Raw genomic sequence first — 72,089 nt, forward strand, 5'->3', positions numbered from 1 at the left:
AACTGTTCACCAAAAATCTAAAACTGGAGGAATTCAGACTACACGAAGGTAAAGATTTTTTAAGAGGGGATTGCCACAGAGCAGGGAGGGACAGCTATGCTTGAAGGGATGGACGGGAATCTGGGAGCCAAGGCTGGCTCTGTGCAGGACATTTCCCTGCTGATGGTGGGCGAAAATCCTGCAAGGCCTTTTCCCCCACAGGGGCCGAGCTGAGTACAGGGGACAGGGTCCATCAGTAGGACAAGCAATGAACCAGGTTCAGAGTCCTTCCAAGAGCTCACTGGGAGCAGAAGGAGAAGAAATCAAGGCAAGGCAAATCAAGGCTAGGGGTTATATCCAGGGGACCAGGACTGGGCTGCAGACTGGCGCTTCCGCAGTATTGTCTGGGGAGCTGTGATAGCCCCAAAGCTGAGATGAAATGATGTCCTAAATCTGTGTGCAAGGGTGGCTGAGGGCCCCAGGTGAAGCTCTTAATGCTTTTGGGGCTGAGATGGTGTGAATTCTCCACTGTTTCAAGATCTTTTAAGTGATATTGGTATTGTCACTCAGCCAGATGTGTCATGTATTTTTTTTTCAAACACATGATGCCCTTGCTGACACAGCTTTCTAGGTGCTTACAATTCTGCTTCACTGGAATTAATATACATAATTAGAGCAACATTTATAAAATTAAATATACTCTAAATTGATATATCTGGAACATTTTAAGATGAGATTGAGACTAATCTTTAATGCTATAGTACGCAATTGATTCAGTTTAGAAATGGTAGTGTCTTTTAATTCTTTTCTTATTGATCATGTACTAGATAAATTCAAAAACTTTTGCAGAGATGCAGAGATGAAACCTTTGCACTGGAAAAACAATTTTCTTAGCCAAGTAAAGTTCCTCAAAAACGACAAAATAGAGCCTTGTCATATTATCTATGACTTTGAGAAAAATAAAAATAAAACTAATGCAGAAAACCATCTGATAATATCAAAAGGTGTAGGGCTATTGCAGTGGTCCCAGTTACAGAGGGAAAGAGGGGTGGCATTTCTAGCCCTGTCTAATTCCATACCACTGGCATGTAGCAGTGGGGCCGTGGTTTCAGCAGGAAGAGCCAGGGGGCGGCTGGAAGAGCCTCCATCTATTTGTGGGGCTCTTTTTGTGTGAGGTCTGTGGTGGGCCAGGATCGGGACTGCATGGCTGCTCAGCACCGGGATGAAGCTGCCCACCACAGGCCGGAGCAGCCCCAGCCCCAGCCTGGGACCCAATCCCTGCCGGGCAGTGCAGAGCGAGCAGCCTGAACTCCTTATCCAATCCAGCGTCCCAGCTTCTGTTCTGCCCGTGGTTTCCCATTGTGAGAAATAGCTACTCACTTTTCATAGTTTAGGAAGGTTTATTAAACTTTATCAAAAATACAACAGATGACTGAATAAAGAAAAAAGGTTATGGCACTGGGGGCAATAGATTTTCCCCTCCATGTGCTCAGCCCCCTCACAATGGAGGTTTTCCCTTTTTAACCCTTTAATCCCTCCCAAAGTTCTGTCCATCAACCCCTTCTTTGCTGTCCAGTAGTGGACATCTCTTCCTCAAATCCTGATTGGAGTTCAGATGTCGCTAGTGACGAGCCACCCCTCCCAGATGTCCAAACTCCAGCTGTCCCTTGATAACCACGCGAGGGGGTACAACATAAATATAAATCTATAATACTTTTCTTAACTTATATACATTATATTCGTCTGTTAATTGCCAGAGTCAATCATTGCATTATTTATCTTTCACACCGTGTTTGCAATACTCCTTATCCAAACCAGCAGCCCAGCTTCTGTTCTGCCCCTTCTTTCCCGTGTCTGTGGACTGGGGAGAGGAAGGTGAGCGGGAAGAGCCTGTCCGTCATGCTGCCTTTGTTCTCCTGGGTGCCAGGTGATGGGCAGAGTTTTGCAATACTCCTTATCCTAACCAGCTGTCCAGCTTCTGTTCTGCCCCTGGTTTCCCGTGTTTGTGGACTGGGGAGAGGAAGGTGAGCGGGAAGAGCCTGTCCTTTGTTCTCCTGGGTGCCAGGTGATGGGCAGAGTGGGGACAGGCATTTTGCCTTTGCCTAGAAAACAATGCCAGGCTATACCTCTCTTCTCCCCCTCTCTCTCAGAAGTGGTTTTGTTTGTTAGGTGGTGAATACCCTCTTGTGAGTAGAGCTCTCTCTCTTTTGTACCCTCTTTTATTAATATTTTTGTGTTTATTGTCAGTTTATTAGTAAAATTGTGAATCAGCTTGAGATCTATCCTAGTATTTCCCCTGTTGTTGGAAAGGGGCAGGGGAAGAGATGCAGGTTGAGTGAGGTCAGTTTTTCTGCTGGATTTTAAGCCAGATCAGCTATCATATTTAGTTTTGCTTTAGGATTTCTTTTTTTGTAAAACCTTATTATTACATTAGCCTTTTCATGCATTTTTATAAATACTTCTTGCATAAGACACGCTATTAATGTCTAAAATTCATAGTGTTCCTTTATGTTCATCTTTTTTCTTTGGTTTTTTTTTTTTTTCTTTTAAGTGACCTTAAGATAATTAGAAGGAATGAGAATGGGTGAGATATTCTTAGTCAATGCTTTTACTTACACCTTCTAATGTAAGCTCCTAATAGCTGTATTTTATTTTAAGCACAAAGTAATAAAATCCAGATCGTACTTTGTTTTAATTTTATATGAAATTTAATTCCTATAATTCTCTATTGTTGATTTTTAAATATTCCTTCGGAAGGGGGGAGGAGATGTTTGGTTTGGGGGTTTTTTTGGGTATCCAAATATATGTTTTAGCTAGTCAGTACTAATTTATGACCAACATATGTGGTTGATGTCTAAATATACAGTTAAGAAGATATATTTAAAAATCTGTATTTGAAAACTGGACCTGGAAATTCCTTCATACTTCATATACAACATTCATTCTATATGCCTGTCACTGCTTTAACTGACAAGTTCAGTTTAGTCTTCAAATATCAATTCTGATTTTGATACTGTCTTGATCTTTGGTACTGTCTGCATTTTCTTGAAATGTTATGCTCAGCTATATCCATACAGTCTTTTTTACATATTTGATTGCGACTGAAATAAATCTATTATTGTCAATACAATCACTACATAGGGAATACTAATATGGGCATTCCTAAAATAATGGAGCCTATGACTGAGTGATTCACAGTGTTTGTTGTTTAGATAATTAAAGCAGCTGAAGGATGGAGAGGAATGGAGAAAGGTGATTCAGTGTTCCAGCAATCTGATTAGTGACACTGCACCAGTTACTCATCAGAAATGCTACCTATAATTTCCTATTCACCTGGAATTCTCCGACCAACATATGTGTTTGTTGCCTAAATATACAGTTAAGAAGATATATTTAAAAATCTGTATTTGAAAACTGGACCTGGAAATTCCTTCATACTTCATATACAACATTCATTCTATATGCCTGTCACTGCTTTAACTGACAAGTTCAGTTTAGTCTTCAAATATCAATTCTGATTTTGATACTGTCTTGATCTTTGGTACTGTCTGCATTTTCTTGAAATGTTATGCTCAGCTATATCCATACAGTCTTTTTTACATATTTGATTGCGACTGAAATAAATCTATTATTGTCAATACAATCACTACATAGGGAATACTAATATGGGCATTCCTAAAATAATGGAGCCTATGACTGAGTGATTCACAGTGTTTGTTGTTTAGATAATTAAAGCAGCTGAAGGATGGAGAGAGGTGTGGAGAAAGGTGATTCAGTGTTCCAGCAATCTGATTAGTGACACTGCACCAGTTACTCATCAGAAATGCTACCTATAATTTCCTATTCACCTGGAATTCTCACCCCTCCAAAAAATGCTTTTCCCAAGAGGTGGTGGCAAAGAAAAGAATAAGAAAGACAAAAAAACTCTGTTGGATTTTGCTTGGGACAGTTAATACCTAAAGATGTGATAGTCAGAGTCAATAAGTATAACAGAATAGCAAAGAAGTACCAAGCCAGGAATATATAATGATATTTATGACACTTTTCTAGAAATATATATTTACATTCTGGTCCTGAATCCAAAACTAAACATCCATTTTATTCAGTGAAGTGTCAGAAACTAAACCAATTACATACTAAACCACTCCAAAAGGAATTGAGGAGTAGTCATTGAGCTAAGGAGCTAGTCTTTCTGTTGCTTATTTCTTCAATATTCCTTGCCTAGAAGGAAGGAAGGAAGGCTTATATGTTTAGAAGGCTTATATGTTTAGAAGAATCATGTAAGAAGTGAAAACTATGCTCTTACTATATATTAAGGAAGGGAGACACTTTAACAAATGAATGACATTTGAAGTCCAGTCTCCAAAATTTTTGCAGTGTTTTAAAAGCTGTATATAGGCAGTAAAACTTCTCTAGCCTGTAATATTAATGAAAGAAACAATACCTAATGTGTGGTATTAATACCTAATGTGCTTTTTTTGTTGAATTCAATATATTTTAAGTAGGTCCAGACAATATCAATGCCCTCTTGGGAATTTCAAATTCTCTGTAGACTCTGACAGAAGGTAACAGCAGAACTGAAACACATAAAGGTTTAGTGACCCTATTAATTAAATAAAAAGCCCCATGTAAAAATAAAAGTAGCCAAGGGGCTTGCAACTCTTGCTGGTCTGGAATGATAATGCTGACTGAACTGCAGATGCCCCTGGCTAACATATAAATGTAAATTTCGAATTCTCTTTTCTAGGGATCTACATTCTATGGACTTGTTTCAGAGGCCTTAATCAGATGATCAGAACCTTAGCTGTCAGACAAGAGACACAAAGTGATGTCATATTTAACACCAAATAACTGTAATTATTTTGAATCTCTCCTTATTGCCTGGTTTGTGTGGCAGGCTGCAAGAATTTTCTGTTTGTCATAACTTGCACTTTGTAAGATGCTGAACTGCGTGACATTTTCTATTAATTTCCAACACAATACTCCCTGCTTGTATGTATTCCGTATTATACAAATTCAAAGGTTGTCAATTATTTAAAGGACATCTGTTCAAGAATATGCCTAAAAGAAACAATGCTGTCTTCAAATTTAACAGAGCTTCTGTCTTAAGAGTTCATCTTGCCAATGTTATAGGTTGTCTTCAGTTGCCTCCCTGATCTCCTGGCTTCCTGCAAGGTCAGAAATGTGTCATTTCTCTGTACTTCTTTGTCAGAGGAAAAAAAGAGAGAGAAAGAAACACTGTTACACATTATGTATTTTAAACCTTGCATGGAACTTCATAATAACTATATGCCTTCTTTGTGATGCTGTGTAGTAATCTAATGAAGAATGAGAAAGAAAAATCAGTACCTCGACTATCTTATTTGCCTTCTAGCCATTTCTAACTGTTTTCATCAATTACAACAACGTCATGGATCTGACATAAAATTTACATAACCAGGAAGACTAGCAGTACAACCTAGAGAGTTGTACACAAAAGTGGACTGATAATGAGGATAAGTGGTTGGACAAGAGGCTGATTTGACTAGTCCTCCTCTACTTCTGGTGGGGATATGTTTGTACTTTACATTTGTTCTCCATGTGATCAGTAGAACTAGCTGAGGTTTAATTCTGTGCACAAAGCACAGGACAAATGTGTGTGTAGAAACACCAATGAGTGTGGGAAATTCAGGAGTCCTGGACAGATAACAGTATGATTAAGCAGAAGCCACTTATTCTTTACATTATGCATTCCAACTCTACTGCACACCTCATCATGCATTTCTTATTGGTGCCTTTGCTTGTCCACGTGTTTTCCATACATTCCTCAGAATATGTGTTTGGTTACAGTCCAGGTGTTTCACTGCCCCCACTTATTGAGTTCTTGTGGTCTTTGAATTCAGTTTCCCAGCTTCTTCTTTCTTATTTTAGCACAGTTTATGTCTTAGCAACCTTGATGAATTCCAGGGGCCCCTGAAAAAATCCTGATAAGAACAGGTACAAGTGAAATGGCTGGTGCACCCTGTATTCTAAATTGTTCAGATACACTGCTACAAATGAGCATTTCTGGAAAACAATGGATTTACTGTGATGCCAGGCACTGACTGCTTGGTTTGAAGATTAACAATTTTTTGTGTTCTCTGCTTTTATGTCAACGCCTTTTAAGAACTTTGGTTGTCACAATATGATATATGTATAAAATATATTCAACTGGATATCCAAATTTTACTGCAGTCATCACCAGAATTTTTGATATATGAAGCTTTACTGGGCATGGCTGCACTCTTCTGGTCATCCAGCTAAGAAAGCCTCATTGCAAGGCAGCTCTATATATAGCAGAGTGATGAATGGTGCAAGGGACATTAAAAAAACTTAAATTTAGGAAAAGCATTTATCTAATTGGGCAAGAACATTGCATTTTTTAGTTTACTCTTCTGGGATATCATTCTTTTCTCTGCATTGTTCAGGTTGGGATCTATACTTTTTTTCCCACTGGAAAATGGCCAGTCAAAAATGTTTTGGGTGCCAAAGTATTTAACAATTATGTCAGGATAAATATTGGTAGTGACAGGTTAGGCTAAAATGTGAGTGTAATCATTAGACTCTCACATCAGGACAAAAGCAAGAAAGATGATTGAATTAATATTGTAAGGTAGGACTAAGCATGACATCTCCACAGTCACAGCAATGAAAATCATTTGATTGGGATCTCTTTGGAACAAAGGGTGCTGCATTCTGCATATAAGTTTAAATAATATACATTGATTGCTATAAATGAAGCAGTCAATGTATATGATTGATTTTTTTTCAGGAATAGTGCAGCATAAAACAACCTTGTAGTAAATATGAGACTATTTTGTGGACAACTGAATTCACACACACAAAAAAAAAGAAAAAAAACTTGCTTGCTATTTCTCTTTTTAAATTCTTTTTGTTTATTTTAAGCTTCTGTAAACCTAAAAATGAAATGCTGATTTAATAGATCTTGCAAAAGAGTGGATGAATAACAAAGTCATCCTCAGAAGTATTCATTTAAAAGTTGATTTAAAAGGGGGAAAGGGACAAGCCCAGGGTCACCAGTGATGATTGATGGGATGGCGTGCCAGAACTTGAGGAAATGAACACTAATGGGATCTCTCAGTCTGCTTCATGGAGTGTTAGTGACAATGTGCCACACCTGAAATGTTTCTATACTATTGCATGTAGCATGAGGAACAAGCAGGAGGAGCTTCTGGCTTTGTCCCAGTCTCAGAGATTTGACATTACTGGTATAAGCGAAACCTGGTGGGATGAGTCCTGTGTCTGGAGTGCCCTGTTGGATGGTTACAGGCTCTTCAGGGGGGACAGGCAGGGCAGAAGAGGCTGGGGGTTGTCACTGTATAGAATAGGAGTGTCCAGATGTATGGAGCTCACAGTTGGCAATGGCACAATTGAGAGTCTCTGTGGGAGAATCAAGGGGCAAACAAATAATGCAATAATGCATTAGGTGTCATTGTAGGAGTTTGCTGTAGACCTCCCAGCCAGGACGATGATGCTGATGAATTTATTGTTTGAGGAACTAAAGACACTTCCAAGTCAACTGCCCTTGTCCTTGTGTAGACTTTAACTTGCCAGAAATTAACTGGGAGCATCGCACAGCTGGTACAACCTGCACCAGAAGATTCCTAAAAAACCTGGATGACAACTTTATGGAACAGGTCCTAAAGGAGCCAGCTTGGATATAGGCCCTCCTTGATTTGCTGCTGGTGAACATAGTAAATCTCATGAGTGAGTAGAGATTGGCAGCTGTCTCAGCCACAGGGCCCATGAAGCCTGACAGAGTTCGAGAAACATTTGGAAAGTGCTCTCAAGCACATGGTATAACTCTTGGGAAGGGTTCTGTGCAGGGTTAAGAGTTGGACTCAATAATCCTTGTGAGTCTCTTCCAATTTGCATATTCCATGATTCTGTGATTCTGTAATCAGCCAATTATTATTTGAAACTTTAAAAAATGTTTCTATACATTAAATGTGCAGTACTAACACATCTGGAAAAGACAAAGTGTTAAAGCTATAACTGGTTGGCATTGTGCAACATCAACCTTGCACCTAACGTAATGTCAGATTTCAGGTGACTCATATGAAGACTCATAGATTATGTCTCTTCCAGTACGTAAAAGGCTCTCTTGCTTGATAGAGAACAAATTATATCTCCATATGATTATATTCTCTTCCAGGGTAAAAACCGGGTATCTTCATTCATGCTGCCTATACTTTGGCCCATTATTCTCCTGAGCCACACTCAGGCACTGTCTGGGAGGTTGAGGTTTAGTGTGGGATAAATCATGCAAGTGGAAAGCCCTAACAATTAAACCATAGTTTAATTGAGCAGTTGTTCAGCAGTCTGTGAGCTAGTATAGCACCTCACTCAGCTGAACTCAGTAAAATTAGGGAATATTCTGAGATGGAAGGGATCACAAGAATATTGAGTTCCACTCTTAAGAGAATGGCCTACACAGGGATTGAACACACAGTCCTGGCTTTATTAGCATCATGCTCTAATCAACTGAATTAATTACTGTGAATGTCAGCTCTAAAGACTCTTTGAAGAAAGGAAGAAATTAGTGATGAAATATGTTTGGCAGAGTTCTTGTTATATACATAAAATGCCACAAAATTCTATTCTTCTGAATATGAACATAAAGGAAACCAAAATAATTTTCCTGGATTGCAACCCAAATGTATTTCCCCCCAGTACACTGTGCATTTTTTCGTATTTTCTTCTCTTACTGCTATTAGCATTGCTCCCACATTCAGACATATTCATATCCATTATTTTTATTACATTCTACTGAAACCAGTTTTTATTCCATATACTTAGTTTTTGATGACCTTCACATCTTCACCTTTTATGTGATGGCAGCCATTGTTTCAGCTACCCGTTTATACAAAGAAGCCTAATCACTTCTTAAATATATCTTCAGCATAGGACAGATTGCATATTCTCCAGTTTCAAAGAGCATTGTGATTTCTTATAGCTCAGAGATACTCCTGCTGCTAGAAACCAAATTCTTTGTCATAATACATAGTTGAATGTGGACATCTCCTATGGTTGATGTCTTTGAAAATTGCATTTCCTGCTGAGACAAGTCACTCTTTTTACTACAAATGTCTTTTATATGATGAAGTTTGCTTAAAAGCATCCAAGCATTTCCCAGAAGCAAGTGTTTAAAAGCAGAATGCAATAAAAAAAAGGAGAATTTGATCTGGCAAACTTCACTACTGTAAAAAAATGTCTGAGCTCTGGGACCACACATTCTAGAATATTAAAAAGACTTAATCAAGGCAAACCAGCTGTAAATCAAGGTTGTAACTCTGCAGAAACATAGGGAGGTAGAAAAAGAAAAACAAATGAAAGCACTATAAAAATCATAAACAAAATACTACCTTTGTTTAAAATCAGTTCAGAGTATGTGAATAAAATAAGATTATGCAGGGCCATTCACTAAAGAATTTTTCTAAATCTGCAAGTTTTGTCTTTAATAAAAAGAAGAAAATCAAAGTGTCATCATTGCTTCTAAGATAGTATAAAATTTTATCAACCATCTAATGTACTTTAGAAAATTCCTTTTGCAACAGCTGCATCAAGAACAAAGGATTATCACTATGAAGAATTTCTTAACATCTCACAAAATGCAAACAGTCCTTTTGAGATGAAGCATTAATGCAGTGACTGTGATGAAGCCCAGTGATCAAATGTCAAGGAGGGAAGGCCATTGTAATCTAATGAACCTTCATCCATAATATTCCAGAGAGCAACATGGGAAAAATGTTTGCAGAATATTTGGCTGTATAACAAACTGTATAATCTGACTGCATAAAGAAAATTTAGATTGTCTGGGGAGAGTTTATGGTAACTTGTAGCTACCACAAAACCACATTTTTCTCCTTGTGGATCCTACCACAAGGTATGTCAGAAGATGCATAACTTACAAACTGAAGCTGTTATAACACTTGTGTCAGAAACTTGTGACCCAGCCCAAAATCTCCAGCTAAAATTTAGGAAAATAATGTGTCCACTCTTCTAATAGGGAAGTTTATCCAATGCCAAAATTTAAAATATTTTGTCCAGCCTTTAAGTTTATGAAAAGTCTTAATGAATACCTGAATGAAACAATTGATAACAGATTTTGTGCATGACCCTGGGTTTGAGTTTATATGTGAGTATTCATTTAAGACTTTTTCTGAATCTAAGAAAACTGCACGTTTATCTCAAATATAGAATAGAATCATTTCAGTTGGTAGTGATCACAATGATTTTCTAGTCCTTCTACCTGGCCATTTCAGTACTGACCTAAAGTTAAGGCATGTTATTATGGACATTGTACAAATGGCTTTTGAGAGCTAACAGGCACTGATCACCTCTTCCCAATACTTGACGATCATCTCAGTAAAGAAAAGTTTTCTCACATCAAGTCTGAACCCTCTCTGATGCAGCTTTGAACCATTCCTACACATCTGTTTCTGGATATCAGGGAAAAGAGGTCAGCCTCTCCCTGTCCATTTTACCTCCTCAGGAAGTTGTAGCAAATGATGAGCTCATCCTTCAGCTTCCTTTTCTTTAAACCAGACAAGCCCAACGTCCTCAGCTGCTCCTGACAGGATATGCCTACCAGCCCTTTCACCAGCTTGGCTGCCTTTATCTAGACTTGTTCAAGGACCTTTACATCCTTTTAAAATACCATTCAAAGAATGGAAATACAAGTTATTAAAAGATTACACTTTTGTCTAAAGACTTTTAGACCCAAATGAAACTCCCCTGCACAGTAAATCTGTACAAAAACATATGAGTATTCAGTTTTATTAATATTCACTGTATAAGCTGCAGAAGTTGGTAGATGCCTTTGTAGGCTAAAAATATTTTTTAGAAAAATATATGGAAACTGTTTCTTTAATAGAACATATCTTTTAATTAAGCTGATTTGTCTAGACTACCAATATACATATAATTCTACCAACAGCTATGGAATATGAAGCCTTAAGACCCAACAGTCAAGAGATCTGAAATAAGAAATTAGTAGATTTCCACTATGTTGTTTCCCTGTATAAATTTATTTCATTCCTCTGGAGGCTTTCAATTAAAAATGTGTTGGTAGTGTTGTCTGAGATGTTCCTATACGCAGTGTCTGATAATAAACTCAAAGGTTGGGTATTTATCCATAGAATAAGAATTGCAGTTTGGTTTAAGGGGTTGACTGCAATTTATCACCCACAATATCTCATCTATACCCTGACAGGAAATTACTCTTAGGAGACTATGTAGCTGGTCTTGTATGACAACACTTTCCCAACTGTGTTGTAAGAAAATGGAGGTTTTCATTGATGTTTGGTATTGGCATACATGGATCACAGATTTATTTCTTTTATTATTTGAATTTCAAAGAGTAGAAATTATAAAATTATGACATACTGGTTAGCAACAAATAATTGCTATAAAATGTTGTTTCTCTATTCCTTCAGCCTTTTCCAGATATGGCTGGCAACACCTCTTCCCTAGAACAAGAGCATTCCCAATGAAGTAGCAGCAGCTGGTTGAACTTGGAGAGGCTTTTTATAATTTGGCATTTTCCTTCCAGAGGCATCCAGTTGCCTTTTTTCCAAGTTCTTGCTCTCCTATTCTTCACTTAGATAGACTTAGATGGAATAAGTATTAAAAGAACATGAGTTTAGGAATAAAATAAAAATTGTGGTTTCTATCTTTACAGTTTAAAAACGTGCTTCATAACAGGCAAAACTTAAAAACCAAATCCATTTGTTTCAAAAGAGTAGTTATGTTTGTTCAAACTTACTTTATGCAGATATTATTTACCATTATTATACCTCAAAATAAACCACAAGTTTTAAAATAGTAGTTTTCTTCCAGCAGTTACTAGCTACCATTCTTCATTTGAACAAAATTGTTTAAATTGACGACATTTTCACTCACTAAGGTTAGCAAATGTGGACCTATCAGAAAGTAAGATTAGAAATACTGAGATGTATTAACAATGCACTTTTGATGGAAAGTCATTGCTTGTTTTATCAATAATAAAATGTAATTTAAATTAATGTTTAAAATTATTCAACACTTAGGGATACAAAGAAAGTTGTATAGAACCTACATTTTAATGTAAATGAAATAGGAATATAACAGCTATTCTTATGCTCACACAAATTTATTAAGCTTGATATCTCAACTAAAATTTTTAAAAACCCTAACTGTCATAAGGAGATGTTGTATATATTAGAAAAACCTTAACAATGTTAATTAAACCTTTTTTATATTGTCTGTTAACACACATGAACTTTGGAAATGTAATTAATCTTCTTAGCTCCTTCCAATGATCCTCTACTGAATTTCATTGCTTAAATTGAATCTTTAAAGTGGAGTTGTACTTTTTAAACATACATGTATACCTGCTGGTTTCTTGTGATATTTTCAGTAATATTGATTCCATTTCAGAAAAAAAACTGTACCCTTGTTTGAAATCCATCTCCGGTTTTTTTTGTTTGTTTTTTTTTTTTAATATGTATAATGATATAATAATCTTAATACTGTATATATTGTTATTTCAAACCGGTGTTTTCATATGTGATTTCATTACTGTCACTTGTTTTTGATATGGAGCGTGTTAACAGTAAAATTTTACCATTTTAAAGGATGTTCCACCTGATATTTTTCTCATTGATTATCTTATTGCTTAACCTCCTCTTTAAAAATTAGTTCTAAGTTCTTGACAAAAACCACTTTTCTGACCATTTTAATTTTTCTGTTACATCATTTCTATTATCTGTGCATTCTTGCATTTTTGTCCTTGACTCCTGTCAGTAACTAATCTCTTTTAAATAGAGGAGAAATTCCTCATTCTTACTACAATCAAATCCAGGAAATATTTATGAAATTATGCAAATAACGGGTTTCAATTCCAAGTGGATTAATTTTAAAGATAGTATAACTCATTATCGTGGCAGTTTCCAGCCAGGCTATGCACGGTGGGCTACCATGGCCAGGATAGCTCAGGTAGGCACAGCACAGTGTCCAAACTCCCAGCCAGCTCCCAGCTGCAGGCAACCTGAGCAAGCTTAAGTGATTTCTGGCTCTTAGTGATTATCAGCTCTTTGTGATTTCAGCTCTTTAGCTTGCTGGTGCCACAGCAGCAGACGCAGGGAGAGAGAGGAGAAAAAACTGTATAAGGTTCTGCAGGATTCTTTATTGATCCATGAAGGTTCTCAGTGACAGCTCTTCTGCCAAACCAGGCAGAACAAAGAACACTTAAGCATGTTAAGGGCATTCTTCAAGGTTTGGTACTGGGACAGCGTTGTTTAATATCTTTGTTGGTGGCATGGACTGTGTGATCCAGTGCACCCTCAGCAACAACACCAAGCTGTAGGGTGTGGTCAACACTCCGGAGGGAAGGGATGCCATCCAGAGAGGTCTGGACTGGCTTGAGAGATGTGTCTGTGCAAATCTTATGATGTTCAACAAGGCCAAGTGCAAGATCCTGCAGCTGAGCTGGGACAATCCAAAACAAAAATACAGGCTAGACAGAGAATGGTTTGAGAGCAGCCCTGTGGAGAAGGATATGGATGTCCTTACAAAGAAGTAAAAATTTCCTCACCATTTTGAAACATGTACCTATCTTCTATAACTTATATGTGTATTTCACATAATGCATTAAGTAACTAAGGCACTGTTATTGATAGTTTATAACTGAAGGAGAAAAGAGCGATTGAGGAAAATGTAGAAGGATATTAAATATCATAAAACTTACTAGTTTCTAGAGCAAAAGAAGAAAAAAAAATGAAAAACATGATGAAGTTGGAGTAGCACCTCAGTGGTAATGCTATATAATTGCTTTTTATCCCTTCCGTCAGCAGTGAAGCTCCAAAACATTGATCAAAGCTGATGACTAACACATAATGCTCAGGCTGCAGCACATTGTTACAAGTTCTCACCTTTGAAATAATGGTAGTATGAGCCAGAATAAAGATGAATACTTTTTCTTAAATGTTTTTTTTTTCAATCCAGGCAGATAGGATTAAAATGTCTGGCAGGAATGAGCTGTATTAGAACATCAGTGCCAATAGATACATCACGGGTACTTGCCTGAAATGGAGAGAAATGCTCTGAACATTTTACATTACTACACAATGTAAAAGCATAACTCAATGTCAAACTCCTGCTCCACAACAAACTCCTGTAAACCCTCAACTGACAAATTGCAAACTGAAGTTATTTTAAATTAAACACATTAGCTGATGACATAACATGCTTATGACTTTGCCTACTGTGATTTAATATGATTTGACATCAGTAAATTTGAATGGTGCTATTGAGCTCAAGTAGGTTAAGAATTTTTAAAAAATTTTGAAAATATGAGGATCCATTGGAACCAAAACTGCCACAGGAATGTGTGTTACAATTAATGAATTACTCATATGGAGACAAATAAGAGAAATATGATTAACAGGTAGAGATGACGGGTTTTCATACATTTGCATTTGTAAATATGATTTTTTAACTAAAATCATTAGCACTCTAAAAATAGAATTTAAAGTAAAAACCGAGCTAAAATTTTTGGATGAGAATTAATTCTTTAATGTGTGATATGTTTTAATTTTTTAAAATATTTATTCACATTACTGATGAATAAACAACTGGTTATGGCTGGTTATGGCTACTTAAACTTCAAAATTATTTCTATTTCATTTATAGGTCAGATTAGTTTCATTTAAATGTGCAATTTTTGTTCTTTCAGATTCATTACAAACAGTTAATTATAATACAATATTCTATTAAGAGATTCTCATTATAGTTCTAGGGAATGTTATTAATTTATTTTGTAAACATAATATTTGCAGCTTGCAGGAATTTCAAACTCTGAGTCAGGAAATCATACAGTACATCACAGAAACTATTTTCTAAACCATGTAGAATACAACATCTAGTATAATAACTGTTTTTTTTGTTTTTTTTTTTTTGTAAGGAGGTACATTGTGGGGAGAAAATTTGAATAACCCATCAAGATTATATTTTAGCATGAATATGGTATTTGCTTTCCAGAATTCAGAAAAAAATAGGAGGGTTTTAAGAAAGTTAATTTAAAGTTATTTAACTAGAAATTAACAATTTTAATGAAGAAATTAAGGCTCACACTGAACCCTAGAGAAACAGCTAGTCAGAAAAAACTCCCTCTGCCTAATACTTCCAGATATTCTAGACATATCTTACTGGTTCTATTTGCATGTACAAATATTCATCATGAAGGAAAATTTGCTGGATACTCCTGTTATAAGCAGTTCACAGGAATTTAATTACTTGAGTTTAAATATATTTAATTTCTTTGCAGTGTGACTGTCCTAGAATTTTTTTTTGTAAAGTGTACAGAAAGAATTCTAGTACTACCTGTTCTAAATTAAAGAATGATCATTATACTTTCACTTTCATCAAGTAATAGTTTTCCTGAAGTGTGGAATTTATTTTAACTACATTGGGTATAATAGGAATGTTCAATGTAGTATTTTTTTCTCAGTGCTAAAGGAATAAAATGATGATATGTGTTTGCTTCTGAAACACTGGGTCAAAGAGAAAACTCATTTTTGCACAGAGCTGTGCAAATTCATTGAGTCTTTTACTCTCAGTTAACATCTGCATCAGGTCAGATAACAAACAACCCACTATAAAGTGAGTTACTTAAATTTATAGTGCATAGATATTTCTGCCTTAAAAATGAAATTCACATCATGTGCAGTGAAACAAAAAATGTAGGGACTACAAGTCTGATATTTTTTATTATTTAATTTATTCCCTTTTCCTTTTTTTTCCCCCTCTTCACTTATTCTCTTTTTATCTCTCTCTTTCTACACTTTTTGCAGGGTCATGGGATGATTAAACATCTACTTGATGCTTTTTCTACTCCAAAATTTGTGTTTGGTCAGTTCCTGAGGAGTTTACGTTTCTGTACAGGATTTTGGTGAAGCAACGTTAGTCTTCTGTGACCCAGTTGCCCCACACCTGAAAATGCAGACACTGAAATTGTTTTGCCCAAATCTAGCTCTTCCAGATATAAAACAGCCCAGTGATGTTGAATGTACATGGCTGCTTGTTCTCTAACCACATTCACTATGTCTAAACTTGAAGAGCTAAGGAAGCTCTCAAGAGCCTGGCCTCAGACTCAGGTTGTGGCATTTATATTCTCTTTTTTCTCCTCTTTTAGCCATGCAATAGCACAGAATGCAGCCAAGAACATAAGATACATAAATCTGAAGTTTACTTCTAGGTGTTTTTCTTAGGAACAAATACTTGTTTATGAGACAGCAATGATAAAATCCAAAGGTTTAAATTTAAAATCATGTGTGATGCAAGGCAAATCCATCCACCCATACACAGGATATATGTAGCAATAGAAAAAGAGATTCAATGTGCCAAAAGGTGTTTTGTTATAGTCATGACATACTTCTTTTTTATTTTTATTTTTTTTTTTTTTTAGATTTCTTTCATTTGCCTATGCTCCTATACAAATAAAGCTAACATTTCACTTGAGTCTTTAGGCTGAATAACACTGACTAAAACCAGAAGGCTGCTGCCCTTTCATTGCCATCCACAAACATTTGTCTCAAAATATTACTGCCATTCACAGTAGTTAGTTAGGGGCATTTTTCAAGTGAAATTGTAGCTGAAAATGCAACAAAGTGAGAGAGCTTGTTGCTGCTGCTTGTAAAGGGAACTGACTTGAATTGCTGTCTGGAATGCTATATCAACAGAAGTCTTTTGCTTTAATTGGTAGCTCGTATAGTCTTTAAGAAAATTGCTTGAGTTTACAAGAGATGTAGTATGGGGACCCTGGGGGTCATCCCCTGGGTCGGGGAGACACAAGAAAGTTCCCTCAAAAAGCTGTTAAGACCCCATTGGCTCCTTCCCCTCGTCCTAGGTCTGTTCCTATGTCCCTGAGCCACTCCCTCCCTATTCCCTGACTGGCCCTGATCTTCGTACTGCCCAAGACCAGGGTCATCCCCTGCCCCTCAGGGGAGAGAAACCTGGACCCTCCATGTGCCTTGGATCCCAAACATCTCACTGGGCAGCTGAATGAAACATCTGGGGATACCATGCGAAGGACCTTTTTGCTTCCTTACCCCAGACTTTACTAGCAGCAATTCTGGCTGCAACAATGTAGCTTACATGACCAAAGGGGAATGAAGAAGTATGTGAATTTGTTTTAAAGTTAATTATAGACATGGTACTTGCTCCTTGTAGATGGATTTGTTCTTTTGAAGGGATTAATAGAGTTAGAAGTTTGCATCCTCTGTGTCACTATACTGAGCTGGACACAAACTACCCACAAGATTTTCTTAATCCTAGTAATTCTTCCTACTAGAAGTGAAATTCACCTACCAACATAGAAATAAAACCCCATAAAATTTGAAAATTTACAATCAATGTCATAAATGTATTGAGTAAGACTTGACATATATATGTGAATTGCCCATCTTTCTGCAGAATGATGGATTGGATTCAATATGGTGATTACAAAGTGATTTAATGGTAAGCTGGTTTCTCAAAGTACATGTATAAATAGACAGTAACAATACTTTTAGTTGCAAATTGATGAAATTGTTTGCTGTTTGAAATAGAACCACAGAACCTACTCATTTAGGGCCCCTTTGAGTGCATGACTCAGGATTTTGTCCAGGGGACTTTTGATGTCTCCAGGAAAGGAGACTTCACAACCTCGAATAAAAAAGGTGTTACTAGACAGAAAGTACAGAGGATCTTTTAGTACATCTGTAACTGTGTTCCAAGTCAGCCAATGTTTTTAGCCAAAACTTCTGCCACCTCCTCCTTAACACTGGCTTCTAAAACAACAAAGAATTTTACATTTTTAAAGATTATGTTTTAGAAACTCAGTGGGAATGAATTATTTTGTAAATGTCTCTCCCTTTCTTTCTTCACAAAGTATGTACCTCAGGTCTCACTGTCAGACCAGTATCTTCTGATGAATCCCTAGATTGGAACATTGTTCCCAAGTACAAGGATATCCGTCTGTGGCTGTCTCTGGGGTGAAAAGGAATTACTGGAATCAATGCCTTGTCAAACATGTGTGTCAGTCAGCAGAACTGAGAGCACAGCTAGTCTCAGTGCTCCTCTGGAATACCAATTTAAGGCATCTATGATGGAAAAAAATTCTTATTTTTTGAAGCAAAAAAAAATTCTTACGGGGTTGCCTGTTGAGATGGTACAGTTACTTCTTTGGTTTCACTTTTATTTTTCAATCAACTACTTCAATTTGCATTTTTCTAAGGTGAATTTCTTTTATCTGTCCATGTTTTTAATGTGACACACTACTTGTATATGTTTAATGTGACACAATGTTGACTCTATGACTCAATAATATTTGTATTGGTATTTATACTACTGTATAGTATATTCTAAATTATACTACTGAAGTAAAACTTTTTCATCATATCTAGACAAGATTTTTTGACCTTACAATTATGTCAAGACACAATGTCATCTACAACAGCACTTTTTTCAAAAAATATTGAAATTTCACATTTTTATTTCAATTTGTGATACAGAGAAGAGAAAATTTCATCCAGCTCCAAAAAGATTTTAGCATAATATTTATGTTTATTAATATGCCTTCTTGAGTTATATTTTAATAAGCTCCTTGACGTATTTGATCTGTGCTAATGGGCTGTTTAACACAAAACTCTTTTATCATTTGCTCAACTAACATTCTCTTTTACCTACTTTTTTAATTTCAGTGGCTATGGAGAGAAGCTATTTATGCTTTACACTAACTCTTCTCTGTAGCTGTTTGTTTAAGAAAAAAAAATTACCCTCTGTTATCACTATGACTGCAAGACAGCTCTTGCTGTCTGAGCAATAGCTCAGCTTTTTCTTACAATTGCAATTCACAACAAAAAGTTGATCATATCCCACATAAGTAACCTCCACTAAAGTAAAAAATTAATGTTCTTGTCTCTGGAGTTTCAGTTTACTTCTTTGTTTTTTTTTAATTGTCCTATTATGCTAATATTATTTCAGGACTAATTTCCAGTGATTTGTCAAAACTCACTCGTAACTCATGAGAGCTGATTTTTCAGTTTATAGCTGATTTTACAAGGTTCTGCAGCCTCTCAGGATTAATTTAGAGAAATTAGCCTCTGTCCTATCTGGTTAATTGTTTCATCCACCTTGCAAATTTATGTAAAGAAAACAAACAAAAGAAACTGTAAAAAGACACAACATAAAACAAATAGCAAAGAAAGAAACTAAACAAGCAATTTTTCACCTTCCAGCCAGGATGTCTGTGAATGACAGATGATGTTTTTTGTCATTGTTGAAGGGGGACACTATTAAGAAAAAGTAAGATGGCATTGTTATTTATTGAACAATGGAATTTTTATCTGAAGTTTTAATTAGTAACTGCTATAAATACAAATTTACAGAATTTTTATTTTAACTTGTACAACATATTTTCTTTACTGCCTTATACTCTGAATTGCTGTTTCACAGCAATGGGACACAATTTCAATGTGATAGCAGGTATTTCATCTTTAATAGGTCATGTAGTCAAAAATCACTGAGTAAGGACCTAGATATGGAGGATTCTTGGAATTACTAGAACTATGAAAAATGCTGTCTGATAGTGCCTGCCAGCATCACACAAAGCACACTTAGAAGTTCATTGCTCTTTGTATTCAAATGTCCAGCACACAATTGCAAAAATCCATCATGTGATGGGTGGGTAGTTGGCTCACAATGGGCACAATGGATTACAGTGAATGGGGTGACATTAGACTGGTGACCTGTCACAAGTGGAATTCCACAGAACTCCATCTTAGGGTTTCAAGATAAGAATTTTCTGGATTCTGCAGAAAACATAAGGGGAAAAGTAGCTGCCCCATCTAACCAGGGCTTAAGCTACTAAGACAGGAAAGGCAGAAACTATGGAGGTTGTGGTAGTATCGGGACCTGAATATAAGCCAAAGAAGCCAAAAAAATAGTGGAACAGATGCTCCTGACTCACCAAGGGTTTGGTGTCTAAGGCCAAAATTAAGCCAAGTATGTAAAAATCAATAAAACTGGAATAAATGGCAAAGTTTAATGGAGGTAAATTGTTTATCCATGAGGAAGAAATAGGGCAAAAAAATCAAACTATAAGGTAAAGCCTGTGAGTAGGGCTGTTTGGAGGTCCCTGGTGAGCAACCCAGCATCAGATCAACCTGGTAATCTGACCAGCAAAGCCTGGAGCAGAACAACAAGTCTGTTCTGAGGAGAACACAGGTGTCTGACTTGATTTTGCAGTCAGGAGACACAAAGTTTTCTACACCATATTGGTGAGGGAGCATCACACTTCGCACTCATTTAGTGAACTCAAGGAGAAACATTTACACCAGCTGAAATGCTCATCTTGATAGCTATTTACTAAAACAACCTCCCTCTTTGTTTTGTGATAACTTTATCTTCTCTGAGTTACTCTCTAACCTTCAAGGGCATAGCACCCTTGTGGGTCTCCTCTGGGTCTTCTTTCATTATAGGGGTCATATTACTTTTCTAAGGGTTTAGTCCATCACAGCCTGTGTCATCGAACACAGGGCTGCCTGTCAGGTATCTCTGTACAGCACCATGACATGATTTACATAAATTGTTATCATTTTTTCTGGTTCTTGACCGTTTTTTTACCACTCATACATCCTCATATAAACAACCTGCCCTTATTTATTTTTTTCTCTTTCAATCCCAGCACTGCTATCTCCATATTAAATTTAGGTTTTTTGCTATTACCACATGGGTGACAGTGGTGCACAGTATTACTGTCAGTTATCCTGGCAGGGCTGGCCTTGGGCAAACACAATCCCAGCAGGACTCAGTACTCCCTGAAAGGATCTGTCAGGCTCAGGCCCTTCCTGTTTCTGTCTTTAAACACTCTTGAGCTGCATCTCTGCTTCGTGGCACTGTCTTTAACACCTGGCTGCTTCTCAGACTGCTATTTGTCATGTCTGGTGATTTTTTTGGTACTTTATCACATCCAGTTAACTTCAGCCCAAGGTCAGGTCAGCAGTCCAGTCTCATGCTTGCAACCCTGACAAACAATTCAAGAGTTACAGTCGGCTGACTCTGAACAGCAGCTAAGCACCCATGCAGCCACTCATTTTCCCCCACTCCTGGACTGAGGAGTGAATAGGAAGACTAAAACCAAGAAAACTCATGGTTGAGGTAAAGACAGTTTGGTAAACAAAAGAAAGAGAGACAAATCACCCCTAGACCTTCAAAAAAACCAAAAATAAACAACTAAACCCACCAACAAAACAAAACCAAAACACAAAAATGGTTGAAAGAAGTAACTATCTGCCATCTGCCATTAACAGACTGATGTACAATCAGTCTCTGAAATGCAGCTACACTGAATGATCCCTGCTGCTTTTATTATTTTTTTTTTTTTTTAATTGCTGAGCATTACATCACGTGGCCTGGAATATCGCTTTGGCTGTTTAGGATGAGATGTCCCTCCTGTGTCCTTTCCCACTCCTTCTTGCCCACTCCTGGCCTATTCACTTGGTACAGAGCCAGGATGAGAAACAGAGAAAACCTTGACATTATAATGCTCAGTAACAGTGACAAAACAGATGTGTTAGCAACACTGTTTTAGTCACAAATCCAAAACATTGCACCATACAGGCTGCTATAACAAAAGTTATCTCCATCCCAGACACCATATTGCTGTTTAAAGAGTGTTTAAACACAACGAAAGCAAGAGGGGGCATTGAGAGCACAGAATAAATTAAAAAATTAAGTTTTGTTTCATTTTTTAGGCCTTTCTAAAATTGCTTATAGAAAAGCTAGACTTACGAGAAAATTAAGCCTTTAGGAACTAAAACTGTTGAGATCTATGTATAATGAAGTCCAGAAATGTTTTGAGGGTTTTATAAAACTAACCTGTTCAAAGGCTATTGTCTTGCTGTCAGCATAAATTATGATTTAGGTGTTTTCCTCTACAGCTATAGAAGTGGGAATGAAATACTCTGATTCATATCAGAGAATTCTAAAAAATATTATTAATGTTTGTAATTTCTTATTTTAAAATAATTCTGTTTTAAACCTGATAGGTTTGCCTATATCAATGATAGCATAGAAACAGCAAATGGACAAAAAAAAACCCTTCTAAATGTTAATTAATTACTTGTATTATGTTATTTTCTAGCACCTGAAAAGTTTTTAAGCTGACAACTCTTTGACACTACAGCTGCAAAGAAAAAGGAAACTGAATTCCTCGTAAGTCTGTTGCCACAGCTGCTCCTCTGTGGAACTTATGTGCAATATATCCTGATGCACAGACCTGTGTTCAGTATGGCTCAAAAGAACATCTTTCAGAAAAAGCATTCAGTTGTCCTGTTTGTATAAAAGACTTCTCAGAGCTCCTTTCCTCTGTAACTCACAGCCATTCTTCAGTCACAGCTTAAACCTTTTAATATATTACAGTTACAGTAATGATAGTTTTCTTAATGCACACAACTGAATTGGGCCTCTTACAGCTCACACTTCACTGCATTAATCATAAAAAATAATATATTTCCAGGCATTGCTGTTTGAGAAGAAGGCTATTTTATCATGGTTTAATCACTTGTCACTAAAACCTGGACAGAAAATTGACAATGTTATTCCACTGGAACATTTCCAAGGCTAGAACACAGCCCTGTTCTTATATGTTCTTAGAACAGTCCAGTGATTTCACACACTTTTTGCAAAAAGAGAAGACTGTACTTAAAAGTCACGTTTTCTAACTATCAATAACTATTTGGATCTGTTCCTAAACAAGAAAAAAGTGGATTAACTAGGCTGATTGGAAAAACATAAATGGCAAAGTTTCCCCTATGGTCTGAATCTCTTGTGTGTTCAGGCTCATATCTACTGGTTTAGTGACCAACATCAACATCCTTCTTGCTGTGTCAGTATTGTGGTTGTCAATATATGTGTAGGTAACTGAATTGTATTCTATTCTGGTCATATAAACAGGAATCAACTAAATGTTTACTGGTGTATTTATTGTTGGTAGAATCATTGAAAAAAATTAATCTTGACTTTCAGAATCCAGTTTACACTCATTACTCAGATCTTTGAAAGATATTAGCTAGATCTATTGCTTTGCACAGGCCACATCTGCTGCTGCTTGCACAGCCTTTCCATGTGATTTGTGCTTCACTCCATTTTATTATAGAATTATAGAATATCCTGAGTTGGAAGGGACCCACAAAGACCATTGAAGTTCATTTTCTGGCCCTGCACAGCACCACATCAAGAATCACACCATGTGCCAGAGAGCATTGTCCAAATGCTTCTTGAATTCTGTCAGGATTGGTGCTGTGACCACTTCCCTGGGGAGTCTGCTCTAGTGCCAAACCACTTTCTGGGTGAAAACCCTTTTCAGAATATCTAGTCTAAATCTCCCCTCACTCAGCTTCAGGGTGCTCTCTCAGGTCCAGTTACTGGTCACCACACAGAAGAGATCAGTGCCTGCCCCTCTTCTTCCCTTCATGAGGAAGTTGTAACTGCAATGAGTTTTCCACTCAGTCTCTTCTCCAGGCTGAACGAGCCAAGTGACCTCGGCCAATCCTTGTATGGAAAACCAGGGCTAAAAAGAGGTGCAGGATCAACCTTCTGGAAAGCTCTTCCTAGTGCAGCTCAGGATACCATTGCCTTCTTGGCTACAAGGGCACTGCTGGCTCATGGACAGTGTGTTGTCCACCAGGACCCTGAGGTCCTTTTTCCCAGTGATGGTCACCAGTGGGTCAGTCCCAGCCTGTACTGGTGCATGGAGCTACTGCCACCTCTGCAGGACCCTGACATTGCCTTTGCTGAGCTTCAAAATGTTCCTCTCAACCCATCTCTCCAGGCTGCTGACATCCTCCAGCAGGGCAGCAGAGCACTCTGGGGAATTGGTCACTCCTCCCATTTTTATTATTTAGCCAAAACTATAAACATAAACCCATTTAACACTTTTTTTTTTCCCCCAAAGGAATTCAATATAGTATTCATAAGAAGTTTTCTGTGCTTACAATTACTTTAATTGAAATTCTTGGTCTCTCTTTCAGGTCTATCATTATAAAAATAAATTATTGTAAAATTTAACCATAAAGTTCAAAATACAGTTATATACCATAGCTAATATTTCTTTGAAATGTTACCTCCAAAAGTGACCAAGCCACACATCTACCATAGGAAAAAACAAACAAAAGAACCCCAAAACAAAACAAAAACCAACAAAAAAACCAAACAAACAAACCCCCCAAATTCACCAAAAAAACCCCAACCTCAAATAAAAGAAAAAGTGGGGAGGGGAGGGGATGAATCACTCATATTCCCCAAATAATTGACTAAAAATAAAAATTTTTCTGAATTAGAGAAATTTCAATAAATATCGAAGTAATATGAATTAAGGTAGAAGGATTCTATGCTATAGGCTCCATCCCACATGTATTGAGAATTATTAATTCAGCATCCACAAAGATAATAATTCTGAATCTCAGACTATTATCTTTATTTATGCTGAGATATAAAATTTCAAACTGTCTTCCCAGACTCTTTGCTGCAACAACTAATCTGAGCAGAGCAAGGGCAGAGCTAGCACTTGCTTAATCTCTGTGTCTGTAAGGAAACTGGACAAAAGGAAAACTGGAACCATGACTTTTCCTCTCTCTTTCCCTCCAAGTCTCATGTGTTGTTCAGTGTTGCTGAGACAGCATTTGGCATTGTTCAGAGCTAGTAACAAATTGTTAACCTCTGGGAGTAATGAAAGAATAGGGAGGAAATCATGCCTTTGTGAGAGAATAATATCTTTTCTTGATGCTTCCTGAGGCAAGGTAGCTACATGCTTCTTTTTAAATGGAACTGCAAAGAAAGAGACAAACTACCTCCAAAGAAATAAAATACTAGGGTTTTTTTACGCTTTTGCATTCTTTTTTTCTTGGAAGAAAATAATTTTTTTTAAGTCTTCCTTAATATTTGAATAGGATTGTGCAATGCACTGATGAGTGTGCTGTAAATTTCTGAATCAATTAGACTGGCATGGATGGTGATAACATTGTCACTGACATTACTATGATACTGAACCCTTACATGATGACAACCTGCAAGGATAATGTTGATTATTAAGTAGACTAATCAGACTTTGCTTATGATTTGCACGTGACCTGCATGAAATTTGGGTATGCCAGTTCATGGTTGTGCTCTTTTGGCATCACAGGGGATATCTTTGCTTACGGTTGCCCCGAGCATCTTTTGAGATCATATGATCTCATTTGAATTGACCTGGATGGACTCAGCATACTAGGAAAACTCTAGTTTTCTTCTGTTTTCCCTAGGTAGAATGCAAAGAAGTCTGTGACCAAGCATATTTCAATATGTACCTACCATGTATGGCTCACAAAGTGCAATGGCAAAATGTTCGAATCAGCTTTAATTCAACCTGAACAGTTCACTCAACTTTAACAGATATCCTTTAAAGTACTGATTAATACAAAAGCCTAGAAGAGCTATAACTTAAAGAAGAAAAGTACTATATATTCATGTAGGCAAAGGATTTTCCCCCTTCTTTTAGTGTGCTTGTGACTTCAATTAATTCTAAGAACTCAAACCAAGTACCTTGCACTTGGACTTTTCCTGAATTACAACAGCTGTTGAACTTCTTTTTCTAATGTATGACAGAGAAGTCCTTTTAGTATGCAGTTACAGTAAATTGAGACATGCATTTAGCATTTTAAGCCTGTAGCAAGTCATTCTTTTACACAGCAGCTCACCAATTGAATATTAATATAATGCTTGGCAATTCAGAAACACATGGTGAATTTCCTTTGTCTGTAAAACTCTGTTTAATAACTGTTTAATATTCAGGCAAAGAGCTTGAATTCTATACCTTCACTTACCCTTAGAGTATGAATGACTTATTAGCAAGGTGCAGTGGCATTTGATACCTTTACATCCATTTTTAAAGAATGTTGCAAGTTACTGCTATGAGATTTTCTGCTATTTATAATCAGACTTATATTTCAAAATGGTAAAACAGGCTGTAGCTCATACATTTATAGGATACTCCTATTGAAACCTTAAACATATTACAGAAAAATAAAATATTTTCAGTTCTTGCTTTGAACTGGAATTACTGATGGTTTTTTAGTATTTCTGCATGCAGTATTTGCATTTACCTTTCCTTGAATCAAAACTCATATCTTGAAAATATGCCAAATTCTGAGATAGATTCTACTAATAATTAAACAGGTCTTGAAAGCTGAGCCAGACTCACAAGTCTGTGTTTTTATATTCTTCTCTTTTGCCCAATCTTACCCCTTCTTCTCCCTTGCCCAATCCCCTCCTTTCTTTTTTTCTCTTCCTTAAAATTCAAAATGAAATTAGGGGATGATCTTTTCACTGGTCCAGATTAGAGTAGTCAGAGTGTTATTTGGAACTATGTTTTTTTTAAAAAATTTGTTCTCCTTTATTTAGATAATTACTGTCAATAATTTTTATAAGATTTTTATATTAACCAAAGGCAATGACTTTACAACTTTATAAATGCAGTGAATATAGTCCACAATCACCATCCCTTACAAAGTATCTTCACATCAGAAGAGAGCCTTCTGAAACTGCACATCTTCCTTCTTCCTGTTCTTCTTGGCTTTTATTGCACCATTTTTCTTTCTTACCTTATGTGTCTAACATGTAGCTGAATTATATACACATCTTTATTAAAAGAAATAAGAAAGAGAAACATCATAGCAGTTCCTTTGCTGTTGATTATTTCTGTTGCATAAATCACCCTCTACTTTACATTTCTAGTTCATAAAGGTGAACACCAGAAGCAATTAAATATTTTTCACACTGTGTTCCTGTGACCTGTTGTAGTTACTTTCCACTATCAGATGCCCACAGGCAGTTTGGTGATGAGGTTTAGGAGGGAGGTACCACATCAAATTTGGTGTGCTAAATCTGCATTAGAGTAACAAACTACCTCAAACCTTCATTAAATGTCTAGTCAATCAGGCAATGATACTTTTGGATATAGATGTGGAAGAATAGAGATAAATCAATAGGTTTATGCAATATTTTAATACTGAACAGAACTTGTTTGTGCCACTTCCAGTTAACTTTAAATTGCATGTGTGGTGTTGGCAGAATTATTGGAGAAGTGTAGTAAGAAATTTTATTCCATTATTTGTCATACTCACTGCTATTTGTTTTCTCATGTAAACTCTACGCCATTCTATGCCTTTCTGGCAATATTTGAGTTTGCACTTTGGTGCAAAATATTGCAGTGAAGTGAAAAAGGTGTTTTTTAAAGGGAAAATTTCTACCATATTATGTATCGTGTTTTATATTTATTGCAAATATTCCAAATTTGAGTATATTTTCTTTTAAAAGAAAAGAGTTCATGTGCATACATTTCCTTTTACAAAGACCTTTGTTTTATATTTTTGAAAGATATTAGAAACCTGCCTTGCATTTTAAAACTTTCTGATGAATGCTCTTCCTTGACAGATGTAGTCCATCTCTTTTCTGAAATGGGTATTACATTTTGATAAAGTTTTTAATAAGCTTCTTCTGAAGCTTCCATTTAGATGAATGACATTTAGAGTATAGAATAAGAGAAAAAGAAATATGATAGAACTGAACGTAGGCTTACAACTTTAGTTACATATTATGACAAAAGAAATGCTTTGAATATGATTTTAGAATTCTAAAGAACTATCTCTTGACAAAAATTGAACTGAAATCTATTTTCTTTTTACCCTATTTCAGTTCAAAGTGAAATTCCAAGGGGTAAGTTGTTCTTTCTCTCAGGTTACTGTGTAAAGACAAGCCTATTTTCCTGTCAGAAATAACCATGACATAAGCAACATTAAAATAATTCAAAATGTAGCAGACAGAAGCTACCTGGTACCTTGTAAGTGAAATGGATAATTTATCCTTTCTAATACTGGTGTCCAACTCATGAAAAATACAGTCTAAGGAAACTCTCCACATTTTCTTCTTTAAGTAGCTAAAAAGTATTATAGGTAAAACAATGCTTGTGTGAGAATATACTGCAATAGTCTTGTTCTAATGCTTGTATCTGGCAAAATTTTTAATAACGTTATAGGTGCAGAAAACTGCAATATCAAGTATTCAGTTGTGGAAACATAATTTCTAACACAAATATAAGAAATCAATCAATTTATTTTATTGAACAGAAATTTATTCAGTAGCCCGATCAGCTAATACATATGGAGCAAGGAAATATCTTACTGTAAATTGTCAGTTTAATCAAGTGAAAGAGCCCAAGGTTAAAATTAAAAAATGAAAAATAGATATACAGACATGTTTTTAACCCTGGTAATAGTTAACATCTGGAATGCTTATGGTAGTGGAGAAGAGTGAATGAGTCTGTGTGGAAGGACCAACCTGTTTCAATACACGGTGTAACTATGTCTCCCTTTAGGGTATGGGATCAGTGGGCTGAGGTCAACACTGTGAGGTTCCACAAGGCAAACTCCTGGGTCCTGCACTTGGGTCACACCACCATGAAGAGCTACAGGCTGGGGGAAGAGTAGCTGGAAATCATCTCAGCAGAGAAGGACCTGGGCTGCTGGTTCACAGTGACTGAACATGAGCCAGCAGTGGGCCCAGGTGGCCAAGGAAGCCAATGATGTCCTGGCCTGTATCAGAAAAAGTGTGGCTAGCAGAACGAGGACAGTGATTGTCCCCCCATACTTGTCACTGGTGAGGCCACACCTTAAGTACTGTGTCTATTTTTGGGGCTTTCATTTCAAAAAAGACATTGATGTGCTGGAGCAGGTCCAGAGAGGGCAATGAAGGTGGTGACCAGTCTAGAAGGTAAGTGGGAAGGACCAGACCTAAGCATGTTTTGTTTCAAACATTCTATCTGTTACAGCAGCAAAAGTGTGATCAGAGAGGATTCCATCAAAATGGAGCAGTGTTGTTTTGAACCAGCTTCCTGTTTTACTTTGAGACTTGTGCTCAATTGTGTCCCCCTACCCCAACTCACTTGCTGGAGGAGGGCTGATTGTGCATGTGTGATCAAAAAGCAGAAAAAATCTAGTTTACATAATAGGTATGCACCAGTTTAACTTTAAAAGGAAGAAGATTAGGACCCCTCACTCTCTTTTCCCTCTCTTTGTCTTTCACCTCAGCTCTGAACCATGCTCACAGCAAGATGAATGTGGTATCTAAGGACTGGTGATATTCTTTGTTCTCTCCTTTTTCTGTCTTTATTTCTCTCTTCTGTTGCTTTGGCTATCCAAAACACAGCTGTTGTATTCTACCTCATACTCTGTACTGAATTTTATTCTGGAAGTGGAGAGCTTGTAAAAGCGTGTTGTGGCTTGTTAGCCAACACTTTTGAGTATTGGTGTGTTGTGGTTTCTTAGCCAGCACCTTTGGTGGTTTGTTGTGGCTTGTCATCAAACACCTTTGGGAAGTGGTGTTGTGGGAGTTGAGTACTTATAGAAATGTACTATACAAAATCTAAGGGCTTATTAGCCTTCAATTTTTACAAAGGATATTGAGAATTTAAGGGCCTGTTTGCCAATACCTTTGAGGCTACATAGTGTGCTATTTGCCAGACGCAAAGTGACTGTACAATAAAAGCGCAAGAGTTCCCTGACACCTGGTCTGGTGTCTTTGTTCAGCCTGATGAGAACTTACAATCAACATCATACCCACAGATCATAACAGTAAGTCCTATGAGCAGCAGCTGAGTGAGATGAGTTTGTTTAGTCTGGAGAAATGGAGGCTCAGGAAGTCACTTTCCTGGTCTCTGTAGTTCTCTGACTGGAGGCTGTAGCGAGGTGGGGGTTGGTCTCTTCTCCCACACAACAAGTGATAAGACAAGAAGAAATTACCTCAAGTTGTGCCAGGGGAGGTTTAAATTGGATATTAGGAAGAATTTCTTCATGGAAAGTGTTTTTAAGCATTGGAACAGGCTTCCCAAGGTTGTGGAGGAGTTACCATCACCAGAAGTCTTTAAAAAAATGACTGGATGTGGCACTTAGTCTCATCGTCTAGTTAAAAGGTGGTGATGAGTCAAAGGTTTGATTCAATGATCTTTTCCAACTTAAACAATTCTGTGACTCTGTGTTATGTGAAATGAGACTTGACAGAGTTAATTTTTAAGCTAGTGAATTAATTCCTTGATTTACAATCCTGTCTCATGCTTTTAGATTCCTAGACCATAGTTGGTTCTCAATAAATTGGCAGTACTATTCGTATGCTGGAAAACAAAATTGAGGGCATGAGGGATATAGTGTCTTCTGCATGTGAGCTTCTCTAGGATGTTCTCCTGTAGGGAGGTGTCAATAAACCTTCAGCTACTCTTGGGCAGTGGTAGTTTCAGATCAGATTGCTTTTTATTTATTTTTCCCATCTTTCTTTTATACACATAATGTAGAATTGTGTTTCACATATGAACCTTGATACATCTCACTATGCTTTTTTTCTCCTGAAATTGTATTTCTCCAATCTCTGTGAGACCACTGAGAAGCCAAAACTAATCAGAATTTAGCTCCCCTTATTAAAATCTCTCAGACAGAATATAACAGTGGCACCACATAACCTTTGAGATTGTGTTGGTGGGTAGTAGGCAGAGTGGTTCCATTTCCTAGCATGGTTTATAAGTTTAGAAGGATGTTATTTGAGAGTCTGGCTCCACAGAAGTTAAAATACAAGGGCACTATCAAAATACCAATTCTTGAAAAAGTAAGGAAGGTCTACCAAATACATTACTGAATATTGTATGTAATATTAATGTCTCATCCTTCATTCTTGAGGTTGCAATTGAAATAATATTTCATTTCTGCAATTAAGCTTATGCACATTTTCAAGGTATGCTGTAAAATCCTTTAGCCACTAATTTTTTTCTGAAACTATCCAAAGAATATAGGCTCTGTGCATCATATGATAAATCAACAAAATATCACCATATCATAAATCAACAAAAGTGTTCATGAATAAATAGTATTAGCCTCTCTAATGGAAAATATTTAGGTATTTAATATGTCCACTTCAGTTTTTATTGGAAATGTGAAAACCTGAAATTTTTAAGAATTCACTATAAGCCACAAAGATATTTAAAGAAAGAGACATCTAGTTGTTATGCCAATACAGTTGGAACTAAACTGTTTGTCAGCAATTCCACTGTAAGTCATTGTCTGTCCAGAGGCCCAGAACATAATGGTAAAATGATGTTTGAAAATTTGATGCATTTCTTTTTAAAGGAAAGCACTAATGTGCTCACAGTATGTAAAAACCCCCTTTTTATATACCTGCCTACTTTTCAGGACTGTATACCATTTTAGCTTGAAATATTATCATATTAGAGAAGGACAAAACTCCTCTTACAAACATGTACTGTTGGTACAGTCTTCATCTTAAAACCTGTGTTATATTTTGATTATTTCAGTAAAAATTAAATGGCCAAAGGGACATGCCCTAAAATATCCCTTTATAGCCTTTATAGGATTTAGTATCTCCTGGAAACCACGAGTCATGATTTATACTGTAGGTCTTCAGTGCTGCATATGAGAACTGTGCTGGATTCAAGTCATCTGAAAGGCACAAAATATCATAAGGAACATAAAAACCATGAGGTACAGTCAAAGATGAAATAGTCTCTTCAGACACAGAAGAAAATGTGTGTTATCTTAACCCATCAAACACAGAGCAAAGCCTTCCATGCAGGTCAGTGTTGCAGGACTCAGGAAGGGTGTGGCTGCAGTTTGCTGGGCAGAACAGCAAGCAGATGTTGAATGAAGGCTGTTTCCTGCAGCACCAGCAACCGAAGGAGCTGCTCTGCTCCCCCTTGCAGCTGTGGGCAGGCTGGCAGTAATGTGGTAGCAGGGATGTGGTAGTTAACATGAGGAACTGAGCAACTTCAAATGCAGAAAGTTTCATTTGGAGCACACATGGACGATTAACTTCAGGTCTCTCCCCCCAGGAAGAAGACTGCAGAAGATATTCCACTGCAACACATTCCCATAATAAAAAGAGATGGGAAAGACTACTTTCAATGTCCACAGCAGTCCTAAGTTTGAAAAAGAATACTGCCTAGTCTGGGGCCTAAGGCAAATCTGAACTTCACAGCTGAGATGTGGCTAAAAGGATCCATGAGTTGGGTGATATTGTGGACAATAATCAGGAATACTCTGATAAGTATTTTATTAAGATATAATGAGGACTTTATTGAGATACAAATGCAAAAGTTAATAGTGGCAAAGCTTCAAGAAGATCATGATTTCTTTTACTGGAAAATTATCTGATCTGATAAAGATCTGAAAGAAAAACTACAGTTATCTCTTAAAAGAGAAAACCTATAAGAAATAGCAAGAGTGGGCAATATGCAGTGAAAAATTGACTGATTGGATGGCCCCTCCTGTCTTTAACATCTCTGCTATCAGTGCTCCTTGGTGGTGTTTTTGCTTTGCTTTGCACCATTGCTGTCAACATTAAATCTGCTCCTCATGCACTGAGTACTACCTATAAAGCATAGACATACCACCCTCAGTACATAAATATAAGCAAGTCCATAGATTTTTCCAAAGAATTAGAACGTTGATCTCTATCCTGAAGTATGAACTGAGCTTGATGCTTGTATGATGGACAAAAGAAATCAAAGACAGTCTGAATAAGGGTAAGGGACTGTCTGCATTAAGAAAAGTGTTTGGAAAATTGGAATAGTAACTGGAAATCATCCAACTGCTCTAGTCCATGTCATGTTTTTATAGGTTGCTCAATATGGAGTATCTATAAAACTACAAATTTACAGGAAGTTGTTGTCACATCTAATTGGTTACTGGATCTGTTTATTTCAATAAATGTTTCTTGTGTATTTTTACCTTTTAAAATGACTCTCTGTTAATGAAACAAATATAATTCTGTCAGTCTTGAAATAATTCTCACAGCACACCATTATGATTAGTTTCACTTTCACACCAGTGCTGCCAATTTTTAAAACAGTTTTTCATTAATAACATTGCCTAGTATGAGCTGCCAAAAACTATTTAATGTGTGATATGAAAAATCTGGCATTATGTAGGTGCCTAGTGAGACCTAGTAGTGTCAGATTTTCATATTTCCTCCAATGGATTTGTCTGAAATGAACTCCATGTATTCTCACAGTGTGTTTTCTGTTAAAATAAAATTGCTGCATTTCATTATTTAATCTGCACGTTTATGAAGTCAGAATGATGCAATCAGTATTCCCTTAATACTATTTTTATGCATAACATTCACATACAAAGAATAATTTGCTTGATTTCAGTGCCAACACATGAAAATATATATTTTTTTATTCCTATTGAGCCTCAGGCAGTATACCTTTTCAGCTTAAGGAAATTCATACTGTCATTTTCCTAGCCTACATGTGCTGCTCCACCCCAGCTTACCTTTTTTTTTGCAGCTGGAAATCTTTCCTGATCACTCTCTTCAGCAGTATGACTTATTTGCTTACTCTGGTTCTGTCGTCTCTAAAATTAGATGGTGAGCTTTTCATTTCATGGACCATGTCTTTTTATCTGTTCCATAAACTTACATGACATTTATGGGATCAATGTAAATTAATAATAATAATAAACATTTTATACTCTACTGATATGCATTTAGGTGTTTGAACTGTGAAATACTGCCTTTAGTCAAGGCAGATGTCAAGGTGTAGGTGTGTCAGGGCACATGGGCTCCGGTGTCCTCAGTACCTGGGGAGGGAGGGAGGGAGGGAGGGAGGGAAGGGCTCCCCTGGGGCAGTGGGGCTGGGTCTGGCAGCCAGGACTGTCCTGCCATCCCAAGCAGAGAGAGGTGGGCTGGGGGGCAGCCAGAACATCCCCAGCCCTACACCCCCAACTTCCAGAGCTAATTCACATCTCATATTCAAAACCCCAATTGTATTTGGATGCAAGCCTAATTCTAAATAGCAGGCAGAACAAGATACTGAAATAATGCAAGTTTAGTTTTACATTTGAAGTTTTTAATTTGCATGTACATGTCTTTTGCAGTGAGATAAATAAGCTTTTTTATTTGCCTTAATACAAACCAGAATTTTATTCTGTCATCATACATACACATACCTGTGTGTTTGTGCCTTAAAGAATTTTGCCTTTCATTTAAGGCTCAATTTCATCTGCAACACTAAATAGTCATAATTTTCTTAGGTAATATATGAACATAAGAAGTCAGGTGTCAGAGTCTGGGATAGTTTGTCCTCAGAAGAATTCCAGAGCTCTCTCACAAGCAGAAAATAGACAGGAAAAAAGAATGTTTTAATTGAGTATGAGTGTATCAGTATCAATATCAGTAATGTCATTATTTTATCTGTAATGATATATCAGTAGCTGGCTGAGTTTTCAGACTTGAAAGATAGTTTAGACTTGTTTTATGAATACAGTCAAACCACTTCTGGCAAAAAGACAAAATGTAACAGCTTCTACCACCTAAAGTAAGCACATCAATACTTGTTGGTATGAGAATATCCATTAAGTTAAAAAATTTTATCTTGAGTCTTACTCAGTGAATTTTGCCATTTAGTGCTAACAATACTTGAGAAAGCATTAAACTATTTATAAGGTCTCACAAATAATTTCTTTTTATTACAATATTAGCATCTCCAGATTCTCTGATGTTAATTGCAAATGTGTAATATCTCCTGTAAAATGTATGAGAAATGAAACCCACTTGTTCTGTTTTAAATCATAGAAGATGAAAATATAACAAGGATGAGGTTTTATTGTCTGCAAAGAGACATACAGATGTTTTAACTCTAGATATGTAATGTGCACTGACTGACCTCAAGCAGCATGACACCAAGACCCTCAAGGGTGTTAGGTTATTGTGTCACCTCCCAAGCTCACAAAGGGGATTTAGATGTCTCAAATGTCACCTGTTACCTCTAGTTAGGAAAATTAATCCCACTCTAAATTTTATATTTGTCACACAATTTTAGATATTTGCAATGTAGATATCAAGAGATGAGAAAGTCACTAGGTTACATTTATAGTCAAAGGAAGAATCCTTACATAAGGTTTTATATGGTCATTTTTGGATAAGACTTATTTTTCAGTGAGTGCCTATTCTTCCCCCTTGATTATAAAATGGTGCTATGATAATTGCTGAGTTGAGAAGGTAATGCTGTAGATTTCCATAGTGGATTAGTGGAATTCCTTCAAAGTGCTCTTGCACTGAGTCTCTGCATGTCTCAGCCACATAATAATTCATCCTCAATACATTTTTCCCCCATTTTTAAGAGCTGAACACTGCCTTTCATTGCATTGGTAAATCAACAGCTTTATACTCTAAATCTGTCATTCAGTTGATCCTGTTATATGGAGAACTGAGTTTTGCAACATAGTTAATGCTATGACTTAAAGCCAATTAAAATATGGTAGTCTGTACACAGACATATTTATATTGAAGAAGCATACTTTTGGTGCCGAATAAGAATGAACTATTTTTAACCTTTACGGAAAATACATATGGAGATATTTTATATAAGATATATGACTAAACTCGTTCTCTATTAATAGATCCTAACTAGAACTGAAATTAAAAGCCTTTTGGCCTGAGCTCAAATGTTTGTGTCAGGTGAAAATCCTGTCTCATTTAGATAGAGGCGACAGAGTTTAGTGTGAGAGAAAAACAAAATTGCAAACCATTCTTTGCTATTTTGCAATATTTTTGCAATCTTCATTGTGATAAGAGTATAAACCTCATCCTAATCCTACCTAGCTGGTATGGATCTGGGATGAGACCAGTATATCTGGCAACATCAGTTATTGATGACAGAAATCTATGGAGTGATGGTCTTACATAACTGTAGTTACTTAATTTGAACTCACATTTCCACTTAAAATATAAAGTTGTGATATATTTTGTCACAATAAAGATATTAATTAAATGTTTAAGCAAGTGTAATTTTTTTAGAATTTACCAACTCTTTGAATATTTACCAAATAGTTAAAATTCACCAGCTTACTAGAAGATTAGTTGAAAAAAAAATCTGTATGCCATAAATTTTTGTCCTTAATTGTGAGTAATTATTCCTTAAATAACCTCTTCTAAGAGTTTAAATATTAAATGTGTACCTCTAGTTCTAATTTTTTTTCTTTATAAAATCTCCTAAAGTGACACTTTTTAAATACAATGGACTGGCCCTGTGGTGTATTCAGAATCATAGGTACTGACTGTAGTCATGAAACTAAGCTTTAATGTTACTACTTACTGTTAGCACACCTTTGCCAATAAAGTAGAAAAGAAAGTTAATTGGAATCTGCTGCATTTTGTTCATCATGTGCATCACTACCCCTACTTACTGCAAGAAACATCTCAGAAGTGTTCTCTAAAAAGCACAGTCTACACAAAAGGGGTAACACTGTTATGGATATTAATTCAGGGCATGAATTGAAATGTCATTGATAACAGATAAGTAGAAGAGAAGCCAGCCCAAATCTTCAGGAGGCCAAATTTGCATGTTTTGCTTTGAAAAGTAGCACTTTTTTTGGTGAACCATGCTTTTTCTGTAAATCACTGAAAAAATGGAAGCTTTAAGTCTCCAACATTGTTCAAAGAAACACATTTCATTAGACTAGAATCACATTCTGTGTTCTCCCTTCAGGCAGGGATGGTGTTTTATTTTGCAACCTCCAAATATCATTAGGTGTGAAATTTACTGTTATTGTTACCCCAAAGTGGTGAGCATTTGCCTCCCCCCACACCCCAAGCTGAGCCAGAGATGGCACTCACATTGGAATAAGAATTCTCAGAAAGGTATGGAGTTACCTCTAAAGAATTCAACGTGTAAAACTAGGCAGGGACAGCGTTTGTGATACAAACAAACTCCCCAAACTCCAGCTTCCAAAAGGTAGGTTTCCAGGTGTGTGGTGTAACCTGTCAGGTAGGTAAACACCACACAGCCATGCCCGTCCTCCCTCCCTCCTGCACTAGGATGGGGGAGAGAACTGGGAAAAAATCTTAGATTTCTGGGTTGAGATAAAGACCTTTGAATTGGACAGAAAAGGAAGGGGAATGTAAGTAATAACAAAAACAAAAACAAAAACAAAAACAAAAACAAAAACAAAAATAAAAATAAAACATGCAAAACAAGTGCTGTCCAAATGCAACTGCTCACCACTCACTGATTGATGCACAGCCACTTTCTGAGCACTGTTTCCTGCCCAACTTTTTCCAGAGTTTTTAAACTGAACATAATAACATATGGCAGAAAATATCCCTTTGTCCAGCTGTGGTCAGCTGTCCTGGCTGTGTCCTCTCCAAGATGCTTGTGCTCTCCCAGATTCCTTCCTGGTTGGAACGACCTTGACAGTGTAAGCACTGCTTAGCAACAACTGAAACATCAGTGTGTTATCAACAGTATTTTCACCCTAAATCCGAAGATCAGGACTGTACCAGCTACCAGGAAGAAACTTAACTCTGTCCAAGATGAAACCAGGACACGAGGCTAAATTACCTGCTCAGATTCCCTCAGCAGCAGCCCTTACAGAGAGACAGAATTCTATAAACACATTCATCCATAAAACTTCCACTAACTGCAGAATGATCTGGTCTTCAGAGATGTCTGTCTATTCCTGATAACTATCTAGTTATATTATCATCATATTTGACTAAAATGATATTAAATTACTCCAAATATCACAGACTATCCAATAAATGATATCTATCTCCTACACAGACAATAAGGTATTTCTAACTTTATATGAAGTACTTCTATATATCTCTATTTCTGGATGATTGTTCCATTGCAGGGATAATTCCATTAAAGCAGTTGTTGAATAACAAAGCAAAGATGATCAATAACAATAAATGAGGACTCAATTATTTCCAGGGGTTTGCCTTTTTAAATATTTTACTTTCATCTTGTACTTTGTTTATGTAGGCTGTGTGCAAAAACTCATCTATAAATTCACAGAGGAACAGGGAAACCCAAATAACACCCTGGTAGACTATTACCAAGCCCAAACCAGGAACCATAAGCCCATAAGATAATAAGGCTTATCATCTTAAATTCATAGTACCACAAGGGCACTATGGCAGAGAAGACTCTGAGTCTCAGAGGACTCTGAGGATTCAGAGAAAGGGACACCCTGTTTGAGTGCCTCCCAGGACAGTCCCAGGACTGCCTCAGCCCCAGTGACTGGGTGTGAAAGCCATCCTGAAGAGTCAATGCCAGACACGTTAGAGGATGCAGGGGAAGAGCACTTTTGAAGTATTATTATGGGAATGTTTAGGGAGGGGCCAAAGGCAGGTGAAGGATGACTTGGGGAGGGCTAATATGGGAAAAGAGAGGATAAGGGGGTAAAAAAAGCTAGACATATATAGTTTGGTGGTAAATACACTTCTCTGACCATGAGCCATACCTGATTTGCACAGTCTGTCCCATCTTCCAATTGAATTATCTTCTAACTCCTTCCTGGCTGAAGGAGTGTGTATTCTGTGTGCACGTGTGTGTATGGGGGCATGAGTGTGACAACTGGAATCAGGCCATGGGCCAGAGGGTCCCTGTGCTTGCAGTGCCAGCCAGTGGAGAGACTGAAGGAAGAGATTGCAAGCAGCAGGAATTGCAGAGGTACAGTGCGTCATAGGCGCCCATGTGGCTGGGCTGTCAGAACTGCAGCAAGGGAGGCCTGGTGCCAGCAGCTGGGTTGGGAGGAGTCCAAACTGTGCATAACTCTATGTATCCTCACTAGGAGACCTCCATCCCCTCAGCCAGACAGGGAAGAAGTACGAGGCATTTTGTCTGTTGGTTACCAGTGTGGCCAGGTGTGTAGGTGTGTATGTGGTGCCTGCATGTGCTCTGTGTGCACAGGCCTTCTGGAAACACACCTTCAGCTCACCACTTACCCAGCCAGGCGTGGTGGAGATGAGCCAACCAACAACTCTCTTGGGCTGCTGTGTTTAAGGGCTATTGTTTCTTATCCTAAGAACTTTTGAAATGTTATTAAAAGGTAAGAATTAATGTCGAGTTAATGTGATACTACATAATTAGTTTAGGTTTAGATAGCAGGAGATGGCTATGGACTTAGGAAAGCCAATGCTTACCCATGAACCAGTAAGTTCATGGATCTGCTCAAACAGGGTATGGTTTAGTAAATACTTCATGACATAAACTGGTGAATGCTTTGATTGAGGAACATCTTTAGGAGCAGCATAACAAACATAGGTAGCATTAAGACTCATAAGACTCCTTATTTGGAAGAGACAAAATAGACTAAAGCATTAATATGCTTTTGTAGAAAACTAGTTTGATTCAAATAACTCAAGTAATTCATTGCTGAATTACTTGTTTCATGTCATTAACCACTGAACTTTTAAAAATAGTGTAAATTAAAAGAACAATAGGTGAGGGCTACATTTTTCCCTTTGCTACTATTTTTTCACAGAATTCTAGATAGTTACACAACATAGAATCAGTGAATCAGAAAATCAGAGAATGGTTTGAGTTGGAAAGGACCTTAAAGACCATCTAGTTCCAACTCCTCGGATGTGGACAGAGACACCTTTCACTAGACCAGGTTGCTCAGGTCTCCATCCAGTCTGGCCTTAAATACTTCCAGGGGCGGAGTATCCACAACTTCTCTTGGCAACCTGTCCAGTGCCTCACCACCCTCACAGTAAAGAATTTCTAAGTATTATCTAATCTAAACCTAGCTTTTTCAGTTTGAAGACAATTCCCCCTTGAACTATCCTTATACACTCTTGTAAAAAGCTTTCCATCTTTTTTTTTTGTAGGCTCCCTTCAGATATTGGAAGGCCACAACCAGTGATCCTTAAGCCTTTTCTTTTCCAGGCTGAACAAACCCCATGATTTGTGTTGGAAAGGACATTAAAGATCATGCCATGGGATTTTAAATCCAGTCCTCCTGCCTTGGTCAAGGACACCTTTCATTAGACCAACATTCTCAAAGCTCCCTTCAGCTTGGCCTTTGAAGACTTGCAAGGATGGGACTACCACAGCTTTTCTGGGGAACTGGTATCAGTGCTTCACCACCCTCATAGCATCATGACCTTTGGTAGCTCTGGTCATCTTCTGACCTTTGGTACTCAAGAAAATTGGTGAGTGAAGCATTGGCTGTGCAAGCAACTGTTAGTCCTCTACTTGACACTAGATAGACATGATGGGCAACATATTACATTGGAAAGAGATTTCATTATTCTGTACAGTGTGGTGGGAACATAACTATGTTTCAAAATTACCTTAAATGCCCAAGCTGAATTCCAGCTGCAGCGAAAAATTCAAGTATCTAGTGATTTATAATTCAGGTGGACTTGCATGAAGAAGTGTCTTATTTCTCAAGACAAGCAATTTATGCAGTCAGCTTCTACACTAATGTTTAATTTGTTATATTAACCTTCTGCATTCATTGTCATTTGGTAATGACCTCAAGGTAATGAAGAAGAAAAAACATTATCTTCCATAAATTTTATGTGGCCACCCCCAATGATCATGTCTTTTTTAAAACTGTATTTTCTGATAAATACTTTTTTCACAATATTGATATGTCACCTATTTCATTGGTCCTTAAATTTATAATTCATATCCTTTTATTATTTTGGAAGAGGAAAATAAAGATCAACAAAATTCAGACACTACAGTAATATAACTCTTATTAAAACAGGGTTTTCCCTCAAAATTCCTTTGGATTTTGACTGTTTTAATATATTTCCAAATCCTATTGAACTCTGACTTTTCAAAATGTTATATTGGTTAAAAATTGATTATCAGTCAGTCTATCTACTTCAGAATGAATGACAGATGTGCATCAGGCATTTTCTATCAACATTTTGGTGCTTGAGTAAGACCAGGAGTCTTTGTAATTTTACAGTAGAAGGTTACTCATAGCAAATATCTTATTTTGTTCCAATTAGTATGGCAGAACATTGTTTGTATAATCTAGAGGAAAGCAAACAACATTTCCACAACGAATAAGACTGAAAAACTTTAATATATTTAATGAATATTTGAAAATAACAGACAAAAGCATCGCTAATGTCTCCATTGGTGTATGATTTTGGACAGCTTAAGCTGTTCTAACTATCCAAAGAAGAACACATTTGCCAGGTGAGCTTGCTAAGCCTTCACAATTGCAAACCAGTCTACCATGCATCTGAGAGATTAAATACTCACTTGATGTTAATGTACTCATTGGTTTTACGTTACATTTGGGAGTGAATAATTGAAAAAGTTCACTTTCTAGAAAAGTTTTAGTGAGTGAATGTGAAAATAATGAAGTAGAAGACACTATTTTGTGGTTGTTGCATTTTCTTTTTTTTTAATTTTACTGATTCAGAAATTGTAAAACATAAACATTAGCTAGAGGAGATCTGAATTAAGGGCTGACCATATGCTGCAATTGCTCACTCAGCTCATAGTGATAGTGTGTAATAATCACAATTATGAAGTTAGAAAACTCAAGGAATATAAAATTCTGCATCACTTACTGCTGTTTGAATGTCACATATGCAAAAACAAAACCACACACATTTTTTTAAACTGTAACAAGTTTAAAACCTGGCCAAATCACAAAATTCAATGAGTTCTCTGACATCAAGTTGAATAGCTTATATTACACTGTTTTCAGGATTACGGGGTAGGAGGGAGAAACAAGGAAAGAGATATTTTAGGAACAACTTAGAGGTCTTGACTATATCAGTTTTGTGCCTTTCCAAACTTTTACCTGAAGGGTAAAAAAACCCCAATCACACCAGAAATATAAAATAGAAAACTTTGGTTATTAAACTCTGCATTTTACCCAGCTGATGAACATAAGTAAGTTTTAGACATTTACACTGCAAATATCTAGTCTTTATAACTGTGACCTCTATTTTCTACATGCTTATTGTATTACAGTCTGAATTAATTCCACTGCTTATTCAAGTCTTTCTTTAAAAAATAATAATTTTTCTTCTGTACATGAGTTCCTACATGGTGTTTTAATTCTGGACTTTTATTCTGACTTTTTCCCCAATTTAATAACGCTTTCAAAAATGTGGTTAAAGTTAGTCAGTCATTTTCTTGCTAAGACTGCATACAGTTTTGTGAAAACATTTGTACTGCACTTTGTCCCAGTGATATTGATACCAAGTTCCACTAACCATATATATTCATAAAACTGTGGCTTGCTCCACTTGTCCGGTAAGCCACAGATGCCAAGTATCATCAGCTTTTGAGGAGTTACTCTGGATTTAATTTATAAAATCAAGAACAAAATTCTCTGGAATTCTTCTAAGCATACAATGCACTTTATCTATTAGAAAAAAAGCAGGAAAGATGTCCATCTTACTCCTCCAAAGACTTAAAGAAATAAATTTTCATTTGTCATAAATAACCTAAGTAGTATAAAATATGGATCTACTATCTGCTTTTCTTCCTCACCAAGTAATTAGTTACTGGACCATAAACATTTTCTTTTCTTTTCTTTCCATTAGCCACAGAGTTACAAAATCACAGAATGGCTGGTTTTTGGTCTTTGGCAGATCTTTGGAGATCATCTAGTCTAACCCTGCTGTTAAAGTGATGCCTTGTCAAGGCTGACCTAGAACAGAGGCTAGACGGAGCTAAGGAATAAAGTAGGTATTTATTAAAAGGCCTCAATGGAAACACCTTGGGCAGCACAAGAGCCCAGCCAGGGCTACACCCCAGATGAACCCAAAATAGTCACAAAAATGGACAACTGGTCACAGAGTCTCACACTTTTATAAGTTCTGGTCCATTTGCATATTGGAGTTAATTGTCCAGTTATAGCTTTAGGTTGTGAAGTCACATCCTTCTTTTTCTCTCTTCAGTCCACATTGTTTATGATCTTGGGCCTGAAATTTGGATCAGTTATCCTTGGTCCCCAGCTAGAAAAGGAATTATTTTGTCTAGCTACTCTGGGAAGAGAGTTTACCATCCCTTAATATGAAGCTCAGAACTATACACTAAAGCAGTACAGAATCTGAAAAATATAAAAGTTAAAACCTAAGGCATCAAAAGCATGGTCCACAAGAGCAGGTTGCAGAGGATGACATCCAGGTTTGAATACCTCCAGAGAAGGAGACTTTATAGCCTCTCTGGACAGTCTGTTCTGGTGTTCAGTCACATTCAAAACAAACAAGTTTTCCATCACATTCAGATAGAACTTCCTGCGTTCAGTTTGGGTTTGATGACTCTTGTCCTGTTGCTGTGTATCACTGAAAAAAGGCCCCATCCTCCTGACACATCCACCCTTAAAATATTTGTAGGCATTGATAAGATCCCTTCAAAATAATTTATTCTCCAGGGTAAACAGGCCCAGCTCCATCAGCTCTTCCTCATAAAAGAGATTGACCTTATCCATCTTTCTCATTGCATCCCTGCAATCTCTGACAGTTTTTCTATATTTCTTCCAAGTTGCCTGTCTCTTTTCCCACATTCCATACATTTTCATCTTCTATTTGAGTTTTGTCAGAAGCTCTTTACTTATCCATGCAGGTCTTCTTCCCTTTTTGCTTGATTTCTTACTGATAAGGATGCACTGATCTTGAGCTTGGAGGAAGCGATGCTTGAGCATTAAACAGCTTTTGTGGACTCCCCTGCCTTCTAGAGACCTATCCCATGGGATTCCTCCAAATAGGTCCCAGAAGAGGACAAAGTTACCTGTCTTGAAGTCCAGGGTTGCAGTCCTACCTAACTGCCCTGCCTCCTCCATGTAGGATCCTAAACTCTACTATCTCATGGTCACTGCAGCCAAGGCTGCCCTCCAGCTTTCACATTCCCAACAAGTCCTTCTTTGTTAGTACAAGGTCCAACAACACATTTCTTCCTGCTGGCTCCTTTGCCACATGTGCCAGGCTGTCATCAGTGTTCTACAGGGACCTTCTGGACCATGTGTGTTAAACTATGATGTCTTCCAGCAGATACCAGGGTGGTTGAAGTGCCCCATGAGAGCTAGGGCCTCTGGTCATGAGGCTACATCCAGATGTCTGTAAAAGGCCTCATTGACTTCTTCCTGCTCAGCTGACCTGTAGTAAAAACTCACAGCATCAGCCGTTACCCTGTCCTTTAATTGATTCAATCAGACTTAATAAATCAAAAAATCTCCCAGTAAATTTTCTTAAATCTGTATCATATTTAATTTTAATGAAGTATAAATAATATAACAAATCATATTCACAACACCTCCTCAAGTTTAACATATCTATAGTTTTTTATATGTTCTACAATTTACAAAATATACCTGTCAATCACTGCCCAGGGTCTACTTGAACTTTATGACTAACAAACAATCTCTCTCTTATTTCAAATGATCTTTGACATTTATTTTCACTCTCATGATTAAAAATTGACATAAAGATCATTAGTGATTCTGGCCCATTTGGGGGTCAAGCCACTGAATCACAGAATCAATTAAGTTGGAGAAAACTCCAAAATAATCTAATTATCCAACTTGTCCAACTTGTGACCAAATACCTCCATGTCAACTAAATGCACTAAATGCATTTATACCACAACTCATGGGACTAAATTTCCTTAAACACCTCCAGGGATGGTAACTCCACCGGTTACTCATTGAGTAAAGAGCATCTCCAGTGTCACACTTTCCTGTAGCTATTTAGTTATATTACAGAATATGGATCATCTTAAGCAGTCTGGATCATCTACACCACTGAAGTTAGGTCAGGCTTGAATAGTGCATGTGACTTTCATTTCATCAGGGTGTTGTTGGCACCTGAAACTAGGTTTTGGATGAGTGTTCAGATACCGAATAAAAGGGCACAACGAAGGAAATAGTGCAGTTTTGCCATCTGTCTGTTGCAAAATAAGGTCTGCATCTGGTTCCAAAAAGGTGTAAACAAAATGAGAAAATATATATTTCTATAGCACAAACTCTGAAGAGCAGCAAAATTTAACATTCTCCTTGGTTCTCAGTAATTCTTTTGGCTACTTTAGGCATCTTCCATTCAATATGGCCTTTCTGGTAATTCAATTTTCTTAATACATTTACATGCTTCTGGGCTTTAAATGTGGAGTTAGCACGTATTATAGATGTAGTGGGTTACATTTAGGAGGCAAATATCTAAAATTGTGGTGCAGCAAAATGCAAAGAGTATTTTTATCTCTTTCCAGAATCCAAAATACCTTGTCATGGTTAGCTTTAAATTTTAACCCTATGCTGGAAATGATAGAGAAGCTAAAATATGAGACATCAATTCCTCACTGGTTTACTGTGCTTGCAATTGGAAATTTTGGTGTGGAGGGTTGACACTGACTGAATGCCAGGTATCCACCAAAGCCACTCTATCACTCCTCTCCTCAATTAGATGGGAGAGAGAAGATATAATGAAAGGCTTGGGGATCCAGATAAGGGCAAGGAGGGATCACTCATCGATTACTGTCACAAGCAAAACAGACTTTGCTTGGGGAAATTAATTTAATTTGTTGTCAAACACCTTCCTCTGACCTCTCCCTTCTTCTTGGGCTTTACTCTCAAGTTTCCTACATCCTTCTGGCCCAGCAGCACATGAGGACAAGGACTGAGGTTGCAGTCAGTTCATCATATTCTGTGTCTGCCACTCCTTCCTCCTCAGCAGGAGGACTCCTCACACTATTCCCTGCTCCAGCACAGAGTCCCTCCCATGGGAGACAGTCTTCCACAAACTTCTCCAGCATGAGTCCTTGCCACCGGCTGCAGTTCTTCACAAGCTGATTCAACATGGGTTCCTTCTACAGAGTGTAGTTCTTCAGGAACAGGCTGCTCCAATGTGGCTCCCCCACGGAGTCACAAGTCCTGCCAGGAACTTGCTGCAGTGTGAGCTCTTCTCTCCGCCGGTCTACAGAACTTGCCAGGAGCCTCCAAGGGTCACAGCCTCCTTTGGACATATCCATCTGTTCCATTGTAGCCTCCTCTATGGGTATCTGCTCCATTGATAACCTCCAAGACCGTAGTCTTCGTGATGGGCTGCAGGGGAATGTCTGCTCTGAGACCTGGAGCACCTTCTCCCCTTCCTTCTTCATTGGTATTGGTGTCTGCAGAATTATTTCCCTCACATTCTCACTCCTCTAGGGGGCTGCAACTGCTTCTGTGAAAGTTTGATTTTGTTGTGACGTTTGTTTGTTTGTTCCCCTTTCCTTGCCCTTCTTATATACATCCCAGAGGTTCTACTACCGCTGTGGCTAGTGTACTCAGCCTAGGCCAGTGTTTCTTGGAGCTGGCTGGTGTTGGCTCTGTAGGATACAGGGCAGCTTCTAGCAGCTTCTCACCTTTTGTCCCCCTGCTACCTAAACCTTGCCATGCACACTCAATATATATAGTAATCTTTTCTAAGTTAGTCAGCTGTTATAACTATTTGATCAGCTTTTGACATCATCCTTCAATGAAATAGTGAACTGGTTCAGATTTTTCTTTTTCTCTTTTTTTTTTTTCTTTTTCACCAAGAGGGATGAACTGATAAAGAATAGATTTGAACAGGGCTTGATTTAGTTTTACTGAGGGCATGTTTAATAAGGTTGCAAAGGCCATGTGAAACTGCAGATTTTGGCTTTGGACGAGAATATTTCTACTAGAAATACCATTTTAATCAAGAAAGAAGTAAAAATTTATCAGAAGAAGAGAAAATGGAAACTCAGGATAAAGTGATAACAGAACATTTTAATGTACTGTAAAACAGCTTTCTGAATTTCTGTACAATAGACTGTTAATCTAAAGTATCTGTAAAAAAAACACCCTTTGCATATAGTCATTTAGTTTTCAGCCTCACCATTTTATAGAATTAATATTTCTATACTAATCTGATAACTGTATAAATCTAGAATATGATAGGCAATCACTTAGATTCAGGAATTTTTTAGTTTTCAATCACACAGGTATAAGAAAGGATCACAGATATCTATAATAGAACGCATAAATCTAACTCAGGTGAAAAGGGCCAGAAAAGAAATCAGAATGGATTTATATTTTCTCCCATTGGAGTAGATACTATGGCAGAATCAGCCATCATTTATACACAATTGTAGAGGACGTGCAAGCATTCAGTGTATGCTGAATGTGAGAATGTGAGAAAGCAAGGGATGAAGGTTTGTGAGCGAGTCAGTTGCGGTGAATGGGAATCTACACAAAATAATGTTTTCTGATTGTTTCTTTGTTTTTTCTTCATGTATAACTTTTATTTTTCTATACCCAGAAATTAAGTATTACAGAAATTAATTCAGTTGATTTTGGTTTGTATTATTTAATAATTTTTAATAGGATGTAGGAAGGGAGTTAGGTATGCCTTAGTTTAGGAACCTATTCTAAGAATATAAACCACCACAGAAAAATTGTAAAATGAAAAAAAATATTTTACACACTGGGTCAATCTGTTTTTCACTAATCAAGCTCCTCTATACTAATATTTACCTCCCCATTATTGCAAGTAAATGCATGTTTTCATGCATACATATTTATCAATATTCCAGTTAAGAAATTAGAGGTAATTTGGATGGGGATGTTTAGAAGACTGACAAATCAGACAAGTTTATACCTAAACTTAATTTAATTAATTCCTAAGCAACACACTTTCATAGTTTCATAGTTCATGCTTCTATTGAACATCATCACTACCAGCAGGAAAAAAAAGTATTACTCTTTAGGAGTCATATACTACTTTAGATGTATTAACAAAACATCCCACAGCTGATGCCATTTATTGAGCATTTTTGACTGCAGTCCTCGGTGGCTCTTAGTCTTCAGTCAAGGTGGTCATGTGTGTCAGGCTCTGATGAGAAAAATCAGAACTGAAGCAGCATTGTATTCTCTGTCTTTCTTCTTAATGGTTGGTGGGTTTATACCATTTCTCCCTTTCTTAATTACTGTCTTGATACTCCTTTTTTGTTTATTTTGATGGAGATTTTTTTGGCTGGTCAGTCATTTTTTTATGCATTAGACAGGACACTTATCCTATTATAAGAATCTATGATAAATACATTTTCAAATAAAAGAAATCATTCTGTAATGAAAATTTATTAAACATCATTTTAGTAAACTAGAAATAGATAATAAAAATGTACATATGTGTATATACATATATGCATCTATATGCTTTTCATTATGGTAATTATCTTGATCTACACACACATTCCAACTGCCATGACTTGACCCTTAGCAGCAATGTTCTACTGAAATTTTTATCTTTTACTCCAATATAATTCAGAAGTACTTCTTTTATCTGCATTAGCAGGAAATGGAGTGGTTTTCCAGATACTGTCTTTGACTGTAGTTTTTCTTTCTACTTTGAAGCTGAGAGAGAAAGACTGAATCCCTCTAAGTTGATAAAGGCAAATAGGACCAAAAACTAGAAATGGACATCTAAGAACCTCTTTATATTTTTGATCAATACAGTTGTTACTAGAGATAATACTTCTCCCAAATGTTTCAAAAGAACAGTGAAAAAAGTTTACGGTTTTTATTTTAGAGAAAACCTCTGCCCTGTATGTAGGCTTAAGACAATTCTAAAAAATTGTCCAAATATGTATTCTGCAACTTTATCAATTTTTTAAATTAAAAAATAAACAATAGTAGTAGACAAATGTGTGAATAAACTGAAATTTTTTCACAAGCAAATGAAAAGCATTAACATTATATTACCAGCACACAAAATCCCACTCTTCTCAGACTAAGGGTGACTGGAGAGTTTCTGGACCAAATTTAGAGAATTGGTGGTGATATTTACAAGCACTGCATCTCAAGCTCAGAACATCAATCCTTCTCATATATTACTAGGAAGAGTTTTAAAAATAAGCTTTTTGGACAAGAATTCATGGCAGGAAGCCTGATTTGAAATTATTTTTTTTCCCCCACTTCTAAAAGTAGTCTGTGAGATATTTTGATTTGCAAATGTAAGTGTTCCACAGATAAATTGTTGACCTCTGTTTGCTGTGCTCTTATGTCACACGTTGTTACCCATCACACACCACAATCTGCCCTTTATCTGAACGAAAGTCATGTATTATAATGAGCTGAATGCTCAGAGCTACCTATGGAGAAGTACAGGAACAAAAGATATATTGATTTGAGCACTCTTTCTTTAAAGACAAAGATGATTTTTGTGTTTGCAATGAATTACTTTTACTTTATCTATTTGCATGTATTTCTAAGACTCTGCTGTGATAGTAAATAAAACTTAAGAAAATAACTTTGTCACTCATTGTAACATTTGGTCAGTTCATGTATCAGAAGAGACACAAATTTGGAATACTAAGTACCGCATGTAAAAATATTCCATCCTTTAGGCTGGAGAGATAGGAGAGGTTTCTTTTATCTGTTATCATTGAACTTACTGTAACAGTAATAAATTTAAAACATGTTATGTGGAGGTCTAACACTGTAACTCACCTAGCAAATACAAAAGTATGACAAAGACTTGCATAAGTATCTAGACTTATTTGACTTTTGCATATTTTCTGAAATATCTCAAAAGATTTTTTGACGGGGTGTGAGGGTGGGGGGGATGACAAATCATTAATACATACATGCCAACTCAGAGAATCAAACTATTCAAATGTTCAAATTTATCCTTTCTGAAATTTTCAGTTGATATTATTGCAAGAATTATTACAATTATTTTTGGAAGGTTCCTTTTCTCTTCAATGAACTTTAAAAACACTTATCTACAAACTTCCTGTTCATTTGACTTTTTTTAAACTTTTCTACATCTTTCTTTTTTCTCCCCAGACAGCCATCCTTTTCACTCATTTTTTCCTATTGATAGTTAAGCTTGAGTCATATCTCTGCTTTCTGACAGCGGTTTCTGTGTGAAATTCTACGAATTTTGGGTTAAACAAAAGGGATCTGTGCTCCCAAATTAATTAAGCACCAGTCTGGTAAGGATCAAAGAATTTGACCATAAGACTGAAATCTACTCTGTTGATACATTTCTGTAACTTTATTTGGTGGAAAGCAGATCTTCTCTAAAAGGGTGCTATCTGTGTTTAGACCTTAGAAAAACACAAACACATCTACATGTATATATGTGTCCATGTATGTGTGTATAAATAAATGTGTGTGCTAGGAAATGGGTAACATAGAAGAAATTATTTGGCTTCCAGCTATCATGAACATTACAAACTATGTAAAGCTTTACTATATTCAAGTTTCAAGACATTTATTTTCTCTGTAACATGTACTGAAAAGCCCATCCAAGCATTTTAACATAAAATATGGTTCTACTGTCACTTTACTTAATTTCTACCTCAATGAATCAAGACTAAATTGTTTACAAGACTCTTTGTGAAAATTCAGCCTTTCTGCAGCATGTCTCCATACCCTGTGTCTGACTGACACCTTTAAATATGAAGATTCAAAGCTTTAACGGGATATGAAATAAGTCAGAGACAGCTGTCCCTATGTGGCATATAAGATACTTATTTCTTTCAATTATGTCCTTAAAATAGAAGAAAAACATGTTTTCCTCCCATTTCATTGTTATTTAGCACGTGTCTGTTTATATCATACAATTACATCAGAGCATGTGGTAAACTTTTTGTTATCATTGAAGTTTTCTGTTGGTCAGTTAGAGCAACACATGGTTCAAACACTTCTGTAGAAAAGAATTTAGTTTGATTTCTGTTAGGCATAGAAAATGCTGATCCAATTATGTTCAACCTAATTGCCTGCTCTGAGTTTGGACCTGATAGATTGGAGAAGGAGTGAGAGGGAGGTAAAGATGAAAGCAACTGCTCCATTTTCACAAACAGATTTGCGAACCTTTCTCCTTGTACTGGCAGTCTGACGTGCTTTTTAAATTATTGTTTTCAGGTAACAAACTATTGATTCCTGCAAGTGATGAGTAAATGGCTGCTCCGTGCATGCAGATCAGCACATAAGCAGTGGGTCCAAGCAGCAATTGATTTTCATATCAACAGTGAATCTAATGCATCCTACATTATGAGTTAGACTTGAACAAGAACAACTACTTTCAGGGAAAAGTCTGACATATGGATCTCTTACTCAGGCAACTGCCTTCAAGAGCTGCTGAGGTGGACATCAAGATGCAGACAGAATCAGAATTTAAGATTTATCCCTGTCTGCAGAGCTTCCTTATATAGATGCTAGGGTATGAATATATTTATACAGTCATAAAAATCTAGGTTTAGAAAAAGAGTTTATAGATCAACTAAATTACTGGAAATGTAGTGTAGAAAGTGCTGTAAATTATATATACATTGTTTTACTGTGCAAGTAAGCAATACTTTCATCTCATGGGAAGAACTACTTGAAAATAGATAAAGGTGAGTAGGATTTTGGCAAAAGAGTGGTTGGCCTCTTTGAGAATACACACAAAGTTATCAGGAAATTGTCTTAAGTGGTGTCATCCTGTGAAGGATAGAAGGAACACAAAGTGAGGCTCCTGTAAGTTGAGGGTTTATAGACATACTTTTGAGACTTTAACCAAAGCAAGTTATCAATCCTTGTTATGAAAATGATCTTTAGTATATGAATAGTTTTAGCACTGACACATCATAAATAAATATAGTATAAAAGTGTATTTATAAAAATTTTAAATTTTAAAGCCAAAGAAAGATCTTTGCTAATAGGCAGAGTAGATACTATCTGTAAATGTATCTAGAATATTTTTCTGGAATCAGCACTGAATGACCATTACACAAAAAAATACATTCGTAAATCTCTTTTTTACTCTTTGATTCTGAAACACTTGCTTTGGCATTTAAAAATGTAACTTATGTTTATACAGCACCCTTTGAAGATGAAGACTTCTATTGCAGCCATGCAGTTGGAAGTGAACATTATGATGCAGTGAAAGCTGCAAAATATTTTCATTATAATGAGCTATTTCTCTTGTTCTTTGTTTACCTCTGCTGGAATTTGGAACTCTAAGCTGTTTTTAATGCTAATTTCTTTATAAAGTTGAGTTCTATATCTTCTGATTTATCCCACAACAGTTCTTTTTTTGCCTTCCAGTCCTGGGGAAATAGAGGGAAATTATATAGAACTAGAAACTCTGTGAACTCATGAAGCACTAGAACATTAATGTCATTTAGCTGTTTACTTCACTGGCAAGTCTGTGACCTCAAATAAATGTATTTAATAAACATAAAATCCATTTTTCAGAGAGTAGTCCTTTGCACATGAAGGAAAGCTTCCATTAGGAATTAACATCTAATTTGAAAAATGTGCCCTTTGAACCTAAGAAGGAAAAAGAGCAGATAACAGCGACTATAGTTCTAGTATTTAGTTATACTGATAAATTTTTTAAAAATTATTTTTTAAATAAAATAATAAGCCAAACTCAGCTACTTTATTATTAAATGTTTATAGCTTTTATGTGAGTATTGCAGTGGAAGGAGCACAGGTAAAGATGTGAGTTTCTTGGCCTAGGCAAACCTAGTTCTGGCAAATTGTTCCATGCATCTTTGTTGTGAGACACTGAAATAGTTAATGGCTTAAACATTGGTAAAATCATGGACTTTTGCCAGCTGTAGCAAACTGCAAAAAAGCAGCTGTTAATCTGTGACTTCTGAAGTCCTCCCCTCCCCAAACAGGCCAACTAACAGGAATTTGCACTATGACAGGATCTTGAGATAAAGCAGGTACTATTGTCCAATCATCCCAGGCCTGGGGAGAAGAATGTATCCACAGGTGATACTGGAAGAGAGATTGGAATGCTCATGGCCTAATCATTCAGGGGACAAGCTGCTGATGTGTAAAGAAATCGCCCAGGTGCAGAGGGTGAGCACAGCCCCACCTCAGGCTACAGCTGGTGTTGATGAGATAAGGAAAGAGGCAAATCCTGTGAGGCTGCTACTGGCTTTTTGTCCTTATGCAGGTGAACTCAGCTGTGATAACTCTCCTGCTGGGACATACTGGAACATTCACAGCTAGCTTGACAGACCATAATGGGCCATAATAGACTCAACTGCACTGACCTACCAGGCAGCTCTAGGGACTTAGACCATCAAAGACTCCTAAGAGAATCCTGAGACTCACAGCATTACATCATTCAGAGTAAAACTTCCCACCTCAGGGCAGGAAGTACTGGGTGTTTCCACCTGAACCTGGGTGTATAAAATTCATGAAATTGTTGAATTTTTCTATTGCTGATGGATCAAGAGTCACTTTGGCCAATGAAAATTGAAATTGCTACAACCAAGGTTTGCCACTGTATCCTAGGGGTGGTGACTGTATCTATCTTTCAATGTTTATATTTTCTCTGTCTTTTCCTTATGTGTTTTCCTAAGTGTTATTCTTATATTACTCTATTTCAATATTACTATAGAAAATAAAACCCAAAATGGATATGTATCTGTTTCCCTTCATAACTAATTCTAAAATAAACCCTACATATATTTACAAACATTGATCATTCAGTGTTGCTTCACCCCAAGGGATCTATTAAGAAGTTAAGTTATCCTCACCTTCTGGTTCTAACAAGGGTCTGTTTGGGGGAAAAAAGGCAAACCATCAGAAATGACTGATAACAAAGAACATTGATTGGAACACAATTTCTGGCTAAAGCTTGCACTTATAAATTATTGACTTTCCTGCTGTAAGTTAACAAAGGGTTAACACACAATGTCTCCTGCCTCCTACCTTATCATTCCAGGTGGTTATACCATAACCAAATAATTTCTGCTTTAATAATCTTTCTGAGTAGCAGCACATTCTGTTAAGGCTCCATAGGTTGGCAAGAAGACCTTCCATTATTTCAGAGGTTGGCTTCAGGACTCTGCAAGGATGCTCTTTCACCGAACCACATTATCCAGAGCTTTCTCAGTCCTTGGTAGCTTTCCACGGCAAGGATGTCTTCCTCCACTTTTCCTGTACCTCTTCAAGAAGCATGAACACATATAAATACAGCCTTATCACATGGATAAACCAGAGATCAAAAACATTCTTGCAACACTTCAGGTTGAATTTAATTTTTAATATACTTGTGGTGTTACTGCTGCAGGACTTAATCCTGAATGTGCAGGTTTATGAAGAGAAAATCTGGCTACTTAGACATACTCAGGTCACAGATTTATAGATTTTACTTCTATCATATAAACTTCCCATTATCTCCCTCAATGTTCATTGGTATGTCTTTCCATTTTGGTTGCTTTGACCAAATAGTAAACTTAAAATAAATCCATCATGAAAAAAAAAAATCCATGAAATTTGCACAGTGAAAGTTCTGGTCATAAAAATAGTAGTGACCATAGTAACAGAAGAATGTAAATATTACAAGGTTGTTCTGAATCAGGAAAAAAAAATACTTTAGTATTGTGATCTTTTCTCATTTGCTTGGCTTCTTATATATATAATGATTATGTTTTTTTCTTCTTTTAAAAGTGATGTTTAATATTGGCAATGGACTATATCCAAAGGCAGGAATGAACAGCATCTGATAAATGCAACCTTCAGGTGAGATCCACAGAGACTAATTCAACATTCTCATTGAGTAATGCTCCAAGAGAGGCAGGGTTAGACCTCTGCGCTCCCCACACAATCATTTAGAAGCATCTGTCGCTTCCGAAGTGCAATCCAAAAAGATGAATATACTGTGAAAAGGCTGACCTAGCATTAATCAATAGGAAAGGCCAAGTGCAGGGCTATCTATATCAATACTGTTGAATCTAATTTTGGAACTTAAAGGCTGGCTTCTTTGAAAGTTTATGCCACTTTCAGGATGAATATGCTCATCCCCTTGGAACATACTGCTGAAATAGTTCTCTGCAAGTGCATATATTGGGCAGGATTTTAAGGTTTCCAGGAGGTATCACTTCTGTAGTACTCAAATGTCATTTAATGAAGACTAGTTATAGGCCTGTCTCCTTTTAAAAGGAAGCAAACCATTTTTCTAGAGGGTTCCCTAAATAATAGGTTATCAAGTAACCACTGAGAGTTCATTTATCATGGAAACAGAAGAGAAATATCCAGGCAGACGCTGAAATCTGTTTAAAGAAAAAAACAAGAAAGGACAAACCTAAGTTCTGTTCCCAAGTTTCTTTCAGATTTGTAGTTTTTTATTTGGTCAGGGTTTTTTTGGGAAAAAAGACGAGACTGTCTGAAGAAGGAGAAATGCTGTTATAAATCACTTTGGGTTGAAAAGGTCAAGAGACAAGACCTCCCCTTTTTCTGGGTGATGACTGCAATTCCCAAACTAATACCAAAGTCACCTCTTCTTTGTCAGGCTTGTTCTTGCCCCCCACAATGTTGTTGAACACACCTGAAGGTCTGCTTCATGGTAGGCTCAATACTGTTGGTTTAAATTAGGGAGAGCTCAGAGTTTCTGCACACAGGGACACTGAATACAGTGGAAACAATACAATTTTAACCACTGTAACATGGAGTATTGCCTTGGATTATTGCAGTGTCTAGAAAACTTGACTATCTTCCAAGTTAGGCAAATAGTAATGTCTCAGACATGTCTCCCTTAAATTCCAGAGATGTAAAAAGTGAGATAAGTTGTTTGACTGGTGACACCAGAGAGTTGTGCTGCGATTCACAGAGGCCTAGACAAGCTTGAAATGGACCAACAGGAATTTAATGAAATCCAGCAAAGGGAAAGGAAAATCTTGCACCTGTGAAGCAATATCCCTATGCACCAATAGACACATTACAGTGCCTGTAAATCAGATTTGTTTAGATGAGACTTGGGGTCCTGGTGGACAACAAGGTGACCTTGAGCAAGAAATGCCCCATAAGGCTGACAACCTCCTGGGCTGCTGCCAGCAATTGAGGATAGTCATCCTTCTTCTCTGCTCAGCCCTGATGAAGCACATCTAGAGTGCTGTGCCATTTCTGGACCTCCGCAAGAAAGAGACGGACTTTTATGGAGATCACCCAGTGGATACCACAGAAACGATAAAGGCACTGGAGTGAGCAGGTGGAGAGAGGTGGGGCTCTGAATGGTGAGCATCTGTGTGTATAAACCCCTGATGGGAGAACTGAAGATGTGATAGGCAGGCTCCTCTCAGCAGTAGACAGTGATAGGAGAGACAATGGCCAAAAATTAAAAAAATAGGCAGATTCAATCTGAATCCTAGAAAACTCTTTTTTTTTTTTTTTTCTTTTCTTTTTTTACTGTGAGATTGGTAAAATACTGGCACAGGTTGACCAGAATGTTTGTGGAAACTCCATTATGGATATATTCAAAGCCTCTCTAAACATGGTCTGAGGCAATGTATTATAGCTGACCCTTCCTGAGCACCTTCCTTAGGTGCTCTCACTTTCAACAAAAATGACACTGTAATTTCAAAGTTATTTTGTAATTCTATTGCCTTTTCCATTAACTGAATATTTCTCTACTATCAGTAATTTAGTAAATCAGCACTTCTTTCTGCAGATGTAAAAGCTCCATTTTAAATGGCTTTCTGAAGAATGTGCACCCACGTATAGCACAGCACAAATGAAATTCACATGCTGATTCACAGTGCAGTTGCATTACCTAGTCTTAGCTGCAGAATGTCCATTCAGTAAGCACAGGTTTACAAAATCTTGAGGCATTGTCTTAATAAAAATCAGAATCAAAAGCTTTGCATCTGCTTTCTGAATAGCACAGTTACCTTTATTTGTCTAGATAAATATATTTTGATATTTCTTCTGAAATCCCAAAGTAGCAATTCCTTTTGTTTTAAACAGAAATTTATTAAATAGGAAGCAGTTCTCATTATGGGAATGTTTTATAAAGATTACATAAGGTAAATGATTAATGGAATTCTTCAAAAATGGACTTTATTATTATTTTGGGATTTCAAGAATTGGTGTTAAAAATCCAATATGTAGTTCTTTAACAAATTAAATGAAAAAAATTATGATCTATGCACAACTGTTTTTATGCTCCCTGATTAATTTCTTATAAGGCCTACTCCTAATTAAAATATTGAAAAAAATTGTTTGGTGGTGTAAGAGATTGAAATGTTATGGTTAATCACCTAAACATTGTCATGAAGGACAGTTTGCCCATTATGGCAAAACTGTATAAAGAGGCTGCGACCACCAAAGCCCACCCCTCCCTGAATGCCTCACCTCACTGGAACTTTGGACTGTGAGTTAAGCTGCCCAAGTGAACTTAAGGTAAAGTGACTTGAAAAGTGACACTATTGTCCAATTATCTCAGGTCTAGAGAGAAGTAAACAAGGCGGAGGGAGAAAATGTATCCACAAGGAAGCCAAATCCAGCATCTGTCCTGAAAATCATCCCCAGTTGGCTTCAGTGTGGGAGAGGACACAGCCCACAGACTTATCTGCTGAGCTCAGGTTTGCACACACTTCCCTGGAGCAAGGGGAAAGGAGAAGAGTTCTGGGGTGTGTGGCATAACTTCTGGGCAGAGACTGAACTTCCATCCTCCCTTACTGTCATGGATTGACTCTGGCACAGTGCCAGTGCCCCCCATGAAATGTGTATTCCCCAAAATGGTCATTGTGAGATGTGACCCAGGAACAGAACAAAGCAGGCCCAGTCTGTTGCAAGAGACAGTGTCAAACTTCCCTCCTGACAGGTGGGGTACCTGGGCATTCACCCTGGCCTGGACATGTTAATCCATTGAGCTCCGTGTTTTGCGGGACCCTCGCCACCAAGATGACCAGAAAAAGACCAACAGGATGCTGTTGGAATCCAAAGAGTGGTGATATTTTCTACTTATTCTACTTAGTCTTTGCCACTGTCTTTCATCTACCCCCCCACCTCTTTTTCTATTTTTTTTTTTCCTATTGTTCTCTACCTCCCATTTGCTGTTAAATAAAATCCATACTATGGACTATGGCATATGATCTTGTCTACACCTTAATTCAGGCAGAGGCATCACTCAAATAAATTTAATAACTGGATCATAACAGGTGGATAATGCTATAGACAGTATTATTAACAAGTATTTCTTGTTAATTTAAATCAGTAATACTTTTAAATCAGTAATTTCTGATCCCTGCTCTTGTTACTCAGTGTTTTGTCATACATTACTAAGAAACATGTTCTTTAACAAGCCCTGTTTAGAATTCCTTGAGTTGTTTTTCCATATATGTTGAAAACTTAAATAATTGCTGTGACAGTGTACCAAAACTTAAATAATTGCTGTGCAGTGGTTCCAATGTACCTGATAATGAAAGAAGCTGGACATGCTGGCATGGTCTCAGGACAGCAACTAAACATCTGAGTAAATTTAAATGTGTGAATATTCCCAGCAGAAAGTGATTATATTGTCTGTTTTGAAAGGTCAGCGTGTTTTCTACTGATTTCTTTAAAACAAAATGTAAGTTATTTGTTGGCAACTGCAGGGTATGGTATAGCATCTGTGTTATGAACAAGTATTTGCTGTGTGCTGCTTCATTCCACTTTTTGTCAGATTAACCTGGGAGGTGCCCTGCTGCTTTTCAGACTGTTGCACATGCACTGCTTTACCTGTATACATGGCTGCCTGCAGAACTGAGAAAATAGCTTTGCAATTTATATGTTAAATGGCTTGAATTTTGACTGGAAAGAATATTTATTCTTCTATTTCCTCGTAAAACAGAAAACAAAATTGTGTTCCTCAATTATACCCTTCCATTTGTAAACAATATATATAAAATTGTATTCCTAATTTTTTCTTACACAAGAAAGTGTGCAGAATGTAGAAAGACAGAGGACTAGAAACTCAGGGGGAAAAAAGCTGTAAATCTACATTCTTCCAAATACTTTAGAGAGTAGATTACAGACGTTGCTAGTTTATGTTTGGGGATGAGTCTTTTTTCTTACTTTTTCCAACTTTATTGAAAATATGCTGAAAATGTATTTATAAATTTGAAGATTTTTAGAAATTGGATGATCGTCTAATCAGAGATCACAATGACCAAAAGATATATCTAGGCTGACTGATGTAGCCTTTCAATCTCTGAGCAGCACCAGAGTATTAGAATAGAAGTTGTTCTAGGCTGGGAAATAGAGCAGTGACTGCTGGCAGTTTTCTTTAAACAACACCTCTAGGCTGCCTTAATCTTATAATATCTTAGGGGATATTTTTGCACAGTAGGGGGTATACACTGCAGCAAAAAATCTCCACTGTTATAGCTGTTGGTTGTTGTTGTTGTAATTCCAGTCCATATCAGTTCCATTAATAAACCTGTTGTCAAGTAAAATAATTTCTGAATTAATTTACTGGATGCTTTCACCAGTTGAAATTTAGAAACACTCTAATATGAATTATTGCTCTTATGGAACTTGTTCTTTGGTATTTTCAATAGGCAAAAGCTCAGGTAAGGTATGCTGGAAAAAAGTATAGGATGAGGCAATTCCCCCAAATATATTTAACCCTGTGTTTGTATTCTCAAATGTAGAGAGGATTTAGCAAATAAATTCCGCTGAAAACTGGATTTCCAATTGCCAGGATATTCAAACAGATCAATCAACATTTGAAACTGAACAATTTGAAGAACAACTGTGGAAATTTAATTCTTAGAATTGAGAATTTACCAGATTGTCCAGCTGCCTGATAAGCAGGCTCAACTGACTTTGAATATTTATTTTGCTGGATGCAGTTGCAGAGAAAATAACTGTGAAGAAATAATACTTTGCTTTGCTTTTTCAAGAACATACATTTACATAATGTTTAGATCTTCCAGGAAATGTGTGAAGTGTTATTGATCGAGGAGCCTATTACTTTAGGTGTCAAAATAAAAATGGTCTGCAGAGCATGAATTTAGTATATTTCAAATGTTCAGGGTTTCCTGCTTTTCAGGACTTCTGGGAGAAGTGTGACTGGGAAGGAATGGAAATGGACATGTGTAGGAAACACTGTTTGCTGGCCAAGCAGCTCATCTTGAGCAGCTCATCTTCTTAAAGGAAGCCCTTGACATGGGAGAAACACTGAAAGAGAACAATTATCCTAGAGCTCCACTTCTGATCTAGGCTATATTAAAACAGGGTGCAGCTGAATGTTTACAAATGTCTTTGAAGAGTTCACACAATAGCTTCTAGAAGGACACAGACTTTGGCTGAATTTTTTGCGTGTCATTATGACAGAAACAAAAGAAATGTATAATACACAGAATAAATTTTATTTCTGTATTATTGCTGAATAAAAGGTAGTTTGTTCTTTTAGAAGATGTCCCTCCTCTGGCCTTACTCACAACAAGAGGAGCAAAGTTTTCATTAATAGCATTTGACTAAAAAATATAACTTGGAAAAAACAGGCCTAGAAATGAGAATGTTACTATGAATACTACCCAAAAAAAGACCATGGTTAATCTTCTTTACATTATTTTCATTTCACTGCTGAATTATTAAGTAGCAATTTTTCTACTGCTTTGAACTCTGAAATGGCATTTTCTGCAATACTTATGCTCACTGGTACACTGCATCAATCAAATCTGGCTGCCAGACATTTCAAATAGCTTGTTGGAAAAATGCGGTGATTTAACACGTTGCCTGTACTGAATGCCTTGACAAAACTGCAGAGTAGTGAGAACATTTTCAATAAAAATAATTGTCCACTATTAGCTACCTAATGGAGTTTTGGTTATTTAACAGTTATTTACATGTGAAATATTAAGGTGGTTTAAACTAGTCCCTAACCCTCTCCCATTCTTCATTTACTATAAAGCCAAATGAAAACCTGTAAATGAAGCTGTTGCTGAATCAAGGATTTTAGCACTTCCTCTGGTCAATAATAAGAGCTACTTGTAGCAGTGATCAGTACACCAGCATCAGATTGCATACAGAATTCTTGAAGGTAGTGTCAGTCAAACTCAGATTTATCAAGAGGGATTCCCCATTCTTCAGTCAGGATAATACACATCCTTCTGCATCATATGACACAGCTGCAGGCAGATGGTTGTTGCCCCTGTGTCTCTAATCAATATCTTTCACAGGAATAGAAAACTTGCAGTTCCAGGTAGGAATAATTGGCATTTTTTTTACTGGGAATAAACTTTTCTTCTTAATTTTCTATCATCATGGAGAAATGATGGAAAACAGTTTAAATGTAATTCTCTTTGAAAAAACTCTCCCGCTATTAAATATGAAATAGCTTGGATTGGATATTATCGAAAATCCCAATTAAAATAAGAACAGAGAAATCATGGTTCAACATCTGGAAATCAAAAGTCAGGTAAATGCAAAAGCTCTGTGTTTGGAAGCATTACAATCCAAATGGAAAATAACAGACTGACAAATTGCTGATGACAACCCAATAGGAACTGAAGCTGTTGTATGGCTGATTTCAAAGAATGAGATTTGTCACTGATGTGAACCTGACAACAGCGCTGAGCAACTTGTGCATGCAGTGCTATTTCAGCAGGCACATTCTTTGGGTCAGGTGAACTGGAAGCTGTGGACAAAACACAGGGCTGGCAAGACAAAAAAGGGGTTGACAGGGCTGCTGCGAGGCTGGCTAACTGATACACAACCTGCTGCCTGGGAACAGAGTTGCATCAGTGGGATCAGAAGCCTCAAACCCACTCTGCGCCTGCGTGGGGCTGCAGGAGGGGATTGGGGGATGGCGGCAAAGGAGGTCAGATGGCTGCAGGCTGAGCAGGTGCCACCGAGGCCCTCGGCAGCCAATGGCTGCAATGGCTGTTTTGTCAGCAGGACGTGCTACCTCGGCTGGGCAGAAGGATGCATGGCAGAGCTGCCAGATGAATGAGGCTTGGCAAGCCTGAAGGTGGGGATGGAAATCTGGACCCTCCAGGCAAAAATAGGGAATTTGTCAAGTCCAGTCTGGATACAGAACACTGCAAACAGAATTGCAGTTCACCCAGTTTTCCTAACTAATCTTGTCTTTACAGCTATTTCATAGGTATGCATTTTTGTTTTCTTTTATGTGCTTTTTTACTTTTAGTTAGATAAAACAAAATATTTTTTACATAGCTGTGAAGATTAAGTTCATGTTAGAAATGTGTAGAAAAAACCACAACTATTAATTTTCAAAATATTCTTATTTGTTGCAAGAAGAAAACTTTCAATTTCTTTATAAGGAAAGCTACATTTTTCCTTTGTTAACACCCACACAAAGGAACTAAAAAGAGAGACTCAAATTTTAAAAACAGTAGACATAAAATTAAGTTCCTAATTGCTTACTGTGAATGGAGTTAAACAGAAGCTGAAAACAGATATCTAAGTAAAACCTTAGGGATCTAGCTTTGGAAATCTTGGCTTTAAGAAGAGCATAACATAAGCATTCATCCACCATTAGTGATTCTGGCTTACTGAATTGGCTGGATACAGTGACGGATTTCTGCCCTGTCAGCACTTATATCTGGAGGATACATTGCCAGAGATGTGGTTATCCCTAGTCAGGAAACAAAAGACACTTAAACAGAACTTCATACCCTGTTTATACTGTTTTATTCAAAGCAGATTTTCATACTTTTAGTTGATTAATATTAATTGGTCTGATAGACTATTTTATTTGATTATTTTGTGCTGAAAACCATATAAATCAAGTATTGCATATTAGAGAATTTTGGATTAGATTCTGAAAGTTTCTGGATTTTCATGTCCAGTGATTCATTAGTATTTTCATGAATGTGTGAGCTATTATATTCACAATATAGGAAGTTAGTTACATCATACATATTATGAACCCTTTTCAGCTCATAAATTTATATGGATAGACTTGCAAAAATGTATATTAAAAATAGCACCATTAATGTAGTGTAAATTAATAGATAGATCAGTTCATAGAATATATTCTGTCCACATTTTGTACATAATTCAGCCCAGCAACATGATTATTAGCTCTGTTTGTTGTAAGAAAAAGTTCTGAAAAGAAATCATGAATCTGTACAAGTTTCAGGAGCTGCTTCTCTTATTACATATCCACTTCTGTAGCCAAATGCACAGTCCATCTGTCTCCAAACAGCATAAACAATAGCATATGTTCACAGAGTGGCAAAAAAAAGTTGGAATTATATTTAAATAGAGGTCAGAAACCCAGAAATCCTGCACTGCAGCTAGCCTAACAGGTTTGCTTTTAAAATTTCATTGTGTCATCTTCCTTTACCTTTCAGTGAAAAGTTTTACAGAAAGTTGGCATATTGATGTGATCTAGTCATTATTTTACTAGTTTTGAAACTTAATCTTGCAAAAATTGTGTTTGCCTAGCTGGCATGAGGACAAGTACAGAGAGTAAAGTAATTTATGAAAGGGGTTAAAAAGAAGAGAGAATAGCAATATTCCATTAGTTATTTCTTGTTCCCACCAATTACACATTTGGGAGAAGACTGGTATATAATTTTCTCTCAAATGGGAAGCTACTCAACTTTATTTACTAATATAATATATTCTTCGGAATACTCCTTCGAAACTCACTCTTTCCTTCTCTTATTGGAAACTTTAATATACCCCCTAATCAATTTTTTTTATATGAGAAAGATTGAATGAATCAGAGATTTTGTTTAAACTTTGCTTATAGGTAGGTGATAAGTACAGCCAAGAAGTTATTAATTATTCATCAATAGTTATTAGTGTCCAGCAGGACTAAGGTAGTGATCATTCCCCTGTACTCAGCACAGCTAAGGCTGCAACTTGAATTTTGTGCTCAGTTTTGGGCCCCTCTCTACAACAGGCTGGAGGGGCTGGGCTAGAGAAGAGCAACAGAGCTGGGGAAGGGTCTGGAGCACAAGTCTGATGAGGAGCAGTTGAGGGAGCTGAGGGTGTTTAGCCAGAAGAAAAGGCAGGGACCCAGGGAAGATCTTATCACTCTCTACAGCTTCCTTAAGGTCCTTCCAAACCATGATTCTGTGGTGCAATAGTGCAATCTTGTCAAGTAGTCTTCACATGTGCTGTGAGCAGCAATCCTTATGGACTTTACCTTGACGTCAGTTCCTTCAAAAGCACACCTGGTTTTTTTTTGCCTTCATTGCTGTAGCTCCTGATCAAGAACCATATCAAGAAATGAAAATATGGAAAAGAAGGTGAAAGAATATTCTCTTTATTGTTAATTGTTAAGAAGATGTTTTTACTTCATTTACAGTAACTCTTTGAATACAAGCTTTTTTGTCTCTACTAACTTCTAAAATAAAATTTAAAAATACCCACATAAGATAAATATGGTTACCATTTATATCCACCTGATTAAAATAAGAAAGTTCCTTTGCTAGTGACTTTAAAGAGAGTGGGAAAACCTGCAATAAGAGTTTACTGATCAAAAAGACATTCTTTCTTCCAGAAACCACAATTCTGAAATGTTCAAATCTCTTTTCTCTGATGTCTATTGGGTTAACTCTGCTCTTGCTTTGAGGCTTAAGATCTCTCAGATTCTGTCTCCAGATTCTGACTGTGCTTCTGTCTTCTTTCCTTCCTTTTGGAAAAGGCTTTTTGCTTTGAAGTTTCCACAGGTTATAAGTCAGTCCTGTGTAGTAGAGCTCAATACCTTTGAGCATGGCTAACGGGTTAGTTAAAGTAACAACCTGAGCATAAATTAGACATAAACAAACTTGCTATGTGTTATATCATGCATCTCAAATCCACACATTAGACAATTTCCTGTATCATGTTGGTGCCTATTTCCTTTCTCTTTTCTGTAATTTTATGTAAAAGCCCCATACCTTTATTTTTCATCCCTCTCTTTTAAACTCTCCTTGCTTTTTTCCCCTCCTTCTCACCTTCCCTTTGTTTCTTTCTCCTTCCTTTATCTTCCCCTTTTTCTCACCACCTCTTTCTCCTTACCTTTTTTTTTTTCCTGGTGGGCAAATATGTACAGGTTTCACCATGGTAGGTTGTTTTTTAAGACCCTTCAGTAAGGAATTCTTGGTGTGGTGCAGTTCGTGGCAGCCCCCCACTCAGCTGATTGATTTACCATAGATCTTTGGATGCGTTGAAGACACTTGATCAGAAAGCAGTCACTGGAATTCCATCAGAGCCTTGCTGAAAATTCTGCAGTGATATATTCACCAAGTTAGAATCAAGGATACATAAAAGGAAAAGAAACACAACTCATTGGCTGTGATTGGAGTTGGATGTGAAATAACCACTGGATTACATAGAGGTGAGAAAGACTGTTCGGGAATATGTGAAGTCAGCGTTAATGTGGAGAATTGAAGAATATAGCAGTAACAGCAGTAGGTCTAGTCACAGCTGGTTTTTCACACAAGCTTTGCTAGCCCATAGCTTGTTTACATTATTCTTGGTTATCAAATTCTTAGTTTAAGAACAGGATGCATAGGTATGTTGACAAAAGCCAACACATTCAGGTAACGTCCTTCTGCCATAGTCCTTGAAATGGAGTGACTGACCTTTTTTCCACAGATGGTAGCATAGAATATGTGCAAGTGTTATCAGTCTTGACTTTCTGAGCTCTTCAGTTTTGTACTGGTAGTATCTTTGACAGTTTCTATGTGAAATTATTATTATTGTGATAAGTTTCTCCTCTAACAGTAGAAACATGGCTATTATTAATATTTTATAATTTTTATTTTTTCAGTTATTTAAAACTTAGGGCTAAAAACTGTTATTTTTAAATTGTTGTTGTTAGATATGATTTATAATACACTAAATCACTTTTCTTCACTTCTTCTTATCCCCCCACTTTTAATGGAGGAATACCCTAGGACTCACACGTACAACCATATCTTCCCTATTCTAAAAGTTATATCTGTATTCATTGTATTTATCTCCATTCTCACTATGTCTTCTAGTGGGAACACTGCATTGTCCACTGGATGGAAATAAAAGATAAGAAAATAACAAAAACTCTTGCTCTGGAAATAAAAACAGTTGTTTAGGGCTCAATATTTCAAGGGGATTGCTGGTGGCTCCACAGGAGCTTGTGTTTGACAAGTTTGAATTTTGCATTACAAAACATTTGCCAAGGAAAGAATGTTTTTCTGCTCTGTACAAGAGGATAGAGAAATGCAAATGACCTTTCAAACTCTCTCATAGCTCATTCTCACAGTCATATGGACACACCACAAGTTTAATCTCACTTAAACTCCCTGGTGCTTCAACTGCAGGAATCCAGATTTTTTCAAATAGCTTTTGTGAGCCAGTCTATGGCTGACTGAATCTCATATCTGTGTAGTTGTAATGCCAGTTACATAAGAGATTATAAGAGAATTTCTGAGGTATCAATAAATTTAAACCCAGAATGTTAAGAATCAAAAACATGAATACAATTGCTGTAGGAAAGGCTCTGATGGATCTTTCTGGAGTAGGCTATGGGCATAATTTTCCTCCACTCTCCCAACATGGATGCACTGATTCAATGTCTCCTACATGTTGCTTGCCCCTTTAAGAATGTACCAATACATCTAAGGCAAATTATGATAACAGATGTCTTGTTAGTGAGCAAAGATAAGTGGGAGCTTTGGTAAAGTATGTAGAGGTATGTGGGCAAAGAGATGAGTTATTTTCAACAGAACTAGAATAAGGGTACATGCATGGGAGCCCAATGCACAGATGGGTGACAAAGCTTGGAAGTGTTGGGTTCAGATCTGTCATCACGGATGAGGAGGCAATGAATGTTTTTTGCTTCCTCCATGTGTGCAGGAGTGACGTTGAGCCCCAACTGCGAAAGGAGCGGTGGCGCCGGTCACCCATGCACTCCGAACGCCTTTCACTTTCATCGTGTGCGTGCCAGGGGTGGCCGTGTTCCAACTCAGCTGTGGGCAGGGAGGAATCGCAGTTCAGCCACTGCTTGGGTTCCAAACTGCCAGGAGCAGCCAATAAACATGGACCCAATGTCTAAGGATGGAGGCAGAGCAAGAAGGAGGGGCTCTTTGCTTGTTTTCTCCGAACTGCCTTTATTCTTTCCCGCGACAGGCGCAGCGCCGTGTGGGAGCGGCGCAGGTGATGCAACGCCTTGCGGGAGCGGTGCGGCTCAAAGGGGGACAACAACAAAAGAGCGAGGAAACGGAGGAAAACAGCTGTTTTTATGGAGGGGGGGGGTGGAATCCTGGGAGGACAGCGTCCAGCGAATCAATGGCTGGATAGGAGTGACCTGGGGTGACAACTGTAAACATAGCCTAGAGCGGGAAAGCCACAGACCAACGGCAGAAAGGAAAGATCACAACTGACAGGGAATTCTCTAGATAAAGCGGTGTGACAGAAAATGACAGACCTTCTACAGGGGCAGGATTTTTGAGGGTAGACAGGGAAAAGTCTGGAATTCTTGTAACTGCCACAGTGAGACAGAGGATAAACAACTTTAGACATAGACTAAACGTATTCTTCAACCCCCACTGCTACAGGCAGGGAGAGACCAAATATCTTCAAATCCCTACTGGCACACAGGAGAGCTACTGCTCCCCCACTGCTACAGGTAGGGAGAGACCAAATATCTTCAAATCCCCACTGGCACACAGGAGAGCTACTGCTGCATGTGGCATGTGTGTGTATTAAGGATTCTGCCCTTTCTCATACCTGAAGGTGTATTGTAGAATAACCATTTGCCTGGCGGATCCTCAGGAGGATGCGATAGTTCAAACATGCTTGTGAGACATTCAATTTTTGCATGACAGGAAGTGATTTACCTGGATGGTCAGGAGGTCTTTCAACTGGGACCAGTTTCCAGTGCTTCCACTTGCTTGGATCAATGATATTGTCCTTGTATAGCCTCTGTGTGGTTACTGTAACTGCATCTGGCCTTGCCTTGATTGTGTGTGTGTGACAAGACTCATGAATCAAACCACAGTCTCTCTTTCAGTTGGTTTATGTCTATAATTATGTTCCATGTCTTTATTTTAATTTGCATGGCTGTCAGCCAGGAAGAAGAACACTTTATAGAATTATTGTAGCTGTGTATTATCAGTTGTGTCAAATGATCTAATCTCTACTACCTGTCACTATTTGTGAAACTGATTATCTACATTTCTTATTTCCCCTTTTTTTTTTACAATTCAATCTAACTAAAGAGTGCATCTTCATATTCTTAGAAATGAAATGAAAATTTCATGATAAGTCAAAATGTGAAGTGGGTTCCTACCTGCTTAGCCATTGAAAAATAAGTCTTACATTAATTTGTGAATAAATCACACGATACAGATGACTCTTAAAAATGCATCACTGTGTTGAAACTGGTTTATATGCCAGTCATAACATAATTTTGCCATGAAAACATAGTAAGATATAGTCAATTAAAAATGAAAGATAAAATTTTCATAACCAGACTTTTTCATCAGCATTCGCAATTTTTAAAATTTGGTTGCTTAGTTTCACATTCATTGCTTTGATTCATATTTCTACAGTCAACCTTACTAAGCTTCTCCAAAGAAAATTATGAGGTTACATCTGTGCAAATTAACTTCTATCCTGTGTTATGTTTACTGACACATCCAAAGGGGTGAGGAGTTTTAAGACCTCTTATAAATGCCTTCTCTTAGAGTTTAAAATCAAATACAACCTTAGATGATCTGAGTTAAACATGCATCATGAATAACTGTGCCATGAACTTCAACTTCAGTCAACTGAAATAGGACACAGTATGTGGCAAACATGTGGCAAATATTTGATCCACAGTTTACAAGAGTAAACCATTTACTTTTGATCATTCCCTCTTCTGGAGATGCCTTTTTGCAGCTTAATGGGACTTAGGTTTTTACCAAAATGTCTATGAATCTGTAAGGCACAGTTTCCAAATTATAATGTCATCTCACTTTAAAGATTAAAATCTTTCCTTCAGTTTCTAGTAATTATGATTCAAAACCATGATGCAATATACAAAATAACCAGAAAACAGAAAAATCACAACTCAGGAAATAATATATGATGACATGCAAACTTTCAATGGGTTCTAGAGACTTGATTTAGTGCTACAGTCTAGTGGTGCCAGAATTAACTGGCAAATCCATGTCATCGTGAAGCAAGTTTTTAGGGTTTGAAATGTACTGATTTTTTTTTTCCACAGTAGAACAATGAGAAAACCTTCCTGAAAACAGTGTTCTCAGAAAAATGGGAATTTTGTGAAAAATATTGACTGAACCATGAGCTGTTGGATTTGAAAATTGTAAGTGGCCTGGTGTTTAGCTTCAGGCCTGGGGACACTCTTCCTGGTCCAGAATTGTAAACTTTATGCTCCTATTTATTTCAGTATCTTTCCTGACATATCTAGGGCAGAACTTCTCATTCCAGATCGGTGTGAATTGGGCAAATAAAAGTCTCTGACACAGTGCTTTGCCATAGTGGCATTCTTATGTGCTCTCTAAAAACCCTTCCAAAGAAAACATTTTTATATCTTTTGTATTTTATAGCAGGTTTTAAACTTATAAAAAGAAGGAAAAAAAAAAAAAAAAAGGAAACTTTCACAGCTATGTCTACATGGAAGTGCAGATTGTGAGGTTTCCATAGGGTCTGCTGTCAAATTAAATTGGTGCTCTTCTCACCAATGTTCATGTGAATACATCTCTGTGTCTTGGGGTGAATCATGGCCCAAAACCAATATTAGAAGTATTTACAGCATCAGCTGAAAGTAAGTTTCAGACCATAAATAACAAACCCAGCAACAAACATCTTGGTAAAATAATGGTATAGCTTGCGGCTATGTGAATATTCTGCAACTCCGATAGAAATGGGAAGGAATTGTATTTTATTTTGGTCTTTGTTTCCTGTAACTTCTGTCCACTGCTCATTTCAGCTACATATAAGAAATACCTTCTTGGACTGTTACAGCCAATGAAAACATTAAATGTTAGGACAAAGAAAAATGAAAATCATTATTCTGAGGATTTACCTGCTTTTAGTAAATCCATGTTGGCTGGGATTGATTCCCTGGTAGTTCTGCATGTGTGTTTAATCACACTCGGCATGATCTTTTCCGTAACCTTGCCCAGAGCTGAGGTTAGGCTGACAGGCCTGTATTTCTCTGGATCATCCTTCCAATCCTTCTTGTAGACGGGTGTTAGATTTGCTAATTTCCAGTCATCTAGAACTTCTCCAGTTAACCAGGACAGCTGGTAGGTGATTGAGAGTGGTTTAGCAAGTTCTTTTGGCACCTCCCTCATTACTCTGGGGTGGCTTCTAAGAGGACCCATAACTTATGGGTGTCTGATTGGCATAGCAGGTCACTAACTATCTCCAGGATTATGGGGGCTTCACTAAGCTCCCTGTCCTAAATTCTAGCTCTGAGGGCTGGATATCCTGAGGACAATCAGTCTTGAGAGTGAAGACTGAGGCAAAGGAAACGCCTCAGTCTTTGGAATATCACATAGGCTTATTCATTCTAGTTTAAAGAAATACTTTTACAGGAAGATGTTTTACAAATGGGCAAAGTTTTTCAGTTGTGTGTGCTTTAGTTGCAGTACAGGTTTATCATTTTAGTAGTATAAATGTTAGTCTGGAATTAAGAAAATGTCACTTATTACCCTTGCTTGCCTTTGTGTTGCTGCAAAATCCTGTGAAGTTTCTTTCCCTCCTCTGTGCCTCAATTGCTAACAGAAAGCATTTCTGTAGAAAATTTTTTTCTTAAAAACAATAGAGAGAAAACATTTTATTATATGAAATCCTGCTCTTTTGCCATATTCAAAAGAATTTGTGCAAGAATTTTCTGACTGGTGGTTGGAAATAACAAAATATTTAAGATGGCTCTATTTACCTCAGTTACAGAAATTACATCTTTGAAACATTTTCCTGGACTTCACAAGACTTTCCTTTACTGACCCATGTTCATCAGTAAATATTTGCTGAATTCAATCATTCAGCTAAGCCAATTTATGCCACTTTCTCTTCTTAATATTTTAGCTATGAGATTTCACTTGCTCTGCCGCAGTTTTGATGACTAATGGGCTGAACAAATTATTTTTATGGCATATCTTTCTGGTTCATACTTTTATATTCTACTATATTAAAACTCCTACTTTGAGTGGTAAATGCTGATACAGTACATATGTACATATACTTTCACATACATGAATATTTTTTATTGAGTACTCAGTCATGCATGAAATGTTCTTAATATTCTTTCAGTTGTTAGGAAACACAATTTAAATTTGCCTTTTTCAGCCTTTTCCCTCTAAAGCCTCAAATAAAACATTTCTATTAACATCTGTAGTATACCTTGCAAGTAAAATTTCTAAACATGACATTAGAGATGTAAGATCATTTTTGATGTTTTTAAGCACTTTTCTTCAGTATTATACAATAAACATTTGCGTAGTAGAATTTTTTTGCTTAAAAATGTATGTAACAGAACATGTGTTTTGATTTGCTATTAATATTCTCTGCAATTTGATAACATTTTTGTAACACAAAGGACAAAAAGAGCAGAATTTCGTTTGTAACTTGTTTCTGTTTTAACTCCTATTATTCCACAGCACTTAGAAGCATCTGAGTACATATGTCTTGAACGCAGAAGGAACTGATTCAACCTAAATTAACTCTGTGCTAAAATAATATCTTTAGGATTATTTATGCTAATATGAGAGATGCCCAAAGTAGAAAGTTACTTGCAGAATGTGCCTAACCTGTTGTATTAAGGCAATTAGGTGATAAAATGTAATCTTTCTTCAACTCATTTATTTGGCAATGAAGTAGGAAAGTTACCAAGACATGCTTAAAAAAAAGGTTGGAAAATAAGTAACTTAATGACTAAATTATCTTTCAAAGCAATAATCATTGACTCCCCTGATGTCATGTTCCTTTAAATTAATAACATTTTGGTTTGGGTTTTTTTGGGGGCTTTTTGTGGACATTGTGGTTTTGGTTTGTTTTTCTTTTCACTTATTTGCTCATACTCTTAAGATATTTATATTTCTAAGGAACCTTCACTCTTGGCTTGATTTGGGTGTGATTTCTACTGACATGTGAAAATAGTAAATCATAATTCCACACTTTGTTTCATCAGTTTTAATATGAGGGATCAATACCTCAAAGTCATAAATACACATGAGAGTACTCACTTTCTCTATAAACTTATTCATGCAAAACTGTCTTTAATCAAATCTAAATAAAGAGAAGAAGAGAAACAATATATGCCAATGCAGATCTGTTTGAAAGGCCAAGAACACAATGTGATTTATCATTTGGAAGGTAATGAGAACTTTAAAATTCAAATGAATAATGTGTGAAGACAATCATGGTAGCAAATATATAACACTGGAAAAAGTTTGTTTGGTTTAGGACACAAACAACTTTGCCTGTTCAGAACAGATATTTGTATAAGTCTGAAGAGATATTTGAACCCTGTTAACTGTATACTGAAAATAAATAATTTGAAACTGAAGA

Source organism: Pyrgilauda ruficollis, unplaced genomic scaffold (assembly GCF_017590135.1).
Source record: "Pyrgilauda ruficollis isolate IOZ18807 unplaced genomic scaffold, ASM1759013v1 scaffold25, whole genome shotgun sequence".
In the NCBI taxonomy this organism is placed as follows: domain Eukaryota; kingdom Metazoa; phylum Chordata; class Aves; order Passeriformes; family Passeridae; genus Pyrgilauda; species Pyrgilauda ruficollis.